General features: G+C 33.8%; 2 protein-coding genes across 2 annotated transcripts; one reads left to right on the forward strand and one right to left on the reverse strand.

Moving 5' to 3' along the window:
• Positions 1–34,459: 34,459 nt before the first annotated feature.
• Positions 34,460–35,544, reverse strand: LOC130801118 (uncharacterized). Its single transcript, XM_057664880.1, has 3 exons — positions 35,363–35,544; positions 34,985–35,260; positions 34,460–34,882 (listed from the first exon to the last, which is right to left on the reverse strand). Exons 1-3 carry the CDS (start codon positions 35,441–35,443, stop codon positions 34,460–34,462), a joined length of 780 nt encoding a protein of 259 aa, XP_057520863.1. The 5' UTR covers positions 35,444–35,544.
• An 18,778-nt stretch (positions 35,545–54,322) lies between these two features.
• LOC130801167 (pentatricopeptide repeat-containing protein At3g29230-like) lies at positions 54,323–56,072 on the forward strand. The gene has a single exon (XM_057664948.1). It carries the CDS (start codon positions 54,379–54,381, stop codon positions 55,900–55,902), a length of 1,524 nt encoding a protein of 507 aa, XP_057520931.1. The 5' UTR covers positions 54,323–54,378; the 3' UTR covers positions 55,903–56,072.
• Positions 56,073–72,089: the final 16,017 nt, after the last annotated feature.

The following is a 72,089-nucleotide window of genomic DNA, read 5'->3' on the forward strand; positions in this document are numbered from 1 at the left end:
TTAGGAATAATATTATTCTACAGCTATTAAATAAATTTGGATAATATTTTGTTATATTAAAATATTATTTTCTTTTATATTGGAAATTGATACTGATTAACATTTTAGTAACAATTTAATTTGGAAATAATCTAGGAATCATGTTAGAAAATAATAAAGCTGTCTAAATCTTATTTTTTCACCTTAAATAAATTCTAGTATTTTAGGAAATGATTTCAATACATAGTAAGCTGCCACGTCAACATATTAGAGAGGTAAAGTATTGAATGAGAGTCCAACATGTGTTAGTCTCGTTTCTTCTATAGTAGTCTTTATAGATACTTACCTAATTAATAATATTGATTAACATTTTAGTCACATTATTTTACAAATTTCACAATATTATTCAAAAATTTACATTGGTATATAAATTTAGGAATAATATTATTCTACAGCTATTAAACAAATTTGGAAAATAATTTTGTTATATTAAAATATTATTTTCTTTTATTTTGGAAATCATATTGAAAATTGATACTGAATAACATTTTAGTAACATTTATTTTTGAAATAATATAGGAATCATGTTGGAAAATAATAAAGTTGTCTAAATCTTATTTTGAACCTTAAATAAATTCTAGTATTTGAGGAAATAATTTCAATAAATAATAAGGTGCCACATCAACATAATTCAGCGGGAAAGTATTGAAAGAGAGTCCGACATGTGTCAGTCTCGTTTCTTCATCAGTAGTCTTTTTAGTAGTCTTTATAGATTTGAAATCATATTGAAAATTGGTACTCATTAACATTTTAGTCACATTTTAGTTTGGAATTAATATAGGAATCATGTTGGAAAATAATAAAGCTGTCTAAATCTTATTTTGCACCTTAAATAAATTCTAGTATTTTAAGAAATGATTTCAATAAATAATAAGCTGCCACGTCAACATAATTGAGCGGGAAAGTATTGAATGAGAGTCCGACATGTGTCAGTTTCGTTTCTTCAGTAGTAGTCTTTATAGATAGTTAACAAATTAATGATATTGATTAATGTTTTAGTCACATTATTTTACAGATTTCACAATATTATCCAAAAATTTACGATGGTCTATAAATTTAGGAATAATATTGTTCTACAGCTATTAAATAAATTTGGAAAATATTTTGTTATATTAAAATATTATTTTCTTTTATATTGGAAATTAATACTGATTAACATTTTAGTAACAATTTAATTTGGAAATAATCTTGGAATCATGTTAGAAAATAATAAAGCTGTGTAAATCTTATTTTTTCACCTTAAATAAATTTTAGTATTTTAGGAAATGATTTCAATACATAGTAAGCTGCCACGTCAACATATTAGAGAGGGAAAGTATTGAATGAGAGTCCAACATGTGTTAGTCTCGTTTCTTCTATAGCAGTCTTTATAGATACTTACCAAATTAATAATATTGATTAACATTTTATTCACAATATTTTACAAATTTCACAATATTATTCAAAAATTTACATTGGTATATAAATTTAGGAATAATATTATTCTACATCTATTAAACAAATTTGGAAAATAATTTTGTTATATTAAAATATTATTTTCTTTTATTTTGGAAATCATATTGAAAATTGATACTGAATAACATTTTAGTCACATTTTAGTTTTGAAATAATATAGGAATCATGTTGGAAAATAATAAAGCTGTCTAAATCTTATTTTACACCTTAAATAAATTCTAGTATTTTAGGAAATGATTTCAATAAATAATAAGCTGCCACATCAACATAATTGAGCGGGAAAGTATTGAAAGGGAGTCCGACATGTGTCAGTCTCGTTTCTTAATTAATAGTCTTTATAGGTACTTACAAAATTAATGATATTGATTAACATTTTAGTCACATTATTTTACAGATTTCACAATATTATCCAAAAATATACACTTGTCTATAAATTTCGGAATAATATTATTCTACAGCTATTAAACAAATTTGGAAAATATTTTGTTATATTAAAATATTATTTTCTTTTATTTTGGAAATCATATTGAAAATTAATACTTATTAACTTTTTAGTCACATTTTAGTTTGGAAATACTAATGGAATCATGTTGGAAAATAATAAAGCTGTCTAAATCTTATTTTGCACCTTAAATAAATTCTAGTATTTCAGGAAATGATTTCAATAAATAATAAGCTTCCACGTCAACATAATTGAGCGGGAAAGTATTGAATGAGAGTGTGACATGTGTCATTCTCGTTTCTTCATTAGTAGTCTTTATAGTAGTCTTTATAGATTTGAAATCATATTGAAAATTGATACTCATTAACATTTTAGTCACATTTTAGTTTGGAATTAATATAGGAATCATGTTGGAAATAATAAAGCTGTATAAATCTTATTTTGCACCTTAAATAAATTCTAGTATTTTAAGAAATGATTCAAATAAATAATAAGCTGCCACGTCAACATAATTGAGCGGGAAAGTATTGAATGAGAGTCCGACATGTGTCAGTCTCATTTACTCATTAGTAGTCTTTATAGATACTTACCAAATTAATAATATACATTAACATTTTAGTCACATTATTTTACAGATTTCACAATATTATTCAAAAATTTACACTGGTATATAAATTTAGGAATAATATTATTCTACAGCTATTAAACAAATTTGGAAAATAATTTTGTTATATTAAAATATTATTTTCTTTTATTTTGGAAATCATATTGAAAATTGATACTGAATAACATTTTAGTCACATTTTAGTTTGGAAATAATATAGGAATCATGTTGGAAAATCATAAAGTTGTCTAAATCTTATTTTACACCTTAAATGAATTCTAGTATTTTAGGAAATGATTTCAATAAATAATAAGCTGCCACATCAACATAATTGAGGTGGAAAGTATTGAAAGAGAGTCCGACATGTGTCAGTCTCGTTTCTTCATTAGTAGACTTTATAGGTACTTACAAAATTAATGATATTGATTAACATTTTAGTCACATTATTTTACAGATTTCACAATATTATCCAAAAATGTACACTTGTCTATAAATTTCGGAATAATATTATTCTACAGCTATTAAACAAATTTGGAAAATATTTTGTTATATTAAAATATTATTTTCTTTTATTTTGGAAATCATATTGAAAATTGATACTCATTAACATTTTAGTCACATTTTAGTTTGGAAATAATATTGGAATAATGTTGGAAAATAATAAAGCTGTCTAAATCTTATTTTGCACCTTAAATAAATTTAGTATTTCAGAAAATGATTTCAATAAATAATAAGCTTCCACGTCAACATAATTGAGCGGGAAAGTATTCAATGAGAGTCCGACATGTGTCAGTCTCGCTTATTCATTAGTAGTCTGTATAGATACTTACCAAATTAATGATATTGATTAACATTTTCGTCACATTATTTTACAGATTTCACAATATTATCCAAAAATTTACACTGGTCTATAAATTTAGGAATAATATTATTCTACAGCTATTAAACAAATTTGGAAAATATTTTTGTTATATTAAAATATTATTTTCTTTTATTTTGGAAATGAAATTGAAAATTGATACTAATTAACATTTTAGTCACATTTTAGTTTGGAAATAATATAGGAATCGTGTTGGAAAATAATAAAGCAGTCTAAATCTTATTTTGCACCTTAAATAAAATCTAGTATTTTACGAAATGATTTCAATAAATAATAAGCTGCAACGTTAACATAATTTAGCGGGAAAGTATTGAATGAGAGTCCGACATGTGTCAGTCTCGTTTCTTCAGTAGTAGTCTTTATAGATACTTAACAAATTAATGATATTGATTAATGTTTTAGTCACATTATTTTACAGATTTCACAATATTATCAAAAAATTTGCGCTGGTTTATAAATTTAGGAATAATATTATTCTACAGCTATTAAATAAATTTGAAAAATATTTTGTTATATTAAAATATTATTTTCTTTTATATTGGAAATCATATTGAAAATTGATACTGATTAACATTTTAGTAACAATTTAATTTGGAAATAATCTACGAATCATGTTAGAAAATAATAAAGCTGTCTAAATCTTATTTTTTCACCTTAAATAAATTCTAGTTTTTTAGGAAAAGATTTCAATACATAGTAAGCTGCCACGTCAACATATTAGAGAGGGAAAGTATTGAATGAGAGTCCAACAAGTGTTAGTCTCGTTTCTTCTATAGTAGTCTTTATAGATACTTACCAAATTAATAATATTGATTAACATTTTAGTCACATTATTTTACAAATTTCACAATATTATTCAAAAATTTACATTGGTATATAAATTTAGAAATAATATTATTCTTCAGCTATTAAACATATTTGGAAAATAATTTTGTTATATTAAAATATTATTTTCTTTTATTTTGGAAATCATATTGAAAATTGATACTGAATAACATTTTAGTCACATTTTAGTTTTGAAATAATATAGGAATCATGTTGGAAAATAATAAAGTTGTCTAAATCTTATTTTGAACCTTAAATAAATTCTAGTATTTGAGAAAATAATTTCAATAAATAATAAGGTGCCACATCAACATAATTTAGCGGGAAAGTATTGAAAGAGAGTCCGACATGTGTCAGTCTCGTTTCTTCATTAGTAGTCTTTTTAGTAGTCTTTATAGATTTGAAATCATATTGAAAATTGGTACTTATTAACATTTTAGTCACATTTTAGTTTGGAATTAATATAGGAATCATGTTGGAAAATAATAAAGCTGTCTAAATCTTATTTTGCACCTTAAATAAATTCTAGTATTTTAAGAAATGATTTCAATAAATAATAAGCTGCCACGTCAACATAATTGAGCGGGAAAGTATTGAATGAGAGTCCGACATGTGTCAGTCTCGTTTCTTCAGTAGTAGTCTTTATAGATACTTAACAAATTAATGATATTGATTAATGTTTTAGTCACATTATTTTACAGATTTCACAATATTTTCCAAAAATTTACGCTGGTCTATAAATTTAGGAATAATATTATTCTACAGCTATTAAATAAATTTGGAAAATATTTTGTTATATTAAAATATTATTTTCTTTTATATTGGAAATTGATACTGATTAACATTTTAGTAACAATTTAATTTGGAAATAATCTAGGAATCATGTTAGAAAATAATAAAGCTGTCTAAATCTTATTTTTTCACCTTAAATAAATTCTAGTATTTTAGGAAATGATTTCAATACATAGTAAGCTGCCACGTCAACATATTAGAGAGGGAAAGTATTGAATGAGAGTCCAACATGTGTTAGTCTCGTTTCTTCTATAGTAGTCTTTATAGATACTTACTAAATTAATAATATTGATTAACATTTTAGTCACATTATTTTACAAATTTCACAATATTATTCAAAAATTTACATTGGTATATAAATTTAGGAAAAATATTATTCTACAGCTATTAAACAAATTTGGAAAATAATTTTGTTATATTAAAATATTATTTTCTTTTATTTTGGAAATTATATTGAAAATTGATACTGAATAACATTTTAGTCACATTTTAGTTTTGAAATAATATAGGAATCAAGTTGGAAAATAATAAAATTGTCTAAATCTTATTTTGAACCTTAAATAAATTCTAGTATTTGAGGAAATAATTTTTAATAAATAATAAGGTGCCACATCAACATAATTTAGCGGGAAAGTATTGAAAGAGAGTCCGACATGTGTCAGTCTCGTTTCTTCATTAGTAGTCTTTTTAGTAGTCTTTATAGATTTGAAATCATATTGAAAATTGGTACTCATTAACATTTTAGTCACATTTTAGTTTGGAATTAATATAGGAATCATGTTGGAAAATAATAAAGCTGTCTAAATCTTATTTTGCACCTTAAATAAATTTTAGTATTTTACGAAATGATTTCTATAAATAATAAGCTGCAACGTTAACATAATTTAGCGGGAAAGTATTGAATGAGAGTCCGACATGTGTCAGTCTCGTTTCTTCAGTAGTAGTCTTTATAGATACTTAACAAATTAATGATATTGATTAATGTTTTAGTCACATTATTTTACAGATTTCACAATATTATCAAAAAATTTACGCTGGTCTATAAATTTAGGAATAATATTATTCTACAGCTATTAAATAAATTTGGATAATATTTTGTTATATTAAAATATTATTTTCTTTTATATTGGAAATTGATACTGATTAACATTTTAGTAACAATTTAATTTGGAAATAATCTAGGAATCATGTTAGAAAATAATAAAGCTGTCTAAATCTTATTTTTTCACCTTAAATAAATTCTAGTATTTTAGGAAATGATTTCAATACATAGTAAGCTGCCACGTCAACATATTAGAGAGGTAAAGTATTGAATGAGAGTCCAACATGTGTTAGTCTCGTTTCTTCTATAGTAGTCTTTATAGATACTTACACAATTAATAATATTGATTAACATTTTAGTCACATTATTTTACAAATTTCACAATATTATTCAAAAATTTACATTGGTATATAAATTTAGGAATAATATTATTCTTCAGCTATTAAACATATTTGGAAAATAATTTTGTTATATTAAAATATTATTTTCTTTTATTTTGGAAATCATATTGAAAATTGATACTGAATAACATTTTAGTCACATTTTAGTTTTGAAATAATATAGGAATCATGTTGGAAAATAATAAAGTTGTCTAAATCTTATTTTGAACCTTAAATAAATTCTAGTATTTGAGAAAATAATTTCAATAAATAATAAGGTGCCACATCAACATAATTTAGCGGGAAAGTATTGAAAGAGAGTCCGACATGTGTCAGTCTCGTTTCTTCATTAGTAGTCTTTTTAGTAGTCTTTATAGATTTCAAATCATATTGAAAATTGGTACTCATTAACATTTTAGTCACATTTTAGTTTGGAATTAATATAGGAATCATGTTGGAAAATAATAAAGTTGTCTAAATCTTATTTTGCACCTTAAATAAATTCTAGTATTTTAAGAAATGATTTCAATAAATAATAAGCTGCCACGTCAACATAATTGAGTGGGAAAGTATTGAATGAGAGTCCGACATGTGTCAGTCTCGTTTACTCATTTGTAGTCTTTATAGATACTTACCAAATTAATAATATAGATTAACATTTTAGTCACATTATTCTACAGAGTTCACAATATTATTCAAAAATTTACACTGGTTTATAAATTTAGAAATAATATTATTCTACAACTATTAAACAAATTTGTAAAATAATTTTGTTATATTAAAATATTATTTTCTTTTATTTTGGAAATCATACTGAAAATTAATACTGAATAACATTTTAGTTTGGAAATAATATAGGAATCATGTTGGAAAATCATAAAGTTGTCTAAATCTTATTTTACACCTTAAATAAATTCTAGTATTTTAGGAAATGATTTCAATAAATAATAAGCTGCCACATCAACATAATTGAGCGGGAAAGTATTGAAAGGGAGTCCGACTTGTGTCAGTCTCGTTTCTTCATTAGTAGTCTTTATAGGTACTTACAAAATTAATGATATTGATTAACATTTTAGTCACATTATTTTACAGATTTCACAATATTATCCAAAAATATACACTTGTCTATAAATTTCGGAATAATATTATTCTACAGCTATTAAACAAATTTGGAAAATATTTTGTTATATTAAAATATTATTTTCTTTTATTTTGGAAATCATATTGAAAATTGATACTTATTAACATTTTAGTTTGGAAATAATAATGGAATCATGTTGGAAAATAATAAAGCTGTCTAAATCTTATTTTGCACCTTAAATAAATTCTTGTATTTCAGGAAATGATTTCAATAAATAATAAGCTTCCACGTCAACATAATTGAGCGGGAAAGTATTGAATGAGAGTCCGACATGTGTCATTCTCGTTTCTTCATTAGTAGTCTGTATGGATACTTACCAAATTAATGATATTGATTAACATTTTCGTCACATTATTTTACAGATTTCACAATATTATCCAAAAATTTACACTGGTCTAAAAATTTAGGAATAATATTATTCTACAGCTATTAAAAAAATTTGGAAAATATTTTTGTTATATTAAAATATTATTTTCTTTTATTTTGGAAATCAAATTGAAAATTGATACTAATTAACATTTTAGTCACATTTTAGTTTGGAAATAATATAGGAATCGTGTTGGAAAATAATAAAGCAGTCTAAATCTTATTTTGCACCTTAAATAAATTCTAGTATTTTACGAAATGATTTCATTAAATAATAAGCTGTCACTTCAACATAATTTAGCGGGAAAGTATTGAATGAGATTCCGACATGTGTCAGTCTCGTTTCTTCAGTAGTAGTCTTTATAGATACTTAACAAATTAATGATATTGATTAATGTTTTAGTCACATTATTTTACAGATTTCACAATATTATCCAAAAATTTACGCTGGTCTATAAATTTAGGAATAATATTATTCTACTGCTATTAAATAAATTTGGAAATATTTTGTTATATTAAAATATTATTTTCTTTTATATTGAAAATCATATTGAAAATTGATACTGATAAACATTTTAGTAACATTTTAATTTGGAAATAATCTAGGAATCATGTTAGAAAATAATAAAGCTGTCTAAATCTTATTTTTTCACCTTAAATAAATTCTAGTATTTTAGGAAATGATTTAAATACATAGTAAGCTGCCACATCAACATATTTGAGAGGGAAAGTATTGAATGAGAGTCCGACATGTGTTAGTCTCGTTTTCTTCTATAGTAGTCTTTATAGATACTTACCAAATTAATAATATTGTTTAACATTTTAGTCACATTATTTTATTAATTTCACAATATTATTCAAAAATTTACACTGGTATATAAATTTAGGAATAATATTATTCTACAGCTATTAAACAAATTTGGAAAATAATTTTGTTATATTAAAATATTATTTTCTTTTATTTTGGAAATAATATTGAAAATTGATACTGAATAACATTTTAGTCACATTTTAGTTTTGAAATAATATAGGAATCATGTTGGAAAATAATAAAGTTGTCTAAATCTTATTTTGCACATTAAATAAATTCTAGTATTTTAGGAAATGATTTCAATAAATAATAAGCTGCCACATCAACATAATTTAGCGGGAAAGTATTGAAAGAGAGTCCGACATGTGTCAGTCTCGTTTCTTCATTAGTAGTTTTTGTTGTAGTCTTTATAGATTTGAAATCATATTGAAAATTGATACTCATTAACATTTTAGTCACATTTTAGTTTGGAAATAATATAGGAATCATGTTGGAAAATAATAAAGCTGTCGAAATCTTATTTTGCACCTTAAATAAATTCTAGTATTTAAGAAATGATTTCAATAAATAATAAGCTGCCATGTCAACATAATTGAGCGGGAAAGTATTGAATAAGAGTCCGACATGTGTCAGTCTCGTTTCTTCATTAGTAGAGTTTATAGATAGATTATAGATAGATTGTACATATTGGCTTGTTGTTAGTAAATTTCCGTGCTTTGTGGATGAGTATAAGGTTTTCAATTGGATTTATAAAATGATCTTCAAGGAGGAATGCAGTAATTTGACAACCAGAATACATCCAAAGCAAGGGGATGTACATGATATACATTCAATAGCTATCAACACTAAAGTGTCCCGCACTCGAGGTGACCGTTTCAGAAATTTAAAACCTTTGATTTGTTCAGATTGTTATCTTTAAGGTCATGATGAACCACATTATTGGGATAAGCACGGATTTCCAGAAGTGTATGAGCAAAGGCTTTCAAGTGCTAGAGGACGATTGCCCGTAAAGATGGGCGTTGTCTTAATCATGGATATAGAATTGCAAAACAAGAGCAAGTGGAGCTATCTCTTTTCTGTTATGTTAGATGATTTAAGTGCACATCTCACCCCAAAACAATGGCGAAAACTTGTTCACATAGTTTTTAACAACGTATTTTACATAGTTCTAGCCCGTATCATAGAGGTTTTCAAATTTACCAAATCGATATTACTCATATTGTAAAGGTGTAAAAAAAAAAGGATTTTAGGCCATTTCAAGCAATATTTCATGGTCTAGGCCGATATTTGACAGTACGACAACCGCATTATCCCCGTTACCGCATCACCTTATTTGATATAGAAACCTTGATTGTTACCTCATTTTTGAAATATGGTATTTCCACTAGGATAACAATAAATAATGCTCCCCACTAATCTAGTCTTTATCTCTCCATCCAAATCTGTTCATCTGTACCTACATCTTTTGCGCACATACAATATTTCGAGTCGTGGAGAGTCTTCTTGGCTAGGCATTTGGGCCTGAAACAGAATATCAACATCAGTGACTATTGGTTACTTATAGCTCAAATTCTGTAATCTCAGAGTCTTAACTATCTTTACTGAAAAGAGACGAGACTGATATAACTACTCATAGGCACCATATGTTTAATTCTTAAATAAGACTTGTGGGAAAGACTGAAAGAATACGAGGAATAAGGGTCAAGTGCTAGGACTATTGTTGCTAAACTGTACCTGCATCCATACCAACTACCCTCCTTTTAAGCCTCTTTGTTTTCTCTTTTGTCTCGCCTTGATTCAGTGACTTCTCTCTTTTAATTGCTATTATGATTTGTACTCTCTTAAACTTTATGATCTTCTTTAAAAATATAGTGTGGCTTTTCCTGTAAATGTTATTCCTTGTCGATCTTTCATAGCTTTGTCTATTTCCCAATATTCAAACTCTTATCTTATGCAATGTTGTTGCAATTATGACTGGGTAGGCTGTTACGTGCATTTTTAGATTGTAGTTGTTATAACTGTTATGCGACAGGCCAAGATCGAAAAACAATAAAAAAACAATAAGAAATTCAATGCAAACAATAAGAGAGTCACACCTAGAATTAACGTGGTTCACTATGAATTTAATAGCTACATCCAATGCCATCGAGAACGAATAATTTCACTATAAATTGCAAATGGCTCACTTTTCTCTCTTGTATTCTCTAACAAGAACCCTAACCCTAATTGAGAACTCCTCAAAGAAAAGAAACTTGGACACTAAGAAAATACAATAATCGCACACTACAAGTTAAGAAACTAAATTCCGCATATGCCGTAGCCTCAGCCGAATCGCCTTCCAACATCACACTCATGGCAGCCGAGTTGGCTTCACAATCTGGACAAAAACGCAATCTAACAGCCACCACAGTCGAGTCGGTTGTCTTCCAAATGCCATGGACGCTGACTCAGCATTAACCTCTGGAAATTTGCTCTAAGAACAGCAAGTCACGATGACTCGGCTGCAGCACATACACCATAAACACTGACTCAGCATTGGCTACTGTTTTCTACTCTATGCTCGGTTATTGATTCATCTTCTTTAATGGTGTTTGAGTCGCCATCATCAAAAATCTCCACCTTGATGAAAACGCGTAGTCAGCAAACTATCCCATCAACGCATAGTGAAATATCTCAAGCCAAACTCGATGCAAAGCTTATGCATAAGTCTTACATCCCGATAAGTCTCTATCCAAGACACATCCTGATAAGCCTTCAACCAAGACCCCTTACATACTCATGTCCAAGTATAACAACTCATAATGCTCCACCTGCATCACAAGCCTTGAACAAGCTCCACGTTAAGCCAACATGCCTACAACTGGATCCCCCCAACACTGCCCCTTAGGGCCTAATACATCAAATAGTAATCAATATTTAGCAAGTCTAAGTAATGTTTAAACTTACTAATTGGAACAGACTTAATAAATAAATCAGTTGGGTTGTCAGTAGTCCTGATCTTCATTACCTTAACCCTATTATCATTGCGTAAGAAATGATACATGACATCGATGTGCTTGGTTTGATCATCGTGCACTTGATCTCTAGCTAAGCAAATGGCACTTAGACTATCACAATACACCGTAGCTAAATCTTGTGCAATACCCAGTTCACCTCACTAGTGGAAAATCCTCATTTGTTGCGGTTTTTTGGCCATAATATGCTGCGGTTTAGATCGAAAAACAATAAAAAAACAATAAGCATTAGTGATAGCAGCAAATGGCCTATTTGAAATGTTGCAGTTTAAACCGCGGCACAAAAACAGACTATATGCTGCGGGCCTCCAAAAACCGCAGCATATAGTGTAAGCCTATATGCTGCGGTTTTGGGAGGCCCGCAACATACAACATATATTTTTTTTTTTTGCTTTTTTCGTTTAATATAATAAATAATCCAATGATTAATGCACAATGTAATATTTCAATGATAATCACCAATTATCACTAATAATGACCAACTAATATATATATACGCTCTCGATCGTATATATAATAATATATATATACAAAAGTCCTAAATCTAAACTAATTACATTATTTACCAAGAACAAAAATTAGCAAGATACGCGGCAATCTTGTCTTTCGATTCGCGCATTTCCCCATCTCTCAAAAGGCGTGTTTCCCTTGGAGTGTCGTATAAAACCTATAATATAATATTAAATTAAATGATACATAAACATTAGATTTTACGTACCAATAGTAAATATATAATATTATATTTTAAAAACGTAACAAATACTTACGACATCAATGTTTTAACTCCAACATCCTTCACGGATTGTAAGATATCGTTTATGTATTTGAGACTGTAGTAGCCGCAATCAACGGTATTTTAATCTTGTCGATAGCACTAAGAGAAAATAGATGTTAGTGCCAAAAAAGATTTAAAAACCCTTAAAATCGCAACTTAGCACGTAATTTCAAGTATATGACTATTATTTTCAATTCTAACCACTTCCACACAATAATATTAACCTAATAGTGTTGTGTGCCAAGTTTCTTGCAAAACAAACCAAGTTTGAGATACTTTATGTGCGAAAGTACCAAAAAAGCTTAAAAACACTTAAAATCGCAACTTAGCACGTAATTTCTAGCACATGACTATGATTTTCAATTCTAACCACTTCCACACAATAATATATACCAAATAGTATTGTGTGCCAAGTTTCGTACAAAACAAACCAAGTTTGAGCTACTTTATGCGTGAAAGTGCCAAAAAAAACTTAAAAACCCATAAAATCGCAACTTAGCATGTAATTTGCTAATGAAACTAACGTCACTCCAATTGAACTTTGACTTAATGTTGAAAATTGTCAACACTGCTGTTAGTTTGGTGAACTTTGTACATCCAGGGTACAAAGGCTTTTGAGAAACCTCTGTCAACAAGTCAAAAACACGAGGACGTTTTCCTAACTCATCCTCGACTCCCTCCATCATCTCATCAACACAATCCACATCCTCATCAACATTCTCTTCATCTGTCTTATACCCATCAACACGATCTACTACATCCTCATTGACATCGGCCACATTATTGACATCCTCAACTACACTTCTCTTTGTAAACTCCCTCCTCACCATGCCAAACCCAAACATGATATTGAGGCCTAAACCCACGTCGAAGTATGTGCTCCCTAAGGATATGAACACTATCTACCTTTGATACATTGCCACAATTGACACATGGGCAATAAAAACCAACTCCCCCAGTCCTAACTTGATGTTCAATCGCAATGCTACAAAATTCTAATACTGCGTCAATAAATTCGGACGATTCAATGCTTCCATATATCCAAGAACGATCTTTTGTCATCCTAAGTGTGATTAAACTACATACATATACATAAGTAAACTACATACATAATTAATCAACAAACTACATGCATAAGTAAACAAAATACACATATCAAAATAATTAACAAACTAAATATAACAACTTGAAAAGAATGTAAAACTTAAAAACTAAAGAACTTAAAGAACTTAAATTAAGAACTTGAAGAACTTTAAAAAATGTTAAACTTAAAAAGTAATCAACAACCTAATTATAACATCAAATATATAAACACATAAACATATCAAACAAAATCAAAATAAAAATTATACCTTGAATTTTCGTGGGTTTTGTGTTATGTAACCTATACAATGAAAAAAAAATCAAAATTAGTATAAAAAAACTAAGAACTAAAGCACAATGAAGCTAGAACAACTAAAAATAAGCTTTAAAAGATTATACCTTGAAGAAAAACAAGACCTAAGCCCAAATTTCGTGGAATTGAGAACTTGAAGAAGACAACAATGGGAGATTTTTCATGGTTTTGAGAACTAAGCCAAAGATTTGTGTGGATTGAACAAGAACAAACAAGAATGAAGCTTGAGTGGGTTTTTTCGTGTGGATTGAAGAAGCAGAGTGGGTTTTTTCGTGTTGAAAAAGAATAAGAGGATGAACAAGATGAACAACAATGAAGAAGCAGATTTTCGCGTTGAGATGATTATGAAGCAGCAGTAGAGATAATGAACAAGAACAAGATGATGAACCAGCAGTTTAGGAACAAAAGCTTTGGAATACAACAGTAGATGAAGTAGCAGTAGGTTTAGTTTTGTGAAATATTAGAACGTTAAAAGGCACGATCAGTTTTGTGAAATATTAGAAGGTTAAATGTTGCGGGTAATGCTAAACCGCAGCATAAAAGGTTAAATATTAGAGTATTTGATGCGGGGAATGGTAAACAGCAGTATATAAGCATTTTTCAATTTTTTAAAAACACTTATGTGTTGCGATTTTTCAGGAACCGCAGCATTTTCTCTATATTTTTTTTTGCCTAATTCTTTTTTGCTATTTAATGCTGCTTTTAGTAAAAACCGCAGCAAATAACACGCAGCAGATACGTTTTTTTTCCACTAGTTCCTACAAGGCCTTTGAGCCAAATTGACTCCTTAGGTGTAGAAGTTAAAGCCATGTACTTAGCTTTAGTAGTAGACAACGTAACCGAAGACTGCAATATAGACTTCCATCTAACCACTAAATTACCCATAGTGAACACATAACCAGATACAGACCTCCTGATATCCACATCAATTGCATAATCAGAATTACTATACCCAGTTACCAAGCGCTCCTTACCATTCCCTTATACAAGACCAATATTAGTTGTCCCTCTCAAATAGTAAAAAATCCTTTTCACCCCTTGCCGGTGTTCATCCCAAGTCGAACCATAAACCTACTCACAACGCTAAAAAAATGCACCATATCCGGCCTAGTACAAACCATATCATATATTAAACAGGCAACAACGTTGCATTACGAACTATAGACATATAAGCTAACTCCTTAGTTTGAGGTGATATAGACAAAGACAACTTACAACTTACAGTTGTTGGCATACTTAAAGGCTTTGATTTTTTTTCCATCCCAAATTGAGAAAAAATCTTTTCAATATAGCTTTTATGAGTCAAGAAAAGCTTACCTATAGCCCGATCCCTGTTGATCTCCATACCCAAAATCTTCCTACCTGAACCTATTAACTCATTCATGTCAAATTCCGAGCTAAGCATCTCCTTTAGTCTAGCAATATCAAATTTATTCCTTGTGGAAACAAGCATGTCTTCAATATATAACAATCATAGAACGATCATCCAACTTACTGTGATACACACAGCAATCCTAAGAGTTTCTATCAAAAGCATGCGACACCATGAAAGAATCAAACCTCTTGTACCACTGACGAGGGGATTACTTGAGTCCATACAGTATTTTGAGCAATCTGCAAGCATACTACTCCTTTTCGGGAACTTCAATTCTGTCGAGCTGCTTCATCAGAATCTCCTCCTCCAAATCACCTTGAATGAAAGTTTTCTTAACATCCAACTGCTTCAACTCAAAATCAAAATTTGCTACAATTGGAAATAACACACGAATAGAAGTATGTCAAACCCCTTAACAACTAGCCTAGCCTTGAAACCCACTTTCTCAATTTCTAATGAACCTTTTTTCTTCTTGAAAATCTACTTACACTCTACAAGCTTCCTCCCTTCCAGTACCTTCACCGGTTCCCATACTCTGTTCTTCTAAAGAGATAGCATCTCTTCACCCATTGTAGCAAGCCATTGCGCGAACTCACTAAAACTAATGGTGTTTATATGTGGCAGGTTGATATGACTCTAATTAGCTACTCTTAATGCATAACATGTCAACTCCTCAACACAACAATTCCTTCCCTTCATATCCTTAATCAACCCTAACAAGCATCTTGATAACTCGTCTAGGTCTCTTAAGAATGGTGTCATATTGACTACATGACCCTTGATTAGATTGTTCTACCTTATCCCCAAAGTCAGGAGAAGTAGGAGTAACTTCAAGATCAAGATTACTTGGAACTAGAACCTTAGCATCATCATCAATAATTTGTACCCAAGGTAAATCAAAATGGGATGCACCACAAGCACCCCATCTGTCGGTAATAAGTTTTCCCCTTCCTATCCCAAATCAGAAGTCTTCGTGCTCTTACTTGAATACATGTTGCTTTCATCGAAAGTAACATCCCTACTAAGAATAAACCGACCCTCCAAAGGCGAATAGCTTCTACAACCCTTCCCGCCATCCTCGTATCCAAGAAAACACCCCATTTTGGCTCGTGGATCTAGCTTACCTTTTCTCACATTATAATCTGCAACACAACAAAAAAATCTTCAAATTTGAGAAACTGGACAACTTACCACTCTAGATCTTAAATGGGATTTTAAATTCAATTCTGGAATAACGATCCCTATTAATGACATAACAAGCTGTCAACACAGCGTCACTCTAGTATTTCCTCTTAAGCCCTACATTAGAGAGCACGGATCGAACTCTCTCAAGTAGTGTCTAATTAACCTGTTCTGCAACACCGTTCTGCATTGTTGTCATCCTAATAGTACGATGACGACCAATACCCTCATCTGCACAAAATTGGTTGAACTCCTCTTTGCAAAACTCTAGCTCATTGTCTTTATGTAGCTTCTTAATCTTCTTACCCCGTCTATTCTCCACAAAAGTTTTCCATTGCTTGAAAGCTTGGAATGCCTCATCCTTTGACTTAAGCAACCTAAGTCACGTGTATCAGGATTTTCACCAAAAAATGGCACAAAATAGCAGAAACCTCACATACCTTCAACTCTGTATGGACCCTAGCAATCTAAATGGATATAATCAAGCACAACATAAGTAATCTGAGCACTCTTGCTGAACTTTGACCTGTGTTTCTTCCCAAACACACAATGCTCATAAATTACAAGATTGGCAACCTTGATTCCTGATAGAAAACCCCTCTTAGATAATAGTTGCATCCCCTTCTCCCCCATATAACTAAGTCCATGTGCCAAATCTTAGTCATCTCTTGGTGCGACACCGATGCGCATTACATGGGAATGATATGAAACTTTTGATTAAATTTTACACTATAAATTATTTCTATTACCACCATTTAGTACCCCTTACCAAATAGGCCGCAAGAGTAATAAGAAACTGAGAAAAAGTAAGTGAAAATGAGTGTGAGATTGGCTGAGTTTTTTACCTCCATGGATGAAAAATATAAGAGAGCTTGAGCTTGTTGATGAGGGGTAGTGAGGAGTCTACTAGGATGAGGGTAATTAGAAGAAGTGTTGTGGGAATTTAGTTTTTTAACTTTTTATAAGAAGTTTTGATTTTTTTTAAACATGTGCAGAACTAAAATTATGACACGTGTCCCTTTTGACTTGCTTAATTGGATAGCCCCAAAACTTAGGTATTTTAAATATTAATTCAAAGTTGGGATTTTTAGAATTAAATCACGCTAAGTTGAGATTTTTAAAAATAATTTTTCCAATATTTAGAATGATTGTTAATAGTAGATGTTTGATCAATTTTCCAAACACAGAAATCAAAATTGTTATTAAATGAGACCGTAAGTGCGAGACGTGTACATATAAGGAGTCCAAATTTAAAAAATAAGTGTTTTAATATACAAAGTGAATATTTTAATGAATTTAATTGAACTATTTTGAAGTCTCAACTCCTTTAGGTGATGATATTCAAAACACATATTAAATTAAACAAATAAATTAAGTAATTATATTTAGTTGTTTAAATAGGTCCAAAATCATATTTGATATAAAGTGGTTAATCGATAAATAATCTAAGTCCAAAATATGTTGAATTAAGTTTGAAATAAAATGACTTTAGTTAATTGTCTTTATAAGATAAGGTTAAATTTAGATTAAATTTGGACGTTTGTTTTAATAAGTAATTACATATAATTACACGTCTTATTACTTGGTATTTTGAATAAATAATTTTTCTTGATAAACAAGTTAATACTAATTATAGGCTTTCCTATAAGTATGGAGTTATTTTTAACCTCGCCTAAAAATAGGAAGAATAATTCAAATTAAGCTAAAACTTAGGAACTTTATATGGCTTGTGTTATTCCATTGTTTTTTTTTGAATTATTAAATTTCAAATGATTTGTATGAGTATTAACGTGGCAACATATGAAAAATAGAAATAGCTAAAAATAGTATCAAAAATGTGTATTGAACAAGTCTTAAGTGGACCTTCAGTTTTACTTTCTGCTTAAGGTTTTGAAGGCTGCTTCAGATTGACCAGATTGGCGAAATAATAAGATGAAGTCTCCTTGGTTTGCAAGACTATGTTGAAGCGTAACATATAAATAAGAAGCTTCATTCAAGGATTAAGAAATTGCAACACTTACTCAAAAATTAGCTTTCTACTTACTTTGAGATTTAATATTCAATAAGTGTTGCAGTTTAGCTAAATCTTACATTTTTAATAGGGTTTAGAGTAAAAAAGAGTTAGAATTTTAATTATCATCTACGCCTAAATCTTGGAATACTTTTTAAAGTATTCATTTTTGTTTTTTTGTGAGATTGGGATTAGTACTTTTATTAAGGGAACTTGTAAGACATTTTTCAAGGGGAAGAACGTGGTGAGAGAAGATAGAGAGATCTTCTAAGTCATCTTTAGTTCATTAATAAAAGGTGTTGAATCCTACGGGTTGGAAGAGAACCCATAGGCGGGGAGTAGGCTATTGATAGCTGAACCTTGTTAACAAATCGCTTGTTCTTATTTAAGTATATTTGCGCACATAGTTCTATCTATTATTCAACCTAAAATAGTTCCAGAAAACTGTTTTGTAAGGTCTCCTAAGCTTTTGACCTTACCTTCTGGAGAAAAATTTTAAACGGGCATGCTCTCTATTCACCCCCTTCTTGAGAGTATTCGATCTCATATTAATCTTCAATTGGTATCAGAGCTGAGTTTCAAATATAAAGATTAACATCTTGTGATGGATCCAATAGAAGAAGGTTTATTTTCTCAAGTTCGTTCATGCTCAAGGCCTCCTTTGTTTTGTGGAACAAATTTCTCTCATTAGAAAATTTTGATGAACCTGTTTGTGATTGATCAAGATATAGAACTTTGGGACATCATAACTAAAGGACCTAAGGTGCCAATGAAAAAGGACGCTCAAGGTAATGATGTGATAAAAACCAAGTTCGAATACTCACAAAGTGATTCGGAATCCATGTCCAAAAACTATAGAGCAATGAATCAATTGTGTTGTGCTTTTAATGGTACCGAGTTCAATAGAGTTTCATCATGCATAAGTGCTAAGGAAATAAGGGATAAGTTGGTTGTAACGTATGAAGGAACAAGTCAAGTTAAGGAGACAAAGATTAACATTCTCATGCATCAATACGAAATGTTCAAGATGAAAAAGGATGAGAGTACTAATGAAATGTTTACTCATTTTACGTTGATTACTAATAGTTTGAATTCTCTTGGAAAAACTTTTACTAATGCAGAAAAAGTCCAGAAGGTCTTGAGCTGTCTTCAAAGATCTAAATGGGGTCCAAAAGGCACCACCATTGAAGAAGCTCAAGATTTGAGAGTACTATCACTTGACGATCTACTTGGAAAGCTCACAACTCATGAACTTACCTTACATGATGATGGAGAAAGTGATGTAACACCATCCATGAAGAATCTTGCACTAAAGACAAAGAAACATCTAGAATCCTCTAGCAAAAATGAAGACAGTGATGATGAGGAAAATCCATTTGCCTTAATCACAAGAGGTCTAGAAGGAATCATGAAGATGCGAAAAAGATTTACAAAATTCAAATCTAGAAACAAAGGTAAATCTTCTAATTCCAATTCTAAAACTAACAAACTTGCTTCTTTTGAGTGCGGATCTACAGAGCATCTTAAAAGGAATGTCCTAAAAAGAAAAGGTAATACTACAAGAAAAACAAAAAGAAACAAGTAATGGTTGCTAAGTGGAGTGAATCGAAGGATCAACCGAATCGGAAAGTGAAGATGGTCAAGCTCACTTATGTCTAATGGTAAATGATGACAAAGATCACTAGTGGAAAAAACCTCGTTTTCTGCGGTTTTTTTGCCATTATTTGCTGCGGTTTTGGCCCTCAGCAATAGTGGTAGCAGCAAATGTCCTACTTTAAATGCTGCGGTTCAAAACCGCAGCAAATAAGGGCATTATTTGCTGCGGTCATGGGCTAAAACCGCAGCAAATAATGGGTGTTATTTGCTGCAAGCAGGGGGAAAAACCGCAGCAATAAGTGTGGCAATATTTGCTGCGGTCAGGCATAAAACCGCAGCAATAAGTCTCTTTTTTTTTTCTTTTTCCGTTTAATCCTTATAATAATGCAATAATATTACAATGTAATAACAGTGATTAATCCAATGATAATCACAGATAATCAACATTAATCTCTTTGTAATAATAAACTCTCGCTCGTATATATATATAATATAATATGTACGTACATATATATATATATATATACATTAAATAAACTATAAAAAATAATCAATACTAATTACAATTTATCAAGGAAATATTAGCAAGATACACGGCAATCTTGTCTTTTAATTCGCGCATATCTTCACTTCTCAAAGCGCGTGTTTCCCTCGGAATGTCGTTTAAAACCTATATTATAATATTAAAATAAAAGCTATTAATATAGAAACATTAGATTTTACCAATAATATATTTAATTAAGAACGTAACAAATACTTACGGCATCTATATTTTCGACTCCAAATTCCTTCACGGAATTTATAATATCGTCCATAAACTTCAGCGCGTAGTAGCCGCAGTCAACGGAAGAAGGAGGTTGTTGAAAGCACTAAGAGAAAATAGAAGTTAGTGTCAAAAACGGTTAAAAACGCATAAAATCGCAACTTAACACATAAATTCTAGAATATGACTATGATTTTCAATTCTAAAAACTTCTACACAATAATATATACCAAATAGTGTTGTGTGCCAAGTTTCGTGCAAAACAAACAAAGTTTGAGCTACTTTACGCGCGGAATTGACAAAAACGCTTAAAAACGCATAAAATCGCAACTTAACTTCTAATTTCTAGCATATGACTATTATTATCAATTCTAACCATTTCCACACAATAATATATGCCAAATAGTGTTGTGTGCCAAGTTTCGTGCATAACAAACCAAGTTTGAGAACTTTACGCGCGAAATTGACAAAAACGCTTAAAAACGCATAAAATCGCAACATAACTTCTAATTTCTACCATATGACTATTATTATCAATTCTAACCATTTCAACACAATAATATATGCCAAATAGTGTTGTGTGCCAAGTTTCGTGCATAACAAACCATGTTTGACCTACTTTACGCGCGAAATTGACAAATAAAAACGCGAAATTGACAGCATCAAACTAGTGACCAGACCACCTTACACGACACGTGGAGACCAAACCTATGCATCCAGGACCTAGGCTAAAGTGGAAATGGAATCTTGGTACTTGGATCTAGCTATCAAGGTCCTAAAACCATTCTAACAATCCCCGTGGACTCCTAGAAGCTGAGCCGAAGGAGGGCTGGTCGACAGTTTGTTAGATCAGAATTTTGTTTAAGTGTTTGTGGTTGTTTCGTGTTCTTTTCATGATCATTTGTAGTTTTTGACTGTGTCATTAATCAAAGCTTACGCACAGCATTAATCCTTGCATAACCAAGGCCTTAATCAGCCCCGGTTTCGCATCAAAACCAAGTTTGAGTACTTTACGCGCGAAATTGACAAAAACGCTTAAAAACGCATAAAATTGCAACTTAACTTCTAATTTCTAGCAATTGACTATTATTATCAATTATAACCGTTTCAACACAATAATATATGCCAAATAGTGTTGTGTGCCATGTTTCGTGCATAACAAACCATGTTTGACCTTCTTTACGCGCGAAATTGTCAAAAACGGTTAAAAACGCATAAAATCGCAACTTAACACATAAATTCTAGAATATGACTATGATTTTCAATTCTAACAACTTCTACACAATAATATATACCAAATAGTGTTGTGTGGCAAGTTTCGTGCAAAACAAACAAAGTTTGAGCTACTTTACGCGCGGAATTGACAAAAACGCTTAAAAACGCATAAAATCGCAACTTAACTTCTAATTTCTAGCATATGACTATTATTATCAATTCTAACCATTTCCACACAATAATATATGCCAAATAGTGTTGTGTGCCAAGTTTCGTGCATAACAAACCAAGTTTGAGTACTTTACGCGCGAAATTGACAAAAACGCTTAAAAACGCATTAAATCGCAACATAACTTCTAATTTCTAGCATATGACTATTATTATCAATTCTAACCATTTCAACACAATAATATATGCCAAATAGTGTTGTGTGCCAAGTTTCGTGCATAACAAACCATGTTTGACCTACTTTACGCGCAAAATTGACAAATAAAAACGCGAAATCGACAGCATCAAACTAGTGACCAGACCACCTTGCACGACACGTGGAGACCAAACCTATGCATCTAGGACCTAGGCTAAAGTGGAAATGGAATCTTGGTACTTGGATCTAGCTATCAAGGTCCTAAAACCATTCTAACAATCCCCGTGGACTCCTAGAAGCTGAGCCGAAGGAGCGCTGGTCGACAGTTTGTTAGATCAGAATTTTGTTTAAGTGTTTGTGGTTGTTTCGTGTTCTTTTCATGATCATTTGTAGTTTTTCACTGTGTCATTAATGAAAGCTTACGCACAACATTAATCCTTGCATAACCAAGGCCTTAATCAGCCCCGGTTTCGCATCAAAACCAAGTTTGAGTACTTTACGCGCGAAATTGGCAAAAACGCTTAAAAACGCATAAAATCGCAACTTAACTTCTATTTTCTAGCATATGACTATTATTATAAATTATAACCATTTCAACACAATAATATATGCCATATAGTGTTCTGTGCCAAGTTTCGTGCATAACAAACCATGTTTGACCTACTTTACGCACGAAATTGACAAATACTCTTAAAAACCTATAAAATCGCAACTTAACTTCTAATTTCTAGCATATGAATATTATTATCAATTCTAACCATTTCAACACAATAATATATTCCAAATAGTGTTGTGTGCCATGTTTCGTGCATAACAAACCATGTTTGACCTTCTTTACGCGCGAAATTGACAAAAACGCTTAAAAACGCATAAAATCGCAACTTAACTTCTAATTTCTAGCATATGACTATTATTATCAAGTATAACCATTTCAACACAATAATATATGCCAAATAGTGTTGTGTGCCAAGTTTCGTGCATAACAAACCATGTTTGACCTACTTTACGCGCGAAATTGACAAAAACGCTTAAAAACCCATAAAATCGCAACTTAACTTCTAATTTCTAGCATATGACTATTCTTATCAAGTCTAACCATTTCAACACAATAATATATGCCAAATAGTGTTGTGTGCCAAGTTTCGTGCATAACAAACCATATTTGACCTACTTTACGCGCGAAATTGACAAATAAAAACGCGAAATTGACAGCATCAAACTAGTGACCAGACCACCTTGCACGACACGTGGAGTCCAAACCTATGCATCCAGGACCTAGGCTAAAGTGGAAATGGAATCTTGGTACTTGGATCTAGCTATCAAGGTCCTAAAACCATTCTAACAATCCCCGTGGACTCCTAAAAGCTGAGCCGAAGGAGGGCTGGTCGACAGTTTGTTAGATCAGAATTTTGTTTAAGTGTTTGTTGTTGTTTCGTGTTCTTTTCATGATCATTTGTAGTTTTTCACTGTGTCATTAATCAAAGCTTACACACAGCATTAATCCTTGCGTAACCAAGGCCTTAATCAGCCCCGGTTTCGCATCAAAACCAAGTTTGAGTACTTTACGCGCGAAATTGACAAAAACGCTTAAAAACGCATAAAATCGCAACTTAACTTCTAATTTCTAGCATATGACTATTATTATCAATTCTAACCATTTCAACACAATAATATATTCCAAATAGTGTTGTGTGCCATGTTTCGTGCATAACAAACCATGTTTGACCTTCTTTACGCGCGAAATTGACAAAAACGCTTAAAAACGCATAAAATCGCAACTTAACTTCTAATTTCTAGCATATGACTATTATTATCAAGTATAACCATTTCAACACAATAATATATGCCAAATAGTGTTGTGTGCCAAGTTTCGTGCATAACAAACCATGTTTGACCTACTTTACGCGCGAAATTGACAAAAACGCTTAAAAACCCATAAAATCGCAACTTAACTTCTAATTTCTAGCATATGACTATTATTATCAAGTCTAACCATTTCAACACAATAATATATGCCAAATAGTGTTGTGTGCCAAGTTTCGTGCATAACAAACCATATTTGACCTACTTTACGCGCGAAATTGACAAATAAAAACGCGAAATTGACAGCATCAAACTAGTGACCAGACCACCTTGCACGACACGTGGAGACCAAACCTATGCATCCAGGACCTAGGCTAAAGTGGAAATGGAATCTTGGTACTTGGATCTAGCTATCAAGGTCCTAAAACCATTCTAACAATCCCCGTGGACTCCTAGAAGCTGAGCCGAAGGAGGGCTGGTCGACAGTTTGTTAGATCAGAATTTTGTTTAAGTGTTTGTGGTTGTTTCGTGTTCTTTTCATGATCATTTGTAGTTTTTGACTGTGTCATTAATCAAAGCTTACGCACAGCATTAATCCTTGCGTAACCAAGGCCTTAATCAGCCCCGGTTTCGCATCAAAACCAAGTTTGAGTACTTTACGCGCGAAATTGACAAAAACGCTTAAAAACGCATAAAATCGCAACTTAACTTCTAATTTCTAGCATATGACTATTATTATCAATTCTAACCATTTCAACACAATAATATATGCCAAATAGTGTTGTGTGCCATATTTAGTGCATAACAAACAATGTTTGACCTTCTTTACGCGCGAAATTGACAAAAACGCTTAAAAACGCATAAAATCGCACCTTAACTTCTAATTTCTAGCATATGACTAATATTATCAATTCTAACTATTTCAACACAATAATATATGCCAAATAGTGTTGTGTGCCAAGTTTCGTGCATAACAAACCATGTTTGACCTACTTTACGCGCGAAATTGACAAAAACGCTTAAAAACCCATAAAATCGCAACTTAACTTCTAATTTCTAGCATATGACTATTATTATCAAGTCTAACCATTTCAACACAATAATATATGCCAAATAGTGTTGTGTGCCAAGTTTCGTGCATAACAAACCATATTTGACCTACTTTACGCGCGAAATTGACAAATAAAAACGCGAAATTGACAGCATCAAACTAGTGACCAGACCACCTTGCACGACACGTGGAGACCAAACCTATGCATCCAGGACCTAGGCTAAAGTGGAAATGGAATCTTGGTTCTTGGATCTAGCTATCAAGGTCCTAAAACCATTCTAACAATCCCCGTGGACTCCTAGAAGCTGAGCCGAAGGAGCGCTGGTCGACAGTTTGTTAGATCAGAATTTTGTTTAAGTGTTTGTGGTTGTTTCGTGTTCTTTTCATGATCATTTGTAGTTTTTCACTGTGTCATTAATCAAAGCTTACGCACATCATTAATCCTTGCGTAACCAAGGCCTTAATCAGCCCCGGTTTCGCATCAAAACCAAGTTTGAGTACTTTACGCGCGAAATTGACAAAAACGCTTAAAAACGCATAAAATCGCAACTTAACTTCTAATTTCTAGCATATGACTATTATTATCAATTCTAACCATTTCAACACAATAATATATTCCAAATAGTGTTGTGTGCCATGTTTCGTGCATAACAAACCATGTTTGACCTTCTTTACGCGCGAAATTGACAAAAACGCTTAAAAACGCATAAAATCGCAACTTAACTTCTAATTTCTAGCATATGACTATTATTATCAAGTATAACCATTTCAACACAATAATATATGCCAAATAGTGTTGTGTGCCAAGTTTCGTGCATAACAAACCATGTTTGACCTACTTTACGCGCGAAATTGACAAAAACGCTTAAAAACCCATAAAATCGCAACTTAACTTCTAATTTCTAGCATATGACTATTATTATCAAGTCTAACCATTTCAACACAATAATATATGCCAAATAGTGTTGTGTGCCAAGTTTCGTGCATAACAAACCATATTTGACCTACTTTACGCGCGAAATTGACAAATAAAAACGCGAAATTGACAGCATCAAACTAGTGACCAGACCACCTTGCACGACACGTGGAGACCAAACCTATGCATCCAGGACCTAGGCTAAAGTGGAAATGGAATCTTGGTACTTGGATCTAGCTATCAAGGTCCTAAAACCATTCTAACAATCCCCGTGGACTCCTAGAAGCTGAGCCGAAGGAGGGCTGGTCGACAGTTTGTTAGATCAGAATTTTGTTTAAGTGTTTGTGGTTGTTTCGTGTTCTTTTCATGATCATTTGTAGTTTTTGACTGTGTCATTAATCAAAGCTTACGCACAGCATTAATCCTTGCGTAACCAAGGCCTTAATCAGCCCCGGTTTCGCATCAAAACCAAGTTTGAGTACTTTACGCGCGAAATTGACAAAAACGCTTAAAAACGCATAAAATCGCAACTTAACTTCTAATTTCTAGCATATGACTATTATTATCAATTCTAACCATTTCAACACAATAATATATGCCAAATAGTGTTGTGTGCCATATTTCGTGCATAACAAACAATGTTTGACCTTCTTTACGCGCGAAATTGACAAAAACGCTTAAAAACGCATAAAATCGCAACTTAACTTCTAATTTCGAGCATATGACTAATATTATCAATTCTAACTATTTCAACACAATAATATATGCCAAATAGTGTTGTGTGCCAAGTTTCGTGCATAACAAACCATGTTTGACCTACTTTACGCGCGAAATTGACAAAAACGCTTAAAAACCCATAAAATCGCAACTTAACTTCTAATTTCTAGCATATGACTATTATTATCAAGTATAACCATTTCAACACAATAATATATGCCAAATAGTGTTGTGTTCCAAGTTTCGTGCATAACAAACCATGTTTGACCTACCTTACGCGCGAAATTGACAAAAACGCTTAAAAACCCATAAAATCGCAACTTAACTTCTAATTTCTAGCATATGACTATTATTATCAAGTCTAACCATTTTAACACAATAATATATGCCAAATAGTGTTGTGTGCCATGTTTCGTGCATAACAAACCATGTTTGACCTACTTTACGCGCGAAATTGACAAATAAAAACGCGAAATTGACAGCATCAAACTAGTGACCAGACCACCTTGCACGACACGTGGAGACCAAACCTATGCATCCAGGACCTAGGCTAAAGTGGAAATGGAATCTTGGTACATGGATCTAGCTATCAAGGTCCTAAAACCATTCTAACAATCCCCATGGACTCCTAGAAGCTGAGCCGAAGGAGGGCTGGTCGACAGTTTGCTAGATCAGAATTTTGTTTAAGTGTTTGTGGTTGTTTCGTGTTCTTTTCATGATCATTTGTAGTTTTTCACTGTGTCATTAATCAAAGCTTACGCACAACATTAATCCTTGCATAACCAAGGCCTTAATCAGCCCCGGTTTCGCATCAAAACCAAGTTTGAGTACTTTACGCGCGAAATTGGCAAAAACGCTTAAAAACGCATAAAATCGCAACTTAACTTCTATTTTCTAGCATATGACTATTATTATAAATTATAACCATTTCAACACAATAATATATGCCATATAGTGTTCTGTGCCAAGTTTCGTGCATAACAAACCATGTTTGACCTACTTTACGCACGAAATTGACAAATACTCTTAAAAACCTATAAAATCGCAACTTAACTTCTAATTTCTAGCATATGAATATTATTATCAATTCTAACCATTTCAACACAATAATATATTCCAAATAGTGTTGTGTGCCATGTTTCGTGCATAACAAACCATGTTTGACCTTCTTTACGCGCGAAATTGACAAAAACGCTTAAAAACGCATAAAATCGCAACTTAACTTCTAATTTCTAGCATATGACTATTATTATCAAGTATAACCATTTCAACACAATAATATATGCCAAATAGTGTTGTGTGCCAAGTTTCGTGCATAACAAACCATGTTTGACCTACTTTACGCGCGAAATTGACAAAAACGCTTAAAAACCCATAAAATCGCAACTTAACTTCTAATTTCTAGCATATGACTATTCTTATCAAGTCTAACCATTTCAACACAATAATATATGCCAAATAGTGTTGTGTGCCAAGTTTCGTGCATAACAAACCATATTTGACCTACTTTACGCGCGAAATTGACAAATAAAAACGCGAAATTGACAGCATCAAACTAGTGACCAGACCACCTTGCACGACACGTGGAGTCCAAACCTATGCATCCAGGACCTAGGCTAAAGTGGAAATGGAATCTTGGTACTTGGATCTAGCTATCAAGGTCCTAAAACCATTCTAACAATCCCCGTGGACTCCTAAAAGCTGAGCCGAAGGAGGGCTGGTCGACAGTTTGTTAGATCAGAATTTTGTTTAAGTGTTTGTTGTTGTTTCGTGTTCTTTTCATGATCATTTGTAGTTTTTCACTGTGTCATTAATCAAAGCTTACACACAGCATTAATCCTTGCGTAACCAAGGCCTTAATCAGCCCCGGTTTCGCATCAAAACCAAGTTTGAGTACTTTACGCGCGAAATTGACAAAAACGCTTAAAAACGCATAAAATCGCAACTTAACTTCTAATTTCTAGCATATGACTATTATTATCAATTCTAACCATTTCAACACAATAATATATTCCAAATAGTGTTGTGTGCCATGTTTCGTGCATAACAAACCATGTTTGACCTTCTTTACGCGCGAAATTGACAAAAACGCTTAAAAACGCATAAAATCGCAACTTAACTTCTAATTTCTAGCATATGACTATTATTATCAAGTATAACCATTTCAACACAATAATATATGCCAAATAGTGTTGTGTGCCAAGTTTCGTGCATAACAAACCATGTTTGACCTACTTTACGCGCGAAATTGACAAAAACGCTTAAAAACCCATAAAATCGCAACTTAACTTCTAATTTCTAGCATATGACTATTATTATCAAGTCTAACCATTTCAACACAATAATATATGCCAAATAGTGTTGTGTGCCAAGTTTCGTGCATAACAAACCATATTTGACCTACTTTACGCGCGAAATTGACAAATAAAAACGCGAAATTGACAGCATCAAACTAGTGACCAGACCACCTTGCACGACACGTGGAGACCAAACCTATGCATCCAGGACCTAGGCTAAAGTGGAAATGGAATCTTGGTACTTGGATCTAGCTATCAAGGTCCTAAAACCATTCTAACAATCCCCGTGGACTCCTAGAAGCTGAGCCGAAGGAGGGCTGGTCGACAGTTTGTTAGATCAGAATTTTGTTTAAGTGTTTGTGGTTGTTTCGTGTTCTTTTCATGATCATTTGTAGTTTTTGACTGTGTCATTAATCAAAGCTTACGCACAGCATTAATCCTTGCGTAACCAAGGCCTTAATCAGCCCCGGTTTCGCATCAAAACCAAGTTTGAGTACTTTACGCGCGAAATTGACAAAAACGCTTAAAAACGCATAAAATCGCAACTTAACTTCTAATTTCTAGCATATGACTATTATTATCAATTCTAACCATTTCAACACAATAATATATGCCAAATAGTGTTGTGTGCCATATTTAGTGCATAACAAACAATGTTTGACCTTCTTTACGCGCGAAATTGACAAAAACGCTTAAAAACGCATAAAATCGCACCTTAACTTCTAATTTCTAGCATATGACTAATATTATCAATTCTAACTATTTCAACACAATAATATATGCCAAATAGTGTTGTGTGCCAAGTTTCGTGCATAACAAACCATGTTTGACCTACTTTACGCGCGAAATTGACAAAAACGCTTAAAAACCCATAAAATCGCAACTTAACTTCTAATTTCTAGCATATGACTATTATTATCAAGTCTAACCATTTCAACACAATAATATATGCCAAATAGTGTTGTGTGCCAAGTTTCGTGCATAACAAACCATATTTGACCTACTTTACGCGCGAAATTGACAAATAAAAACGCGAAATTGACAGCATCAAACTAGTGACCAGACCACCTTGCACGACACGTGGAGACCAAACCTATGCATCCAGGACCTAGGCTAAAGTGGAAATGGAATCTTGGTTCTTGGATCTAGCTATCAAGGTCCTAAAACCATTCTAACAATCCCCGTGGACTCCTAGAAGCTGAGCCGAAGGAGCGCTGGTCGACAGTTTGTTAGATCAGAATTTTGTTTAAGTGTTTGTGGTTGTTTCGTGTTCTTTTCATGATCATTTGTAGTTTTTCACTGTGTCATTAATCAAAGCTTACGCACATCATTAATCCTTGCGTAACCAAGGCCTTAATCAGCCCCGGTTTCGCATCAAAACCAAGTTTGAGTACTTTACGCGCGAAATTGACAAAAACGCTTAAAAACGCATAAAATCGCAACTTAACTTCTAATTTCTAGCATATGACTATTATTATCAATTCTAACCATTTCAACACAATAATATATTCCAAATAGTGTTGTGTGCCATGTTTCGTGCATAACAAACCATGTTTGACCTTCTTTACGCGCGAAATTGACAAAAACGCTTAAAAACGCATAAAATCGCAACTTAACTTCTAATTTCTAGCATATGACTATTATTATCAAGTATAACCATTTCAACACAATAATATATGCCAAATAGTGTTGTGTGCCAAGTTTCGTGCATAACAAACCATGTTTGACCTACTTTACGCGCGAAATTGACAAAAACGCTTAAAAACCCATAAAATCGCAACTTAACTTCTAATTTCTAGCATATGACTATTATTATCAAGTCTAACCATTTCAACACAATAATATATGCCAAATAGTGTTGTGTGCCAAGTTTCGTGCATAACAAACCATATTTGACCTACTTTACGCGCGAAATTGACAAATAAAAACGCGAAATTGACAGCATCAAACTAGTGACCAGACCACCTTGCACGACACGTGGAGACCAAACCTATGCATCCAGGACCTAGGCTAAAGTGGAAATGGAATCTTGGTACTTGGATCTAGCTATCAAGGTCCTAAAACCATTCTAACAATCCCCGTGGACTCCTAGAAGCTGAGCCGAAGGAGGGCTGGTCGACAGTTTGTTAGATCAGAATTTTGTTTAAGTGTTTGTGGTTGTTTCGTGTTCTTTTCATGATCATTTGTAGTTTTTGACTGTGTCATTAATCAAAGCTTACGCACAGCATTAATCCTTGCGTAACCAAGGCCTTAATCAGCCCCGGTTTCGCATCAAAACCAAGTTTGAGTACTTTACGCGCGAAATTGACAAAAACGCTTAAAAACGCATAAAATCGCAACTTAACTTCTAATTTCTAGCATATGACTATTATTATCAATTCTAACCATTTCAACACAATAATATATGCCAAATAGTGTTGTGTGCCATATTTCGTGCATAACAAACAATGTTTGACCTTCTTTACGCGCGAAATTGACAAAAACGCTTAAAAACGCATAAAATCGCAACTTAACTTCTAATTTCGAGCATATGACTAATATTATCAATTCTAACTATTTCAACACAATAATATATGCCAAATAGTGTTGTGTGCCAAGTTTCGTGCATAACAAACCATGTTTGACCTACTTTACGCGCGAAATTGACAAAAACGCTTAAAAACCCATAAAATCGCAACTTAACTTCTAATTTCTAGCATATGACTATTATTATCAAGTATAACCATTTCAACACAATAATATATGCCAAATAGTGTTGTGTTCCAAGTTTCGTGCATAACAAACCATGTTTGACCTACCTTACGCGCGAAATTGACAAAAACGCTTAAAAACCCATAAAATCGCAACTTAACTTCTAATTTCTAGCATATGACTATTATTATCAAGTCTAACCATTTTAACACAATAATATATGCCAAATAGTGTTGTGTGCCATGTTTCGTGCATAACAAACCATGTTTGACCTACTTTACGCGCGAAATTGACAAATAAAAACGCGAAATTGACAGCATCAAACTAGTGACCAGACCACCTTGCACGACACGTGGAGACCAAACCTATGCATCCAGGACCTAGGCTAAAGTGGAAATGGAATCTTGGTACATGGATCTAGCTATCAAGGTCCTAAAACCATTCTAACAATCCCCATGGACTCCTAGAAGCTGAGCCGAAGGAGGGCTGGTCGACAGTTTGCTAGATCAGAATTTTGTTTAAGTGTTTGTGGTTGTTTCGTGTTCTTTTCATGATCATTTGTAGTTTTTCACTGTGTCATTAATCAAAGCTTACGCACAACATTAATCCTTGCATAACCAAGGCCTTAATCAGCCCTGGTTTCGCATCAAAACCAAGTTTGAGTACTTTACGCGCGAAATTGACAAAAACGCTTAAAAACGCATAAAATCGCAACTTAACTTCTAATTTCTAGCATATGACTATTATTATCAATTCTAACCATTTCAACACAATAATATATGCCAAATAGTGTTGTGTGCCAAGTTTCGTGCATAACAAACCATGTTTGACCTACTTTACGCGCGAAATTGACAAAAACGCTTAAAAACGCATAAAATCGCAAGTTAACTTCTAATTTCTAGCATATGACTATTATTATAAATTCTAACCATTTCAACACAATATATATGCCAAATAGTGTTGTGTGCCAAGTTTCGTGCATAACAAACCATGTTTGACCTACTTTACGCGCGAAATTGACAAAAACGCTTAAAAACCCATAAAATCGAATTTGTGTACCTTTCTTGCTATCTATTTTGGAAATGTGGCTCTGGATGTAGATCCCATTTGTCCACGCACTCTTTTCATTGCGCTGAAACGCATGGGAAAAGTAATACCATTTATATATATATATATATAACACTTAATTAAATCAAATTGGTAAAATAATTAATATTACGTATGCATTCAAGAATGCTTTGAATCTTGTGTTGCGAGGTGGGCTGTTAGGTTTTTGTAATGAGTCGAAGACGTGCACAGTGTTCGTTAAAGGACATATGATCAGAAGTATCCAATGCAAACTACAAACACAAATTTAAAATCAACAAATTAGAGATTAGGTGACTTTAAAAATCAAAAGATAAGTTCAATTTCAAAAATAAAACTTACTCTTCCCAATATGGAGCCAGAATGAATGTGTGTTTAGATGCAAGGAAATTAGTCAAAGCAGTCTCAATGTATGGTCTGACGACATCTGGATCATTTCTACATTTACTACCCGAAATCGTCTCCGGACAAAACCATCCAATTTTTATTGGAGGTTCGCAAGAATTTACCTCCTCGTAAACCGCACTAAACTCACAAATAAGAGAATTTTGTTAGTAATTCGGTCATTAAAACAATTAAACAACAATGCCTAACTTGTAAGATAATGAACATCACCTCATGTAGACATGGAAAAGAGCTACGTTCAGCATCTCTCCTCTCAAAAATTGCCCGATGTCACTAGGACCAATAATTACATACGGGTCTTCTGAAAAGCAGTATTGCTTCTTCAGCAGGGGCAACATGATTGGGTCCTCCTCACTTATGCGAGATGCACAATAATGCAGCCATTTGCAATCTTGAGAGAGATCTTGTAGCTCCTCATCAGTCAAAATTGGAGTGCTTGGCATCGACTTTGACCCAGTCGACACCTTTGCTGAGGAACCGACCTCTCTACAAGATCCCTTTGGACTCTTTTGCTATTTCAATTTATACAATTAAATTAGTGTGAGCATGCAATTAAAAAAATAAAAATAAATAAGGTACAAATGATTCTTACCATGTTAGTGAATCGGACCCAAGCATATGGCCATGTGACGAAACTACCTAGGGCGTCTGATAGTTTCTCAAGGCTCCATGCTGGCATTGGAATTGGGAGTGAGAAATCTTCAAACCCCTTTACAATAGTCTCCACGGCCACACTGATGTGGCCACTTGTAACAGGCATTGAATGCACTGTTTGGCCCTCTTTATTTGGCTGTGCCATACCATATGCAACCTCAGTTAAGTCGCCATCACTAGCAACACCTAACTGAGGCAGCAAAAGAGAACAAGGAGTCGCCTCCTGAAAATTGTGTCGTTTAGTATAATAAGCATCATAATAAAATTTTAATTACGCGTTGCAATTTAAATTAATAAGTGCTTATATATTTAAAAACTATGTACCTGTAGCACTGGCTCCGGAGTTGGCTCCGGATTTTGAGCAACGAAGTTTATGTTCGATGGTGTGATGTTTCCCCTTCAGGGGTATTAGTAAAGAGCTGGGGTGCTACGGGGGTAATGGGCTCGGGTGTTGGCTCGACCAAAGCGTTAGAATCCCCATGTTGACTTCCCTGATCCTCGACAATCAGGTTTGCCAAGTCCACAATGGGTGCACCCATCTTTTGCAACACGGTGGCCACCTTCGCGAGAACGTCCTTCGTAATCTCCGCTCGGAGGGTTGCTGCTTCTTCCCACAGTGCCGTTCGGGATTGAGTAGCAACACACTCTTTGCCGAATGCCTTCTGTAACCCCACGCGGACGCCTCCTTTTCCGACTACCCGCCCACTGTGGTCTTTCCCTAAGACCATATGCAATGCGTCAACATTGCCTTTTGGGGTGAACTCCCCCGTAGCTTCTTTTTCCTTCCAGCCCATCTGTTCAAATAAAAAGTGACATATATAGTAATTAGTATAAGTACATCAAAGCCAAAGAATACAAAACAAATGAAGAATATACTTAATAATTTCAAAACTCACCACAGCATCAGCAACCTTCTTCGTTCCCGGATCATTAATGGTAAATTTACCACTTGCATCTCGGGAATGAAGCCCGCAATACCAATCACGCACCCGATCTCCAGCAAGAGTATGTACGGATGCGGAGGTAGTCGTAGATGAGGGTGTGGATGAACTTTGATTGGGGTATAAACCCGCATCCACCCACTCTTTTCGGACCTCATCGTACGTTTTCTGGCCTAAGCGATGGTAAAACTTCCTTTTGCTTGCAGAATCAGAAGCTTTACCACGCTTTTCCTAATTAATCAATAGAAATCGAATGTCATGTATTAGTTTAATGACTGAATCAAAAGAAGTAAATTCAAATTGGTAAACTATAATATAATATGAAATACTTACAACTTCTATGGGAGTTGTTCTTTTGGCAACAAAGGCCTCCCAATCCCTCTTCGATATGTGACCCCATATTTCGTAGGGCATCTTCGAAGGTGCTTGCTCTCCACCTTCGTTTCCCGTTTTGACCTTTTTGGTCGTACGGGCACGGGTCTTCGTAATCCAGCCAGTTACTAGCTTGGATTTGAAATCTCTGAATCTTTCAGCAACAGCTGAAAGAAACACATTCTTCTTGTCCTCATCGCTCTCGAAGTGGAAAAGATTCTACAAAAAAAATTTATATTTGTTACTGTCAATTGAATTAATTTTAAAATGAAACTAAATGAGTAAAAATAGTAAAGTTGATTACCACAGTATCATTCCATATAGAGTTTTTCAAACCCTCTAGAACCTCGTTCCATGCGTGCAATATGGAAATCTTGCGGATACATAGGCCCACTTGTTTTCCATATTGCCTACGCCATTTTCCGCAGGGTTGACCCAATGCATTGTATTCCAAATGCATTGGTTCTGTGACTTTGAGGTTTTTCATAGGACCTCGCCCTTTTCTTTTCTTACTGGGAGTGGGAGCATCCATTGGTGGGGCGTCTTCAGTCTCAAAATCATTGTCTAGAGGTGGAGCGTCTTCAGCCATACGCTCGAATCTCACAATTTGGTCCTCTTCACTGTCGTAACTACGATGCTCATTATCCGAGGTCTCAATCTCGGGGACAATTTCGTCTCTGAATAGATGCATTATATATCAGTACCTGAAAGAGTATGAATAGAAATATATTAGAACATAAGCTAAGTAATATTAAGAATATGACTATGATTTACAATTCTAATACGTACGTTCAACACAATAATATATAACAAATAAGTGTTCTGTGCAAAGTTTCATGCAAAACAAACCAAGTGCCAAAAAAACTTTTAAAAGCTTTAAATTCATACCTTGTGAATCACTTAATTCAAATGTATTCCTTCCGTGTGATCTACACGCATATAACCAACATCTACATCATCTACATCATCTTGATCCACTGGTATTGGATTGATAAAGGGAGGGGAGTCTTCAAAGGCTTCATATTCTTCCTCATCCTCAACATCACCTATACCAAGAATGCTTCTTTTTTCCGGTACAACAATAGACCATTTTTTATCAGACGGGTCTACAATGTAGAATACTTGCTTGGCTTGTGTGGCTAGTATGAATGACTCCTCACTATCACGCAAACGAGCTAAGTCTACAAGAGTGAATCCACAAGGGTCGTCATTTTTTATGCATCGTCAATTATTATCTACCCACTTACATTTGAAAAGACCAATATTGAAAGTAGAGTAGTCAAGCTCCCATATTTCATGTACCCGCCCGTAGTATACCAATTTAGCATCAACCGGCGCTTGATCCTTCGCACTCGCGTAAAATGTAGATGACGCCAAAATAGAAACCCCACTATTCTGTAGATACGATGACTTCTTGTCTTGACCCTCAGTCCAAAATGTGAAGCCATTGACATCGTAACCCTCCTATTTGTTGACATCATCACGAGGACCAAAAGCTAACCACTTAACAATTTCGGATACACCCTTGAGTTCTTCGCATATTACTCGATTATGAAACCAATTAATAAACGTCTTGTTATGCAACTGCATCAATGCCCTATCCCCTTTAGAAGGATGTTTTGCGCGCAATATATCAAAATGCTCACTCAAAAAAGGATGAACTTCCGGAATATGATGCAACACATACAAGTGTGCTTGTAGAAGGCTTTCTCGAGGAGGTGTGACCGATTTGGAGCCAATAGTTCCTTTTCCGTCAAGCCTTCCTTCATGTCTAGAGGTGGGAAGTCCAATAGGCTTTGCCATGGCCAAATACTTGGCTATAAAGTTACTAATCTCATCGCTCACAGTGCCTTGAATCATACTCCCCTCGGGTTGTGCTGGATTCCTCACCTTGTTTTGTAAAACACCCATGTGTCTTTCAAAAGGATAACAACACCTTAAAAAAACTGGACCCAAAAGTTTGATCTCACGAACGAGATGGACAATAAGATGAACCATTATGTCAAAGAAAGAAGGTGGAAAATACATCTCAAACTTGCATAAAGTTACAATCACGTCGAGTTGAAGTGCATCAAGTTTAAAGGGATCAAGAACTTTACTACAAATTGTGTTGAAGAACGAACATAGCTCGGTAATAGCATATCTCACATGTTTTGGCAGTATTCCACGGATTGCAATTGGTAAGAACACTTGCATCATTACATGGCAATCGTGAGATTTCATGCTTCCCAACTTCAGATCACTATTTAGGCTAACAAATCTCTTTATGTTGGATGAGTACCCAGACGGAACCTTAATGCCATACAAACACTCACAAAATGTCCGCTTCTCTGCTTTGGACAATGTGTAGCAAGCTGGAAGCAAATAAACTTTGTCATTAAGCATCTTCTTCTTACTGCCACCAACTTCATCATCAGCTCTATTTCTTTTCTTACTCACCTTAACATGTGCCCACAACTCCGGACGAAGACCCTTACATTCAAACCAATCTCGCACGGCCCTAACATCTTTTGTCTTACCCGGAATGTTCATGAGAGTCCCGAGTATGGCATCGCATACATTTTTCTCTATATGCATAACGTCAAGACAATGCCTAACCTGTAGATCTCTCCAATATGGAAGCTTCCAAAACATTGATTCTTTTTTCCATAATCGGCCTTCACCTCCTTGCACTTGCCCCGTTTTACCAAATACAGTCTCAACTCCCTTAACCTGTTCATAAACCTCATAACCGGTCAACGGTCGACGAGCTACACGGTCCTCAACCTCCCCATTGAACAACTTCTTCTTCTTACGATATTGGTGGTCTCGTGGGAGGAACTTTCGATGGTGCATGAATACGTGTTTGCACTTAGGAATCCACGTGGATTCCATGTCATCGATACATATCGGGCATGCTTTCTTCCCTTTGTTCTTATACCCCGATAAGTTGCCATATGCCGGAAAATCATTAACGGTGCATAAAAGCATTGCACGCAAGGTGAACTCCTCATTAGCATATGCATCAAATACTGAAACGCCTTCATCCCACATCTTTCTCAAATCCTCAACGAGAGGTGCAAGATACACATCTATGTCATTGCCAGGTTGTTTAGGACCCGAGATAAGAAGCGAAAGCATTATGTACTTACGCTTCATACACAACCAAGGTGGCAAATTATAGATCACTAAAAGTACCGGCCAAGTACTATGTTGAGAACTAAGATTGCCGAACAGGTTCATTCCATCCGTACACAGTCCGAGCCTTAAATTACGAACCTCATCCCCAAAAGTCTTATGCAACCTATCAATACTCTTCCACTCCGGAGAATCAGATGGATGTGTGAGCAAGTGACCTTTCTTCACCCTATCTGCATGCCACCTCAAATTTAACGCATCTTTTTTTATAGAAAACAAGCGCTTGAATTTAGGTATTATTGGAAGATACCACAATACCTTAGCCGGGGGCCCTTTAGCATCCCGAGCCCCTTTACGCTTGTAGCGCGATAACCCACTCCTAGGACACTCTTCTAAGTTCTCGTTTTCATTCCGATACAACACACAATCATTCAGACACGCATGAATCTTCTGGTACTCTAAGCCGAAAGGACACATGAGCTTTTTGGCATAATATGTCGACTTTGGAAGTTTATTTCCCTCAGGAAGCATCTCACCTAACGCTTCTAATAACATTGTGAAACTAGCGTCACTCCAATTGAACTTTGACTTAATGTTGAAAATTGTCAACACTGCTGTTAGTTTGGTGAACTTTGTACATCCAGGGTACAAAGGCTTTTGAGAAGCCTCTGTCAACAAGTCAAAAACACGAGGACGTTTTCCTAACTCCCTCGACTCCCTCCATCATCTCATCAACACGATCCACATCCTCATCGACATTCTCTTCATCTGTCTCATACCCATCAACATGATCTACTACATCCTCATTGACATCGACCACATTATTGACGTCCTCAACAAAACTTTTGTCTTTGTAAACTCCCTCCTCACCATGCCAAACCCAAACATGATATTGAGGCCTAAACCCACGTCGAAGTATGTGCTCCCTAAGGATATCAACACTATCTACCTTTGATACATTGCCACAACTGACACATGGGCAATAAAAACCAACTCCCCCCGTCCTAACTTGATGTTCAACCGCAATACTACAAAATTCTAATACGCCATCAATAAATTCCGACGATTCAATGCTTCCATACATCCAAGAACGATCGTTTGTCATCCTAATTAGTGTGATTAATTGATTCAAAACAAAATTAATACACAACTTTTAAACATATATACTTATTTATAATTCTAATAAGTATAACAATTAACAACAAACCACATTTTTAACAAATATCAAAACATCCGAATTAAAATTAATTTTAAATTATAAGTAAAAGTATTTGACTTATGATCTACTAATTTTCTTAATGAATTCAAAATTTGATAGTTGTATGAGTGACAAAAAGCAACAAACCTCCACACCTCCCTTAGTTCGTATTCTTAGGTAGGCCTTTTATAACAAGAAAAAAAAGTGATCAATCCATGTGGTAAAATTGTTTGACTAGGTTTATCCTTTAAAGTATATATATACCAAGGGAAAAGTAAACAAACAAACACCAATAATACACAACTACAACTTTTAAATTTATTGTATATTGTATTCAATAAAAAATATTTATTAATTTATTATATGCAATTTAATCTTTGAAAACTTCTTTTTTTTTGTCAAATTTAGATATTTACAAACCCACGTACATCTTCATTTTTAATTTTAATTTTTTAGTTTTCTTTGTTTTGATCATCATCTAGATTAGATTGAACTAATATATAATCTAATCAATGAAATAATAAGTGTAAAACAATCACATGCGACCAGCAACAAGAACAAAGCAAATGCGACCAGCAACAAGAACAGAAGCAACAATGAGATATTTCAATGCTTATTGAAATTAAAAAGAGAAATAATACCTTAATTCGTGAGTTTTGAAGATGAACAAGCAAATGCCTTTGGTTTCAAACAACGGTTTTGAAGAATGCGCACACAGTAGAACAAGCAAATGCACGAAACAAGCAAACGTTTGTGAACACAGTAGAACAAGCAAACTTTTGATTTCTGGGTTTGTGAATGACAATGAAGATGAACACGTACAGTAGAACAAGCAAACGTTTGTTCTGGGTTTGTGAATGAAAATAAAGATGAACACGTACAGTAGAACAAGCAAACGTTTGATTGAGAGAACAAAGCAGCAGTAGAACAGCAGTAACAAACGTACAGTTCTGGGTTTTTGGTTTTCAATGGGTTCGTTTGAGAGAACAAAGGCAGTTTAATCGTTTTGTATGAAGGGTTTTGTGAAGGGTTTATTATGAAAAAGAAACTGATGCTTATGGCGGGTTTTCTAAAAATTCCAAAGCTCATTTGCTGCGGTTCAAAGGAAACCAGAGCAATTAATGTATTTTCCCGGTTTATTTGCTGCGGTTGATGAAAAACTGGAGCAATTAAGGAAACAATGAAGAGCTATTTGCTGCGGTTGGGCCTTAACCGGAGCAATTAATGTGTTTTGAATAATATTTGCTGCGGTCCATTGGTTAAACGCAGCAATTAAAGGTTTTTTTTTTCTTATTCATTCTCCTCTTTATTGCTGCGAATATGAAAAAACCGCAGCAAATAATGAGCAGCAAATACAATTTTTTCCACTAGTGGATGACGATCTAGAACAAAACCATAAAGAGGTACTTGACTATCTTAACTCTTGTTCTAAAGACAAATTAGTTAAAGCTCTCTTTGATATGTTTCAAATTGAACAAATCTTAAAAGATGAGAAAAACATTTTAGAAGATAGAATTCATCGCTATGCCGAAGGTTGTGAAGACCTTATAAAGAAAAAGGAATTTCTTAAGGCTGAAAGATTAAAATTTGATGAGACTATCAAAGTCTTGAAACAACAGAATATCAGTCAAATGAAAAAACTCATTGATCTTCAGAATAAAAATGATGATTTCAAATCAAATCTTAAGACTTTGAGATATGAGTCTGAGAAAACTTTACAATCCTTAACGAAGCTAAATGATTTCGAATTTAAATTCATAAAAATGCTTACACGACAAAAAGGATCTAATGATAAACGTGGTATCGGCTATAATTAATACACATAACTATAAGAGTCAAACCACATTTGTTAAAAGTGCATACAAGCGTAAACGCTTACCTACTTGTTCCTATTGTTGATAAGAAGGACATCTTACGCTTGCATGTCCCTACAAACGTAAGGATAACTATATCATCAAGAATACCTTTCCTTATGAATTGCGTGGGTAGATAAAACAAATATGGGTTTCTAAAGGGACAAGACCACCTAATATGGTCTACCCCAATGCTCCCAAATTGGTCACTTAGTTGGCTAAGTAAGGTTGAGAAAGGTTATTTTTTTGTTTTGTAGGAAAAGCAAAAATAGATCTTAGATAGTGGATGTTCGAGACATATGAGTGGTAAAGTTTCTTTATTTTCTGAAACTAGTTGTGGGGCCGCGTGCTACTCCCCCATGTTACACTATTGTATTCAATAATGCTATTTTAAACACTTTTATTAACGATAATATAGATGTAAATATTAAATTTTCAATGTGTTGCAAAGATGTGAAGGATGCAACTCTTATAAATGTATATGTAGCAGTAGAAGCCTCAAATTAGGGCATGAGAACATATTGAAGGCTTTATACACTTATGTTTTATGTAATACTATTTTTAACACTCTATGTCGCAAGAATGATGGCTGTTAGACATATGTTGTTGATAGGTTGTTTAGCTTGTCGAAAGGCTAATGGTTAGGAGACTATGTTGTCAAGGATGATGTTGCAATGTTATCAATTCATCGAGTCGATTCATGCTAGACCAAATTGGTTGGTCAACACATGACCAAACAAAACCGCACAACTGCGCAAATCTCACACCCAAAAATTATAGGTACAAATTGTGTGTTACAACTCAAAAGCACTTTGTTCCAATGAAGTGTGAACCACAATGAAAATGAATCATCAAAAAGTGAAGCACACCAATATTATATCTACTTAAAATTGACTTAAATGTTCATAATTTCAATTCTACAAAAATATTCTCAACGAAAAGAATAGCGTTCTGATTGTAAAGGGCAAGTAGCTGACAACTCTAGTACATTTATATCTATATAATAAACAAGCAAAGAGAGAAGCAACAAAAACAATAATCTCGACATGATTCAACACTTAATAGTTGGCCTCAGAAACTCTTTCAATCTCATCTTTCTTCTTGACAGCGTAACTGCAAAACAATAGACAATAAACAATCTAAGATCCAAAAAATTAATCAGCAACTATTCTCCAACATTTGGGAAATCAACTACTTTAATAGTTACTCGTTCTGATGGATTTCCCCACTCACAGAAAATATGATTACAAATCCTAAAACTAGTAAAAGTTAGCAAAAAGATGAACTCTGCGAGGGATTGCTGAACCAACGCGAACATAATTAGATATCAGTATACCCTTCATTCAAAGAACTAAATTTTTCCACAAAGATATCTAGTAGTACATTTATCTCAAAATGAGGTTGTTCATTGCCAATCTTAAATTCAAACCAAGATTTTGCAACTAAAACCAAATCAAAATGAAAATATGAGTAAATTGTCCTCATTTGATAATTAAGTTTGCTAGCCAAGTTGTCCTCATTTGATATGTACAAATTGACCTCATTTGATATCAAATATGTACAAAGATATCAAATACTACAGTGATACTTTCAATATGCGCAAATTGTCCTCATTTAAACAAAGCAACGGAACAGATTTGAAAGAGCACAAAAAATAGACGTTCAAGATTTCACCTATGCCACGTGTCAGCAGTAGAAGTGATACTATTCATTAAATGATCTAATGAATAGTGTTAGATAATAGATTAAAGAAAAGTGCAGTGGCTCACTTTAGGCGACAAAGGTAAATGCAAAATATTAGGTGTTGGCAAAGTTGGTAAGGATCCTTCTAAAGTTATTGATAATGTCGATTTGGTTGAAGAACAAAAATTTAACTTGCTAAGTGTGTCTCAATTATGTGATAATGACAATCTAGTAAGTTTTGATGAAGAAAAATGTTTTGTCAAAAATACTAATACTGGACATACATTTATCACCGCCCTTAGACATGATAATATTTATGCTTAGAATACTAATGAAATTGCAGCTCAAAATTTCAAGTGTTTAAATGCTATAACGGATGATCCAAAGTTATGGTTTAAATGACTTGGTCACATCAATAGGCACACCATGCATGAATTAGTAAGTAAAGATCTGGTTAAGGGACTTCCAGCTCTTGACTACAAGCACAGTCCTTCAAGTGATGCATGCATTAGAGGTAAACAAGTAAGAAGTTCATTTAAATCGAAGAAAATGGTAAGTACTTCAAGACCATGTGAACTTTTACATATTGATCTATGTGGTCCAATGCGTGTAAGGAACATACAAGGTAAATCTTATATTCTAGTAACCGTTGATGATTATTCTAGATTTACGTGAGTTGATTTTTTAAAGGATAAAGGTGAAGCCTTGAAACCGTTCTCAAGACATTGTAAAGAAATGCAAACTCAGTTGAATCTTCCAATTTTTTCGGTTAGAAGTGATCATGGGAGACTTTGATCTAGGCTTTGATTTTTTTTGTGAAAAATACGGTATAACCCATTACTTTTCAACTCCTAGGACACCCCCAACAAAATGGTGTGGTTGAAAGGAAAAATCGCACTTTAGAAGAAATGGCTAGAACTATACTAATAGAAAATTTATTAGCCAAACATTATTGCGCTGAGGAAGTTAATACAGCAAACTATGTCTTAAATAGGTGTCTCATTAGATCTATACTTAAGAAAACCCCCTACGAGTTATTTAAAGGTAGAAAACCAAACATACCCTACCTTAGACCATTTGGTTGTAATTGTTTTATCCATAATAATGGTGAGGATAATCTAGGTATGTTTGATGCTAGAAGTGACGAAGGTATATTTCTGGGATACTCATTAAATAGTAACGCTTATAGAGTGTTAAATAAGCAAACAAGTATGGTTGAGGAAAGCATACATGTGGTATTTAATGAATCCGACAATGGAATATTAAGTGAACGTTTTAAAGAGTTAAACGTTAACAAACATTTTGATGATGTAAGTGCTGATGAATTAGATGCCAATGATCATAATGAAGATAAAAAGAAGAATATGCAAGATCCTGTACAAAGTCTTGACGAGGTTGAAGAAAAATAGGTTGAGTGCATTGAAGAGTCACAACCTGATCTTGAGACCCAACCTCAAGAATTGGAAAAAGCTCCTGAACATACTGATTTAAGTCTCTAACTAAAGATTCCTCGAAGGAAGTAGGAACGAGTTCTCTAAATGATCACACAGGAAAACATCACAAGTGATCCAAACAAAGGTACTCAAACTCGATCCTCTCTTAAAAATTTATGTGCATTTTCTGCTTTTGTTTCTCTTGTAGAACCAAAGGATATAAAAGAATCAATACTAGAATTGGAGTAGATGATTGCTATGCAAAGTGAATTAAATGAATTCGAAAGAAACAAAGTTTGGGATCTAGTTGAAAGACCACCAAATCGTACTATTATTGGAACTAGATGGGTCTTTCACAACAAGCTCAATAAGGATGGAGAGATCATAAGGAACAAAGGAAGGCTAGTAGCTCTAGGCTATAATCTAGAAGAAGGCATTGATTATGACGAAACTTTTGCTCCCGTAGTAAGGTTAGAATCTATTCGAATTATGCTTACTTTTGCTTCATATATGAATATAAAATTATATCAAATGGATGTAAAATGTGCTTTCTTAAATGGCTATTTACATGAGGAAGTATATGTTAAACAACCGCCTGGTTTTGAAAATTCGAATTTGTCTATCATGTGTTTAAACAAAACAAAACATTATATGGCTTGAAACAAGATCCAAGGGCTTGGATTGACAGATTTATCTCACATTTACTTGAATAACTTTTAACGAGGTAAAATTGATAAAACGCTTTTTATTAAGACTAAAGGAAAATATGTTCTTGTTGTTCAAGTATATGTTGATGATATATTGTTTGAAGCTACTAATGATTCTATATATGCAAGGAATTTTCTGAGATTATGTGCAAAGAATTTTGAAATGAGCATGATGGGTGACTTAACATTTTTTTCTAGGACTACAAATAAAGCAAAAGAAAGATGGCATATTTATTTTTCAAAGTAAATATGTTACAAATCTATTAAAGAAGTACAATATGGATCAATGCAAAAGTGCTAATACGCCTATGAGTGCAATATTAAGTCTAAATCAAGATATTAATGGTAAGAATGTTGATCAAAACTCTTTTAGAGGTATGATTGATTCTCTATTGTATTTAACGACTAGTCGTCCGGATATAATGTTTAGTGTTTATTTATGTGCTCGTTTTCTAGCTAACCCAAAAGAATCTCACTTAACAACAGTTGTGAGAATCTTTAGATATTTACATGAGACTAAAGACTTCGGTCTATGGTACCCTAATTGTGGAAATTTTGCTTTGATTAGTTTTTCAGATGCGGATTATGCTGGTTATAGAAAGAGCACTTCAGGGTCGTGTCAATTCTTGGGATCATCATTGATTTCATGGTATTTTAAAAAGCAAAATTCAGTGGCTTTATCTACAGCAGAAGCGGAATATATAGCAGCGGTGCATGTTGTTCTCAAATCTTATGGATTGCACAACAGCTCGGAGATCTTGGAGTTGATCTCAAAGGTATTCCAATTAAGTGTGATAATACAAGTGCAATTTGTATTACTAAAAATCCGATACAACAATCACGTACAAAACACATTGAGATACGTCACCATTTTGTATGTGATCATGTTGAAAAAGGTAATATTACTCTATCTTTTATTCCTATAGAAAATCAATTAGCTGATATATTTACAAAACCTTTAAGTCCTGATTGTTTTGCATATATCCGTATGGAACTTGGAATGTTAAATGATGTTGCATGAACTTAGGGGGAGTAAGGGTACATTAAATACTAAATACTAACTATGTATTTAGGGGGAGTATTTCAATTCATTATTCGAGTAATTTGCATAATTAGCTTGCTTGTAGAATATGTAATTGCATGTGAATTATATACATGTCCATGTTTGTGTAAAGTACATATATTTAAGGGTTGAAAATTAAATTTCAATTTCTTATAAATATATGTTACATATATTTAAATGGGATTTAAAATTAAATACCTTTAAGTCTTAAACTAATATTGTGATTTTGGAAATAAAATTGGTTCATCAAACTACTCTTTACAAATTAGTTCATGTATCTTGTCCCATTTCAACTAAGCCATAAATTTCTCTCATAATTGTGATTACATTCACTCCATCACGTCACTCAAACACCACAAACCAGTCGAAATTTCACTCACACTCATTATTGTTTTTCACTAAGTTGTCAAATCACACCTTTTGTGTGTCATATCCATTGTATTTGATTTTGTTTTTAAACCCTTTGAACTTTCCTTTTCCATATTCACACTTCAAATCATTGATTTCATTCATCTTCTTCAAGAAACATCTCATTTATCTTTCAAGCTTTCAAGAGTACATCCATGAATCCCAAACAAAAACTTACTCATTCTTCCATCAAATGTGAAAAGTGAGATTCCTCAAAATCTCCAAGGCTTGAAACCCCAAATCTATCCCTTGGTTTGAAAACCATATGGCGTTTGGAAAATGGATCGATGTCTTCAAACATCGTTCAGTTTCTTTTCTTGACACATTGGACTATAATTGCTTTCTCTTTGAGGATTTTGGAATCATTTCTGCTTTTATTGAGTCTACACCAGGTAAACTCTTAGACCCAAGCTCTGTGTCTTATCCCACTTTAGTCAAAATTTTCCATTGCAATCTATCTTTCATAGCTCTTGATGGTTTTCCCGCTTTAAGAAGTTATGTTAAAGGTCAAAACATTGTGATTACGAAAACCCTAATCAACGAGTTGATCAAATTTTCTAATGTTGTTGATGATTCTACTCCTAATTCAATTGCTTTTGAAATCGCTAAGGATATGTTTGTTTTGTCTTCTCACCTTGAATTTTCTCCTACAAGACAGTTAACCCACGATGGCTTAACTTTGTCTAGAAAACTTCTTCACATTTTGGTAGCCAAAATTGTGTTTTTTAAAGGAACTTCTTGTGAGTTAGTCTCTGATTCTCATTTAATTTAAATGTGGAAAATTGCTGCTCGAAAAACTATTGATTATGTTTCTTTAATCATTTCTACTATGAGGTTCTGTAGTTCAAGTTTTCGAAATTTGGCCCTTCCATACGCAAATCTTCTTTCACTCATCTTTGATCATTTTAATCTCATCTCTAATTTAGAAGAGGTTGACTATTCTTGCCCTCAATCTTTCTCAAATAATGTTTTGACTCCTTTGGGGATTTTTAAAGTTGGTGGTAAATATGAGTTATACTCAAATTTATCAGTGGCAAAGAAGAAGTTACGGAAATTGCAAGGGAAAAAGATTGTTCGCTTGGAGCCTCATTCTAAAGACAACCACACTACCCATTCTCGCCTTGAGTCACTTGACTCTGAGGTTAGCAACATCAAGCTGTCCCTACTCGAATTGCATGATAAAGTGTCCACTCTAACATTTATATTAGACACTTTTATGAAAGACATGAAGGGAATGGTTGTAAATGAAGTGACTATAGAAGAGGGTGTTAAAGAGGAGCATGCTGAAAAAGAGAAAGAAGTGTCCAAAGAAGGAGAGGTTGCTTAAGAGGGCAAAGAAGCTAAGGATGAGGAGGAAAAGAACGAACAAGAGACTATTGTTCCCATTACACAAGCACCACCACCACCAACTGTTGAGGCTACCCCAGTAGCTGAAGTGACAACTTCCCCTGGTAAATCGAAGGCTTCCAAGAAGAGAAAGACTAGGTCCAAGAAGTAATTTTTCGATGTTGGTTTGATGAACACTATTTTTTTTTGGCAAATAATTTGGTTTTTTAAAAATACATTCCCAAACATGTTAATCCCTGTTTCTTTTTTATGAAAGTCAACAAGGGGGAGAATGTTTGGTTTGTAATAGTTAAGATTTTATTTTGCATCGTAGCTTAGTTTCTGCATGCTGCTTGGTTTCTTGATTGTTCATATTCATTCCATTTCATTTTCATTCATGTCATTTCATGTTATTGTACATATTCATGTTATTCATGTTCATATTCATGTTATATTCATTCTTGATTATTTTTCGTATGCTTATTGATGATCAAGATACATTATTGATGTTATGAACTTAAAATGTTGATATGATATTAAAATATTGATAATTGTATCTTTGCATGAATTATGGTTGCTCATTCGAATGCTTGCTGTTTTATATTAATGGTTTATTATATTAAAATCCATGCATGTATTGGTATTGGTTTATACTTATGTTATATCATGCTCACTGTTTTGGTTTGAAACAGATTTCAAAGTCTTGATATTTCTGAAATTTTTTCTTATAATAACTTAACATGGTTTATAAAATATCTAATTGTTTGTTCTTATCATATTTAAAATTATTTCACCTAGTAATATGATTTAGGAAAATAAGGTTTTGACTTTTATCAAGCGAGAGATTGAAGACTCAATTCCTTTAGTTGATGATATTCAAAACACATATTAAATTAAACAAATAAATTAAGTAATTATATTTAGTTGTTTAAATAGGTCAAAAATCATATTAGATATAAAGTGGTTATGATAAACAATTTAAGTCCAAAATATGTTGAATTAAGTTTGAAATAAAATGACTTTAGTTAATTGTCTTTATAAGCTAAGGTTAGATTTAGATTAAATTTGGAAATTTGTTTTAATAAGTAATTACATATAATTACACGTCTTATTACTTGGTATTTTGAATAAATAATTTTCTTGATAAACAAGTTAATACTAATTACAGGCTTTCCTATAAGTATGGAGTTATTTTTAACCTCTCCTAAAAATAGGAAGAATAATTCAAATTAAGCTAAAACTTAGAAACTTTATATGGCTTGTGTTTTTCCATTGTTTTTATTTCAATTATTAAATTTCAAATGATTTGTATGAGTATTCATGTGGCAGCATATCAAAAAAATTGAAATAGCTAAAAATAGTATCAAATACGTGTATTGAACAAGTCTTAAGTGGAGCATCAGTTTTACTTGCTGCTTAAAATTTTGAAGACTGATTCAGATTGACCAGATTAGCAAAAGAATAGGATGAAGTTTCCTTGATTTGCAAGACTATGTTGAGGTATAACATATATATAAGAAACTTCATTCAAGGATTAAGAGATTGCAACACTTACTCAAATTAGCTTTCTACTTACTTTGAGATTTAATATTCAATAAGTGTTGTAAACTTTGTTCATCAAACTCTTACATTTGTAATCGGATTTAGAGTTAAAAAGAGTTAGACTTTTAATTATCATCTACACCTAAAGCGTGGAATACTTTTTAAAGTATTCATTTTGTTTTCTCTTTTGTGAGATTGGGATTAGTACTTTTATTAAGAGAACTTGTAAGACGTTTTTCAAGAGGAAGAACGTGGTGAGAGAAGATAGAGAGATCTTCTAAGTCATCTTAAGTTCATTAATAAAAGGCGTTGAATCCTATGGGTTGGAAGAGAACCCATAGGCAAGAAGTAGGCTATTGATAGCTGAACCTCGTTAACAAATCCCTTGTTCTTATCTAAGTATATTTTCGCACATAGTTCACAGATCTATTATACAATCTAAAACAGTTCCAGAAAACTGTTTTGTAAGGTCTCTTAAGCTCTTGAGTTTACCTACTAGAGAAAAATTTTAAACGAGCATATTCTCTATTCACCCCCCCCCCCCCCCCCCCCCCCAGAGAGTATTCGATGTACTATCAATCTTCATATTTAACTCACTACAATATAATATACTTAATTTAAATGTCAGTACTTTAAATTTCTAATGTTATATATAGTGAATTTAGTGACATTTATTAGACTCTTTAGTAGCATAATAAAAAATCATACTAAAGATTTTCGCGACATAGGATCTAGTGACATTTCTTATAAATTTCATATAGACTATAGTAACAATTATATATGTAGTGTCACTAAATCACTCCATGGTGAAACTTAAAATAAAACCAATAATCATTACACTAAAAATATACATTAACGACATTTGTTTTTGTGTCCCTAAATCATGTGTCGCGAAAAGTTAGTATTGTTGTAGTGAGTCGATTTATATTTTGGGATAAAATCTAAGTGTAATTTTAAAGAATGATTTGAAGTCAAAATGAGCTTAAATAGCATTGTTGCACAAACAATAAGTTTGCATGGAAGATAATAAGTCACTTGAATAGTACTCTATTTTATTTGTAGATAGAGGTGTTCATAACAAACCTGATGACTAGACAAATACCCGACTTTGTAACCGAATTTGATTTGACCCAACTTAAAAATAGATTTACAATTATGTAAAAATTAATATCGACACTAAACATTATTTTAAACCGAATAGAAATCGACCTAATGACCTATATCAAGAACTCTATATCTAGATATGGGTTTATAAACATAGCATACGAAACCCTATGGTTGGTACAATTTCGTATGAAAATTTATTTATTTATTTAACCCGATTCTTATTTGTCGCCACCATTTTCATTTTATCACCACCCCCCCCCCCCCCCCCCCGAATGAAATTACGACTTTGCCCCTAGAATTTAAAAAATTACGAAAATGCCACTAACCTTAAAACCTCTATAAAAACACTTCAAATTCACTCAATAACACTTTCATCACTTCCATAAACTCAAATTCTTCACATAAAATTAATCGGAGCTAAAACTTTGGAATCGAAGTCGTCAACAAAAATTCGAGGTAAGTTTTATTTTAAATCAATCGAAGAAAAAAAATAATAAAAATGGGTTCAGCACAGTCGCACAAAACGTGCGACTGTACAGTCGCACGTTTTGTGCGATTGTGCTGAACCCATTTTTATTTTTATTTTTTTAATTTTTTTTTAATTTCGAAAGAGTTTCTTGTGTTTAATTAATTAATTTTGTTAGTTAATGTTATTTAGTAAATGTTGTAATAGAATGTATTATGATAATGTTATTGTAAAAAGTAGTTTTTAATTTGGATCTTCGAAATAAAAAAAAATTTGAATATCCAGTCGCACAAAAAGTGCGACTGTAGTCGCACATTTTGTGCGACTTGGTTGTGCGACTGAGTTTTCAATTTTTTTTTTTTGGAATGAATTTGTTTAGTGTAATTAATTTATTAAATTTTAGTTGTTTAAATATTTATGAATATAATAATTGTTTAATTGTTTGTAAATGTGAATTATTTTTCTTGTTACTTGTTTTTAATTTATTTGATTCTAAGTGTTTATTAAATTAACTTTGGAATGTCGTCTTAATTTAAAATATGAAAATTGTAGTAAATGGCTGGAAATCAAGGTAAGGGAAAAGGGTTTTTTAGAGGATTATTAAGCGGCAATAGATCTAGGCCTACTTTACTGAGAGGTGATCCCCATGAGAGGGGGGTTACGGGATCTGCAAGGCGAGCAAGGCAAGAACAGGCGGCCATACATAGTCAGGCCCAACGTTCAAGTACCCTAGAGCAAGTGCGTAGTCGCTTTGAACACCAGAGTAACCTACATAGTCATACGGTCGGCTCAGGTGACGATGATACTGATTACGACGAGTCTCTTAGTCAGGAAGAGTCTCTTGGTCAGGATGAGTCTGCATGTCATCCTATTGATTGGATGATCGTAAGAGGCCATGCTGGTAAGTTCAGGATTAGAGGGTAGGGCTCGGGTGGCACTTCTGATCAGGCAGGAGTAAGCCAGGCTGAGGATGCGGCTCCACAGGGGAGGAGGCGCTCGCAGTCCGCGAACACGGACTGGTTAATCACATCACCCCAGCCCGGGGGCCCTGTTGATCCCACTTTAATACCCAGCTACGGTGGGCACGTAGCAAAGGTTATATTTGAGGGATCGGAGCGCACCCCTCCGATTTTGGAATGTCGTGCTCGGAAGAAGACGTTGGATTCAATCATCAGACTTCAAGACATGTCTGATGAATTGTACAGGGTGTTACCTGGTAGTCCCCTTGTTCATTTGCCGTATATAATGCACCAGCACATCGACAGTGCTCTCATTACGGCATTTGTGGAAAGGTGGCTGCCTGACACCAACACCTTCCACATGCGGTGGGGGGAGATGACTATAATGTTGCACGACGTGCAACGCATCTTAGGAATTGGCATTGACGGTTCACTTCCCGTGGAACCGTCTGATGGTGACTGGCAGCTTGGCCTGGCAGACGTTTTTGGGGAGCCATTGTCGGAGCTGCGTGGGAAGGGGCACTTCACAAGCGGCAGCATTAATGTTGATGCACTGTTGCAGCTATGCCACCGTTCTCAGTGTATGGATACTCAAGCTACCGCCTACTACATGGCTATAGTTGGTTCCACGTTGCTCGTGGATAAGACTAGAGTGGGGATGCGTCCTCACCCTGTTGTTGCTGTTACCGCTGATCAGGCTGACATTGCTTGGAGTGCAGTGACGCTTGCTCACTTGTATCGCCAACTGGGTATGGCGATAAGGACTGGGTGCAAGACTACTGCTGGTTGTGTGACACTGTTGCAGACATGGATTTACGAGTACTTCCCAGCCTTCCGCCCCCATCCGCGTCAAGCTGACATGCCGAACAAGACAAGGGCAGAGATGTGGTCCCCGCCGAAGCCAATCCGCGAGCTGAGTAGACTGAGAGACTGTAGGAGCATACTAGACGCCATGACAGAGGCACAGGTTTTGTACATGACCTCACACTTAATTATGTTTATTATTTTAATTTCATGTTATGTTGATTATGTATTATTTTCGTTGTGAGCAGGTGGAGTGGACTCCGTATATGACTTTTGCTAGGTCTTTATTGAACGAGCACCCACGTACCGCCTATATCGGTGGTATCACCTGTTTCGATATCGTGGAGGTCTATTTGCCTGAGAGGACAGTGAGGCAGCTCGGTTTTGCACAAGACATTCCCCCCGCTCCGCTGAGACCTACCCAAGCTGTGCGACCAGCACAGGGCTCCTACTCAGTTACATTCGCTTCTTCTTGTATGTTTACGGAGATGTGGAGTAGGTTCCCATACTGTGCTCGCGTAGTTGAGCAGGCACTGCGTCGGGCATGGGTTCCATCAGAGGCTGCCCCGGATTACGTGGATTGGTTTAGAGTGTCTTCCCACTGTTTTCTCATCCCAGGTGAAGGACCTGCTGCTGCGTTTGGTGTTGCGGATAACAGAGTCGAATATGTTAGTGTTCCTAATTATCTATTTCATTTTTATGTTTCATAACATGTATTGACTTTGCGATTGTCTGGTTTTTACAGTTTGCTGCTGAATTTCCAACTCGACTTGCGCCATTGCTTAGGATGCCAGCTATTGTTCAAATGACGCCTCGGGAAAGAGATGTTGTTGATATGTATGTAGATGATCTTAGTGAGTTGTTTGCCGAATGGCAAGAGTGTAGAGGGCGCAGCCCTTAATAGACATTTGTCTGTTTTGTAATGAATGAACAATTGTTGTTTTTAATCTGTATAGATGAACAACTTTTTTAATGACACAATTCGTTTGAATCACTTACACATTTATTGACTTAATTATTACAATGCATTGAATTATAAAAATGATAACATTGAATTATATATAAACAATGTTATTAAGTGCCATTTACATTTCTAAAACATTTTTTAAGTTAAATGGCACTTTTGTAATTTTTTTAAGTTCAGGGGTAATATGGTAATTTCATTAGAAGGGTGGCGATAAAATAAAAAAGGTGACGACAAATAATAATACCCGAATTATGTTGGTTTTATCAAGTCTCTTCATTATCAAAGACAATGACTTGGTCCTTTTTGTCATATTCTCTGTGCTGATTGCTTGTTTTTCAGCTGATATGGGTTTCTCAGCTTTCTGTTTCACCTGCTGCTCACAATTCCCTGACCTCAAAAGTTGCAACAAAGCAATCAAGAAACAACTACAGGATGGCAACGTAAACCAAGCCTTTTCAGCATATGTAAGTATGCAAGAAAATGGCTTCAATCCTGATAACTTCACATACCCTCTATTACTCCATGCGGCTGGCCACCATTCTTTGGTTCATTTGGGATATACCCTTCATGGGCAAGTAATGAAAACTGGCTACTACAATCATCTGTTTGTACAAACATCTCTGTTAAACATGTATTCAAGTTTCAAGGATATTCAGAATGCACATAAGTTGTTTGTTAATATGCCTATTAGAGATTCTATTGCTTGGAATTCAATGCTAAATTCTTATGCCTCTCATAGCGAAATGGAGGAAGCAGCAAAACTCTTTGAAGCTCTGCCATATAAAGATCTTACTTCTTTTAACATAATGATCTCAGGTTATGCGAAAGTGGGCGAGTTGGAGTTGGCTCGAAGCTTCTTTAACGCTGCCCCTGAAAAAGATATAGCCTCATGGAATTCGATGATTTTAGCCTGCAAGGTTTCTGGGAATATGGAGGAAGCTAGGAGATTATTTGAAGAAGCACCAAGAAAAAATATTGTTACATGGAACACCATGGTGAATGGATATGTACACAACGAATTGTACACTGATTCAGTTGGGCTGTTTGACGAAATGATAGCTCAGAAGTTTGAACCGGACAAAGTAACTGTAGCTGGAGTTTTAGCTGCCTGTGCTCATCAGACTTCTCTTGAAGTTGGGATGACTATACACATATATGCCTTGGAGAATCATCTCATGTGCCCGGAAGTCATTACTTCATTGATCGATATGTATGCTAAATGTGGGAGCATAGCTCATGCTTTGGAGGTGTTTTATAAGGCGAAAGTAAAAGACATCTTCTGTTGGAATGCGATCATTTCTGGCCTAGCGCTCAACGGTCATGGTTTCGAAGCATTGAAACTCTTTGAAGAGATGAAATGCAATGAATCTTTGAGGCCAGATGACATAACTTTTATTGCAATACTAAGTGCTTGCAGCCACTCAGGGTTGGTTCGAGAGGGATGCTCCATATTTGCATCTATGAAAAACTATAGTGTTTCTCCTAAACTACAGCACTATTGTTGTATGGTTAATCTCTTGGGTCGAGCTAACTTGCTTACTCAAGCATTACATCTCGTGGAATCGATGCCATTCGAGCCAGGAGAAACAATATTAGGCGCATTGCTCAGTTCATGCGTGACTCATCAAAATATCAAGGTAGGAAAGGAGGTAGCTAAAATTGTTATCAGAAGAGGCGGAAGGCTAAGTGATGGCGAGTATATGATGCTGTCTAACTTGTATGCATCAGTAGGGGAATGGGAAGAATCCGCGTTGTGGAGGCAGAAGATGAATGAAGAAGGGATTGTTAAGACTGCTGGTTGTAGTGTTATTGAGCTCAATGGAAAAAATCATAAGTTTTTCGCTTGGGACTTGAGTTTAGACTCGTGAATCAGCACCATCCATGTAGACCTGATTTTGATGGATGATTTTTGTACCAAGTTTATAATTTGTAGGAGCCTTTTGGTTGTGTATTGAACGGTGAAAACAGTAATATAAACTCAAATGTAATTTAAATATAAAATTATTTGACGAGGTTTATGATTAAGTTTGATTATGTATGTCCTCTATTCATGATATTTCTTTATAAAATTTATTTTCAATCATTGCCACTTGAAAAAGTTGTATTAGGTGGTAATGGAAAATTATAAAGAAAAATACGTATTTGAAGGTGAGAGCTATACTATTTATCATGGAAATAGCTTGACACATATTATGAAATTAATAAAACTAAATACAGAAATAATTATTCCTTGTCCTTTCATTCAAAACCAACTGGTTATATATACAATGCAATTCCTAATATATGGCTATATTATTCCCTTTCCTTTAACTAATAAATATTCTAAATATATACTAAAATATATTTACAAATATAGAACAAACACTTTCTAACTGGAGGTGTGCAGGATACTAGATTGTTGATGATATGTTCCATGATTAAGCTTTACTTTTGTCCCTTTCATAGTCTAAATCGTTTTTTTCGAAAACTCATGTTAAAGACAGTGTGATGTAAAAAAAATTAACACTTCATTGTTCCAAATCCATCGGATATGGTTATATAAACTGTTCAGAACCAACTCAACCAAAAATATAAGCTGATGGTTAAGGCCTTAAGATATATATTTTATACTCTAACATAAACTTTCAAATATACAAATCTTATCTTTGTAATATTAAATAAATTGTTTTCGGTCAGCAAACATCAACAATTTTGAATAAATATAAAGTGCAAATAAAATAATAAAAACAAGGAAAATTTGCTCTAAATAATCCTAATTATCACCCATTAGTCAAAAATAATTACAACTATTGATTAAGTTTAAATAATCTCAACTTTGCCATGAGTTTACTCGTGGCATACCCTATCACTTGATAACCTACCATAAAAGGTAAACTAAGCCAAAAATAAATAAATAAATAAATAAACATAATTTATATCCATAACCTTCCTCCTATTCACCGCTTACTAACACCCCTCCACAGCTAGCCTACCCACCATCATCACAGCAATTGTCAACTTTTGCCGCCGCCGCTGCCACCAATCAACACCATCATCACTTCCACATTCATCCCAAACCGCCACCAACACAACCGCACACTCGAATTCATCTCTTCTAATTGGCACCTGTCACTACAAAAAACTCTTGAATTAGCGATGGAAAAATGGCGAGGGGAAGAGTTGGTCGCCCATGGCGACGACAAGGCGAGAGAACGTTTGGTCGCCAACTGAGAAAGTTCGATAGCGACAGGAAAGCTCGTCGCTAGCCGGTCGCCCACAGCTATTTTTCCTTTTTTTTTTATTTTTCTACCTGGCGACGGATTGTCTCGTCGGAATTTCGTCGACAAGAAAGACAGTATTTTTTTATTTTTATTTTGATGCATGGCAACAGGTGTTGTTTGTCGCCCCTTGGTCGCCAGAAAAACCGTGATTTTGGTTTTTAAATGAAGGCGACAGTTCTGTTGGTAGCCCTTTGGTCGCCATGTTTTTGAATTTGAATTCAAAAGTGGCGATGGGTTTGTAATCGCCGTGTTGTCGCCATGTTTTCTTTAAATAGGCTGCGAATTGTTGTGCATCGTGCATTTCGGAAACTAAAGAATTAAAAGAAGTTAGTGATTTTCTTATTCTATTATGTAGCTTGTTTTTTTATCTTTATATGAGTTGTTTTTATTTATCTTTATATATTTTCTTATTCTATTAAAGAATTAGTGTTGTTATTATAATTATTGTTGATATATATATATATATATATATATATATATATATATATATATATATATATATATATATTATTGTTGTTGTTATTATTATTATTACTATAAAATATTAATAATTCGGAGGAATATAATAAAATTTTAATAAATTTCACAAAATATTAAATAATTACATATAGATAATTAAATTATTCTTCATCACTAAAATAGTCGTCGTTCTCGACATCTTCAGCTTCGGATTCTTCGTTTTCTGACAGTACAAGATCCACATCTTCTTCAGTATCTTCATCATTATCATGCACCTGTTGAACAATTTCGCCAGATGGATCAAGAAGCGGTGTTTGGGTACATCTTCTTCAATTTCAATATGGTCCCTATTTTCTTCTTGGAAAGCAGCATCATTGGATTCCTGTTCTATTTCCTTGTCAAATTTATTTTGTTTGACTTTGCAAACCGCTCTCCAATCTTTAGAATTTTGTCTTGTACTCGGATATGAAAGATAATATACTTGACATGCTTGACTTGCCAACACAAATGGATCATATAAATGATACGAGCGACCCTGATGTATGTCAACTAACTTATATCGTTTATGAATTTTTGTTCCGTGGCTTTTTCCAGTAGTAGTTGGGTCATACCAATGTCATTTGAACAACGTCACTCTTTTGATAGGTATCCCCGGGTATTCAACCTCCACAATTTCAAGCAGTTGCCCGTAAAAATCTTCTTCGTCCCGACTGTTGTCAGCAGCTTTGACGCACACTCCACTATTGTCTGTAGATTTATTTGATGCATGAAGTACTGTGTGGAATCTATATCCGTTTGTGTAACAGACATTGTAGCTCCGAGCATGTTTAAGTGGTCCTTCAGCCATCTGCTTCAAAATGCCACTGTTCATTCGGCTATCGAATGATCCTTGTCTTGCCTGTCAGATTAATGAAAATAACTCTATGAATTTAATTAACGTAATGCCGACAAACATAATAATTAACATATAAGATGAACAACATACTGCTGTTCTGAACGCATTTGTAAAATTCTCTTGCACAAACGCTTTAATCCTCTAACTTGACCAATTCGGTTGATGTCTTTGAATTGAAGTTTTAAACTCAAATACGAATACATCGACCTGTGGACAGTTCATTAGCACGTATCTATGTGCAATCTCGTAATCTCTTTCATCCAAAACATACGCTTTTCCTTTTCCATGAAACCTTATTGGATGACTGAACATTGTGAATACACCATTGTTGTAACTTCCATCATCATTCCTAGGAAGGTCTCTGACCCTGCATCGCACATGTGGCTCAAAATAATGGGAAACAAAATGTGATGCTTCCTCGGTTAAATATGCGTTGCATATCGACGCTTCAACATGAGCTTTATTTTTCACATTCAGTTTCAAATGTCTAAGATACCTGTATGGAAAAATTAGTTCACCAGTAGAATAATGAAAAAATCAATTACATATGATTTATTTACCTCTCAAACGGATACATCCATCTGTATTGGACCGGTCCTGCAATCCTAGCCTCATATGCCAAATGGATAGGAAGGTGTTCCATACTATCAAAGAATGTAGGCGGAAATATAGTCTCTAGTTTGCAGATGATAACCGAAATATCTGCTTCCATCTTCCTCAAATCCTCCACACATAGCTTTGTGGTTGTCAAACTTCTAAAATATAAGCTCAACTCGGTAAGAGCTTCCCAAACCTTCACCGGTAGCAATTCTCTTAATGCAATTGGAATTAAGCGTTGCATGAAAACATGACAGTCGTGACTTTTCATGCCGAACAATTGATGCTTGGCCATGTCAATATTCCTTGCCATATTGGAGACATAACCATCGGGAAATCTAATACTCTTCAACCATTGAAGCAAGACACGTATCTGTTGTTCATTTAATGTATAGGAAGCTTTAGGAATAGACGTACCTGTATATAATCATAATAAGATGTTATACGAATTATTATTAATTATTAATTATATAAAGGTTTGAGTGTACACGTACCTATAGGATGCAATTCTGAACGTATACCAAGTTCACGCAGATCGTGTCTACCCTTGATGTGATCCTTTGTTTTACTTGGCACACACAAAAAAATGTTGAAAATGTTATCAAAAAAATTCTTCTCTATGTGCATAACATCTAAATTATGTCGAATCACGTTAGTTTTCCAATATGGCAAATCCCAAAATACGCTCTTCTTCTTCCATCCAGCAGAGTACTTACTAACCTCTTTATTGTGTTCCAGTTCATCTTCTTCATAGACTCTCAAAGAACAAAACTGGTCGAACTCATCAAGTAATTCATGTCCAGTCCGAATAACAGGCGGATCCCTTTTCTCAACAACGCCTGATCTGAAATTTATTCAATTTCTCCTATAGGGATGACTTCTATCTAAAAACCTTCTATGACAATCAAACCAACACATCTTCTTGCTATGCGTAAGGTAGAAGGCTTGTGAATCATCCATGCAGTAAGGGCAAGCATATCGGCCCGCAGTACTCCACCCCAACAACATCGAATAAGCCGGAAAGTCATTGATCGTGCACATTAAAGTTGTTCGCAGTTGGAAATTCTCCTTTCTTGACACATCAAATGTACAAATACCCTCCTCCCACAACATATTTAGCTCTTGTATTAGTGGTTGAAGATATAAGTCAATGTTGTGCTTTGGATTACTCGGCCCAGGGACAATCACGGTCAAGAACATATACGGCTTCTTCATGCACATCCATGGCGGAAGATTGTATGGTGTGACAATGACGGCCACGATGAATACTGTTGACCGGAACTTCCAAAGGGGTTAAAACCATCTGTACACAGACCAAGCCGCACGTTTCGAGTCTCCAATGCAAAGTTTGGATGCATGTCATTAAATGTCAACCACGCTTCAGCATCGGACGGATGTATCATCTCTCCATCCTTGGTGCGGTGATCTGCATGCCACCTCATATGCCTAACTGTTGCCTCTGAACCATACAATCTTTGTAATCTGGGGCCCAGGGGGAAATAATAAAATTGTTTCCGCGAAACCTTATCACCCTTACTGTTTCTTCTCCATCTAGAAGTTTCACAAATATAACAGCGAGTTGTATTCGCATTATTCCCCCAATATATCAAACATCCGTTAGGACAACAATCTATCTTCTCAACGGGTAATCCAAGGGCAGCTATTTGTTTTTTCGTTTCGTAGAAGTTGTTTACCATCGTATTCTCTTCTGGTAACACTTCATTCACAATACCACAAATATTGTCGTAACACCTCTCAGTGAGACGATGGTCTGTCTTGAGGTTTGTAAGTCGACCAATATAGACATCATTGTGTGATTTTTACAACCTTCATATAAAGGACTATTTACAGAATTTAACATTTCAAAGAACTGTTGACACTGTGGGTTTGGATATTCGTCAACGTGTACTGGTGGTTCATTTTCTACTGACGCTACATTATACTGTGAGGGAAGAAAGTGATGATAATTGTCTGGAAACACACTAGCTACTGCATCATGCACCATCTGTGAGTATGGATTTGGATTGTTTGATGATTGCTCTCCGACTTCCGCTACAACATCAGATGTTGTTCCTATCTCTGTGTTCTGATGATATTCCCACTCATAGTAATTTTCAACAAACCCCCTTCTCATTAAATGTTCTCTTATTTCATCTGGTTCCTTATAACAACAATTTTTACACTTTTTACAAGGACATCTAATCTCAGAACTCATGCTTTGTGTACGAGCAAATTCTAAAAACTCTTCCAACCCTCTCATAAATCTTAAACTAAACTTTCCATTTTCTCGTCGGTTGTACATCCAACTTCTTTTTTGCCTAGAACTCATTTTTAACACCTAAATATAATATAATAACATAATTATTCAACTGATCAATATAATTATTCTAATAAAAATTATTAAAGCAAACTAATGTCAATAAAATTAAAATATAAAATAATAAAAAATATAAAAAACTCAAGTAAATAACAATAGAAATTAAATAATAAAATTAAATCAAGTAAATATAAAACTCAAGTAAATAACAAAGGAAATAAAATATGTACTTATTAAATAACAAAATTAAATCAAATTAATGACAATGGAAACTAAATATAAATAATAAAAATAAATAAAAATAACTCATATAAAAGAAAAAACAAAAAACTCACTAACCTCTTCTAATTCTTTAGCTTCCAAAATATACGATGCACAACAATTCGCAGCTTATTTATAGAATATATGGCGACAACACGGCGATTACAAACCCATCGCCACTTTTGAATTCAAATTCAAAAATATGGCGACCAAAGGGCTACCAACAGAATTGTCGCCTACATTAAAAAATAAATAAAACTAAACACGGCGACCAAGTGGCGACAAACATAACCCGTCGCCATGCATCAAAATAAAAATAAAAAAATTCCGTCTCTCTTGGCGACGAAATGCCGACAGGATAATCCGTCGCCATGTAGTAAAATAAAAAAAAAAAAGAAAAATGGCAGTTGGCGACCAAGAGGTGACGAACTCTCCCGTTTCTCTCGCCTTGCAGTCGCCATTGGCGACGAATGCTTCCCCTCGCTATTTTTCCATCGCTGAATCAGTTTTTTTTGTAGTGTATGAATCATCGAGTTTATAAACTGAAGAAGTAACTGCATCTGACAAATGAGAAACAACATCAAATTTAAGCAAAAGATGACTTTAACATCTTATTAAACCAAATATACTGCCATTACAGTTAGAATAGCTGGTGAACACCCACAACTAGTAGATGACTTATGCAAGCCATCCTTGCTATAAGATATCAAGCATCATAAATTATAAGTGCATATGGTTTAGAACAGCCAATGGACATCCACAACAAAGTCAATGACCTATACAAGACAAGAGGCAATTTAAAATATTACTCTAACCAACAAGGTGAGCAATCAGAGAAAATAGTTTACATGTGACAAAGCATGATGGCAAGTCATCAATCAATTTGAGTACCATAGGTTATCCCTTGTAAACAAAGCATGCTAGGAAGCCAAAATCTTATTTTAATCTTAAAGAAGAGATATATGCTCGGACTCTAATTGAGGCACAACCAAAAATTCTAAAAAAAAAAAAAGTTGAATCAGGTATACTAATTTAGAAGTCCCCGAAATTATTTTCTAAGAAAACCTTTCTAGGTAGCCCACTATTTATTTGCCCGATTTTCCTTCTCCCTTCCACATCTTACAAACCAAAAGAACACCATAGATGTTTTTCTCAAGACCAAAAACTTTTGCTAGCTACTTAATATAAAACACGACTATCATTTTGTTAAAATAGCTCCAACGATCAGAATAGATAGCATAAGCGCCACAAAACCATGAGTTACTAACATATGAACCATTAGCTTACCAGCTAAAGAAGTAATTATATTTGACTAATGAGAAGCTATATCAAATGCAAGAAAAATACGACTTTATTGTCTTATTAAACCAATTATATTTTCATTATAGTTTAAAACAGCTGATGAACACCCACCACTGGTAGATGACTTATGCAAACCATCCTTGTTATAAGGCATCAACCATATATGGTTTTAAATAGCTGGTAAACATCCACTACCAAATCAATAACCTATACAAGTCAAGAGGCAATTCAAAAAACTATTATGACCAGAAGACGAATCAAGTTGAGCAATAAGATAAATAGCTCAAAGGTCACAAAGTTTAGCAGCAAGCAAACAATCAATTCGAGCGCCATAGGTAATCCCTTGTAAAAAAGCATGCTAGCAAGCCCAAATCTTATCTTAATCCTAAAAAATTAAGAAATTTAAATATTCAAGAATGAGCATTAATTTCTTCCCTAAAGCAAGAGAAGAAATATGAGGTCGTGAATATGCACAAATATGTATTATCAACAACCCTAATACTCCGAAAAGAAAATATTCCTACAACAATACTTTGTCAAAAACCTTTTCTCATTCAACCACAACTTCAACGATATCATCAAGCAAGCCCCAATTTTGAACACAATGGTGCGCTCTTGGACCCATGACAATCCGTAAGTTCAAGGATGATAACTCAATGGATGAGCTTTACTTTATTCCCATGAAACAAAATTGAGCACTTTGAGACAGAAGCATAATTGAAACCTTGTAAGTTTTAATCTTATAATACATCGGACTATAGTTTTTGGAAAGAGCATCTATTGAAAGTCGTTGAAACTATGATTTAAATGAGGGTAGAATAAATGTATGGTCGGACTACGGGATTCAATTAAGCATAATCCTCTATTTCTTTGTGAAGTCCGTGTATGCTCGACCTTCTAAGATGATGCCCTTTTTTCGAATTCCTAGAGTATCTTGAAATTCTTTGAGGATGAAGTTTCAAAAGGATGGTTAAGCTAACAAAAACGGTCGATGAAGTCTCAAAGAGTTTGAGTTGAGTAGAAATAACGTTTTAAATGGAGGTTTCAAATGAGATTTTTCTGAAAAAAAAAATTTATAGAAAAGTTTCAAAATGGGAAAAGGAAGGAGAAGATGAACATACATTGCAGGAAAGAAATATGCTTTGGGTTGAGTTTTTTAAAGAAAATGAACCCCTTATACCATTTGATCATTGGGAGATGCCACAGTTGGCTACTCATAACCATATTGTTCCTTAAAACATAAGTCTTGGATTCATACCACTAATAATCACCCACATACTAAAAAACCTTTGCTGCCAATGGGAACCAATCCTCCATAGAGCCTTCAAAGATCCCCTTATTGTGATGAAACCAAGATCTCGAAGGGAGGGTAACATTCTGCAACAAGGCATCCACTGTCATATGATCAGACAACCAAACAAAGAAATCCATAAAGGATTTTTCTATGTTGGTATGCCACTCAAGAGATAAATGAATTTGCAAAAATACATCCCTTTCATTTACTGGAAAAAGTTTAGAAACTATACCTCAACACCAACACCCCTTGTCAAAGTCAATAATATCAGTCACTGAATGAACTAGCTCATCATTCGAAAAACCGACAGGACCTGTGAAATGTCCATAAAGAGGAAGCGAATTATCCTTTCGTAAATCGATGGACAAGCCATTCCCTACACACCAAGCTAAACTGTCTAATAAAAGAGATTTAGCCCTCCATATGTTCCGCTAAGAGTAGCTTGGATTATACCCTTGTGAGGCACTTAACATATTAGAATGCTTAAAATAACGAGCCTTATACAAAAAGCCCCTAGAAGAAAGGTTTCACCAATATGAATAAGACAAATTTATCCGGCTAATAAGGCAATATTGAAGATCTTAAGGTTACGATCCCATCTCGCCGAGCTTCTTAGGAACACAAAAATCATCCTATTTGTACCAATGTATTTTTCGCTTCTCAACAGGCAAATCCACCAAACCGAGATAACATCGCGTGATTGTCATCAAGAACACCATTTGGGATGCAAAATATAATTATCATATAAGTAGGAATAACTTGGAGAACCGCTTAACTCAGAATCTCCCTACCAGGCTGAGAAAGAAGTTTTCCCTTCCATCTAGAGATTTTCCCCAAAATACGCTCTTTGATATAAGAAACAATAAGCTTTTTAAAAAATTTTAATGATGGTTGGAAGCCCGAGATATGCGTATCCACCTCTTTCACACCCTGTTAGCTACATTTTGTCTTTATATTTACCCCTATAAGTGGCTTGTTTAGCGTGAGGAAACTATATGTTATTGCATTGACTTATTGGATCTTACGCTTGTTTTGTTGCTTTGGTGTTTTATTTCATTTCAGGATCTAATCATCAACACCGAGCACAAACTAGCCTCTTTTGTTGCATACATTGCTCACCTAAACGCCGAGGGCTCAAAGAAGTAAAACATCATGAGCCAAGCCATAAGAACAAGACAAAGGAAGCCAAAGTCTCGACCAAAATGAGCTCCAGCCAAGGTAGCTCGAGCAGTCTAGGAGCATGTACTTAAGATCAGAAGCTGAGTATCACATTCCTGAAGGTCGCTCGACTGGTCGAGCAAGTTGGACTCGGGTCGAGCGAAGTGCATTCAAACTTCCAATAACTTCTGATCATTAGCAAGATTTGATTCAGGAGTAAAGGACATACGCTCGACTGGTCGAGCGAGATGGCTCGGGCCGAGCGGAGCTAATTTTCACATTCTGTCTAATTTTTGAAATTTCTATGTTGGACCTGATAGTGGCTCGACTGGTCGAGCGAGATGAACGGCAGCAGCTTTTGCGATCTTTTTCAATATCATTCGAGGTCCAATTACATTTGTTGCTTCTAATTGCTGTTATCAAGATTGCCAGCCACCCTACCCTATCCATTAGGGGTGGCACCCCTCTCCTACAACCTAGAAGTGGTAGAGCAATCATAAAACTACCATCCCCTACTTGTTTTTTTGAAGTCTATAAATAGGGAAAAGGAAGATGGAGCTAGGAATCTGAGATTTCACCCTTCATTTTGAGTAATTCCTTTGTATTCTTCATAGCTTTGCTTTCATTTCAATTAAGAATTAGTGTTTAGCATAATTTCCCTTTCAATTCAATTAAGTACTTTTAATTTCCAATTACAATCTTAACTTCATCCTTTATTGTAATATTTTGCAACTTGGATTCTTCAGCCATTGATGTATTATTATTGAAGCTTTTGGAGGGTATTACTTTGAATCATCAAATCATCTTGTTCATCCTTAGATAGAACCTAAAAGAGTAACTTCTATCTTTGTTTATATTATTTTCAATTCATGTCACTTAGTTATCTTTGATTATTTGCCTTTAGTTTCATATATTCATGCTTGTAGTTCTTCAACTTATATTGCACTCATCTCTTTAGGATACTCTAGTTTAATTTATTAATCTATGGTTCTTGGCTTGTTTGCAATCTACAATTTCAATATAAGTATGAGTGAGTAGTTTGTTTTGGCTTAGGCTAGTCATTATTACCATGTATATAGTTTGAATTGCTTTCTTTACCTTTGGCTTGGTTGTGTTGTTTATGGTTTAAGATGGATTTTTCTATCACGTTGTAGTATTGTTGAATTGAGGGCGAGAGTCGATTTTTAACGATAATCTATGCTTAAAAGTTAAGACATCTCCATGAGAATAGGTAGATGCTTTGAAACCTATGCCTCTTAACTTATTGATCATTTTATCCTTGCTTTAGTTCTTGTATCCTTATTTACTTTTATGCTTTATTTTCATTAAGCACTTTCAATTGCTTGCTTTAATTATTTATGTCTCCAAGCATCTTATTATATGTTTTCGAACAAACTAATTGATCGAGAAACTATTTACTTAACCCTTACTCCTTGTGAATTCGACCCGTACTTGCAGCTGTATAAAGCTGCGTCGTGCACGTGCGATATTACTATTTAAGGACGTAAAGTCCCAATCACACCCATTAACCGTACTAGAGCATCCTTTGTTGCTTGTGGAGTACCTTTTCTAAAAGGCATTTCAATTTTTCATAGATTTACTCTTTGACCAAAAGCTCTTTCATATGTACGAATAATATTTGAAACCACCGAGAATTCATGCAATGTATCCTTAGAAAAGAGAGTTCTATCATCAACGAAGAAAAGATGTGAGATACTCAAAGCCCCTTACAAACTTGAACACCATTTTTATCATTCCTGAGAACATTTAATAGCCCAGGTTAAAGTGAACCGGATAAATTCATATAAATATGAATTCCGGTCCACACATCGGACATTATACTAAACCACTTCTAGGACCGACGACGTTCTAATGATAAAGAAGTAAAATAGTAATGACGACATAACAATACAGTGGAAGTCTAATGTTACAACTTGAGAACCTACTGGCCTCTTCAAACAAAATACAATCCCATTCAAAATGTACTTACTGAAATAAAAGAAAATAAGGTTTGGATGGATAAAATTCTAATAGTAATTTCAGGCACAATAATCAGCTCGACTATAGGTTCTATTAGAAGAGTCCTCACACACTAGTCCCCACCTGCAAGTCAACCTACTAATCGTCGAATGAAAACGTCATTGCAGGTTCCAAAGCACATAACAATACACGTCAGAGAAAACATACAATGTATTATATGAGTTACACACAAGCAATGAGTTCATTCTAGCATGCGAAGGCTCTATTAGTTAAATGTCACGTTTGACTTTCAAAACCCCAACTCATGTCGTTGCCTGTCTAGTTCGGGTTGACAGAGTATTCTCAAATTTTTAGAGGAATACACATGGGAGAGCTAATCCTAGGCAACCTCTGACCTAAGAGGTTGCCCGTCCTATTCGGGTCGTCAAAGGCAAAAGTATGCATACCCCCATGGTGACCGTAATGATCCAAAACTGCCATGGGAACAATAACAATGGTATTCCAATTCCAATTAATAGCCCCATTTGGGTAACTACACAACCGTCCTCAAATTCCAATTTAAACTCTTTACAAATTATTTTAGGGGTCTAAATATTACGTGATATACAACATCACAACATAGAATGAGTACAACATTACTTTACATAATCGATTACAAATGTACGGTCTAAGCGTGTACCTTAGTAGCACGATTAAAGCAACTCAAGCTCTTATGAATCGAGGTCCTAAACACAACACACATACAAAAATCACGTATTAGAACGTGTTTATACATTTAATCCACTCCATACCATTAAGGCACTAATAAAACTATATAATTTTAAATGATTTCACCCAATTTTCAAAAATTCCAAAATTTAAAATCTAACCAGTAACTTAAACGGCCATTTCGGACAGTTTAGAAAATTTAAACGGAAAATCCGACTTTGCCACTACGTCCGGAAGGCATCAACTACCTTGGGTACCAAGTTTCATAATTTCTAACATCCGTTTACTATTTTTAATTAATTTTAGCATTTAACGAGTTTTGAGTAAAACGGATAAGTGAAATGACAACAAAACACACTCAACATCTCGGATTGGGGTGTGACTGCCGACACAGTAGCTGCTGTCCCGATTATTTGTTATTATTATTATTTAAATCATTAAATCCTTTTAATCTCATCCTTATAATTACGTGACTAAACCACAATACATACAAACCCACATTCACTACTACTAATCGAATCTCAATAGTGAACCAACCAAAACTCTCAACACTTACACAACTCAATATATATATATATATATATATATATATATATATATATATATATATATATATATATATATATATATATATATATATATATATATATATATATATATATATATATATATATATATATATATATATATATATATATATATATATATATATATATATATATCTACTCATATACAAAACTTCATTATTAACCCAATTCATAATCGAGATATGAGGAATCATCAAATTAAAATATTCCCATAAATCATAAATCAATTTTTTTTTGCTTTTAACATAAAAGAAAAGTCATGAACTCATAAGTTGTGATAATTAAAAAAAATAAATCCACAACATTTAATTCTCCTAACAAATTATGATTTTATTAGAGAATTATAATCTTAAAAAAAATAACTTCTTCAATCAAGATATATAAACACAATCCTTCAAGCAAATTAAATTTTGTTAAAGGATTATGAACTCATGAGTGACTATATAAATTGATCCATATATTTTAATTCCTTCTAACAAATTAAAATTTTGTTAAAGAAATATAAATTTTAAGAACTTATTTAAAATCACCATGAATATAATTCTTATAACAAATTTAAATTTTGTTAAAGAATTACTAATCATGGAAAGCTATATAAAAAAAAATCATGACTTAATTAAAAAATTAAATTTTGTTAAGGAATTATAAATCATAAAAACTATATAAAATAACTCATGAATTAATTCTTCTAACAAAATCAAGATTTTGGTTAAAGAATTATAAATCATGGAACTATATAAAAACATCATGACAATAGTTCCTCTAACAAATTAAATTTTTTTAAAGAATTGTAAATCATGGGAAAAAAATTTATATAAAATAACTCATGACATAATTCTTCTAACAAATCAAATTTTTGTTAAAGAATTATAAATCATGAAAACTAAAAAAAACATACACATAAACACAATTCCTTCTAACAAATTAAATTTTTGTTAAAGAAATGTGTAATTTATGAAAATAACCAAAATAAAACTAAGAATAATAATTCTTTTAATATAAATAAAAACATAACTTTGATTAAAGAATTAAAATTTTAAAACTTACAATTTCAAGGATTGAAGATTGAATAATACAATTGAACACCCAAAACTCAACTTAAGAATTTTCCTCACTTTTTCTATCAATACCTCCCCTTTGGCCGAAAATTTTGGGACAAAATGAGAGAAAATTTTCTGATATTTTTGTTGTGAGTAAAAATTCAAAGTAAGGCTTAATTATCAACCTTAATTGCACTCCTTAAAGCCAAACTAATTACCCCCTTAATTAGCATTAAGGGAGGAGTTACAAACTCCCCAAAAGTCACTCACAACCGACTCCCTCTTCCCCAAATTATTATTATTATTATTATTATTATTATTATTATTATTATTATTATTATTATTATTATTATTATTATTATTATTATTATTATCATTATTATTATTATTATTTTAATTAATTAATTAGTTAATTTTTCAGTTTAATTGTTAGACGAAAAGCTGTTACGCGATAAACTTGTTATGCGATAACACGCGCGTACCACTTAAAAAATTAATTTAAGTTAAATAATTAAACAATCAAATAACTAATTAAATTAAATAATTAATTAAATTAAATAATTATATCTTTTTCGATATTTTAACGTGGTGTTACAGAACAGCACTAGAAATTAGCAAAGACAACCTTCGCAAAAATAATAAATAGATATGGAGAGATGGGATCCCATTGTTGAATACCTAGAGTGGGAGAAACATGCCCAAAAATGTGCACGTTGAGTTTGAAGGCAAAAAAAGACACTCGATATACAATCTATAATCCATTGCACCCAGTCATCGCTAAACCCTAAACAGACATAACCCTCTCAAGAAAGCCCTACTGCTACTCCATTATTTCATATGCCTGACTGATATCCTGCTTTAGAGAAAATTTGTCATTGTCTCGCCCTCTATTTCGCTTCATAGCATGGAAAGCCTCAAAAGCCACCAAAGATTATATGTGATCATATGTCAGGTAATGAAAGCGATTTTATTTGCCGATATGATATCATTTAGTAAAGGTTTAAGCCTATTAGCCACAACTTTCGACCAATCTTGTAGATGACATTACAGTAGCTTATCGGACGAAAGTCTAAAAAGGTTTGAGGATCGTGTATTTTCGGGATTAAAGAGACACAAGTCGCATTCACCCATTTGAAACCATAAAAACTCCTCCACCATTTTGTCACCAGACCGAAAACATCGTCTCCTAGGATATCCTAGAACTTTTTATAAAAAATAGCATGAAAATAATTGGGTTTGGGACTTTAGTTGCATGCATTTGGAAAAGAGCACACTCAGCCTTCTCTATCGTAAGGTCATCATCCAAAATACTATTCATAGAATCAATAACCACTGGCTTAATCCCTTGTATAGCTTCATCACGACCAACAGAAGAAGAGGTAGAAAACAGGTCTTCAAGTAGGCCGTGGTGAGATGACAAGGTGAGCTTTTCTAATAAAAACATTCCCATTCGATTCAGACAGATTACAAATGCAATTCCTTTTTTGTTGAGAAGACGCTTTATAGTGTAAATATTTTGTATTCTTGTCTTCGTCACTAAGTTCATTTATTCAAGCACAAAGGTACTAATAAGATTCTTTAAGAATGTGTAATCCATCAAGTTCTAAAGTTAAAATCTGGCAATTCTCCAACATTTGAGCATTGGGGGCACACTTTTAAGCTTTCACCAGGGCTTTCTTGATTTTTTTTAATTTTCATTAAACATCAGCAACTGACTATGTAGCTTAGTTGGTCAACCAAAGAGAATAGTGATCAATGCATCAATGAATAACATCCCTTATCAAAAATGGAAAGTTATTTTTCCTCATTTCAATCTTATGTAACACTAGTATCGAGAAGAAACGAACATCCACATTAGAGAAAGAGGAAACCCATAGAGACGATGCAACAACTCTATCAAGACGTTCCCGGATGAGTGTAGACAGATTATTACCTTTCTTCCAAGTGAACATGCTCCCTCAAAAACCAAGATCTTGTATCCCGCAGTCATCAAGACAAGCGCAAATATTGTCAATACGACGAGCATCACCACCTTTTTCAACAGTAGACATGATCTCAGTAAAGTCCACAAAACACAACAAGGCCTCACTAGCTTTGAGTCTTATAGTAGGGATCGAATCCCATGTCCTCCATTTGTTAGAATGATCATGCCAACCACTGATAGTACATGCTAACAAAATAACAATACTATATGAAT

This window comes from Amaranthus tricolor, chromosome 15 (genome assembly GCF_026212465.1).
Source record: "Amaranthus tricolor cultivar Red isolate AtriRed21 chromosome 15, ASM2621246v1, whole genome shotgun sequence".
NCBI lineage: Eukaryota > Viridiplantae > Streptophyta > Magnoliopsida > Caryophyllales > Amaranthaceae > Amaranthus > Amaranthus tricolor.

Coding starts and splice junctions, on each gene's coding strand:
- LOC130801167 (XM_057664948.1), top strand. CDS start 54,379: ATGGGTTTCTCAGCTTTCTGTTTCACCTGCTGCTCACAATTCCCTGAC.
- LOC130801118 (XM_057664880.1), bottom strand. CDS start 35,443: ATGCCCTACGAAATATGGGGTCACATATCGAAGAGGGATTGGGAGGCC. Junction 35,261..35,362: donor GAACAACTCCCATAGAAGTT/GTAAGTATTTCA, acceptor TTGATTAATTAG/GAAAAGCGTGGTAAAGCTTC. Junction 34,883..34,984: donor AGAAGGTTGCTGATGCTGTG/GTGAGTTTTGAA, acceptor TTATTTGAACAG/ATGGGCTGGAAGGAAAAAGA.